This window comes from Antechinus flavipes, chromosome 3 (genome assembly GCF_016432865.1).
Source record: "Antechinus flavipes isolate AdamAnt ecotype Samford, QLD, Australia chromosome 3, AdamAnt_v2, whole genome shotgun sequence".
Lineage (NCBI taxonomy): Eukaryota > Metazoa > Chordata > Mammalia > Dasyuromorphia > Dasyuridae > Antechinus > Antechinus flavipes.
The window spans coordinates 133,560,438-133,632,526 of NC_067400.1; positions in this window are offsets into that span (position 1 = coordinate 133,560,438).

Genomic DNA, 72,089 nt, shown 5'->3' on the forward strand with positions numbered 1-72,089 from the left:
CATCAAACTATTGAAATTTCTTTCACCTAGTTTTGCACTCTGCATAGAAGAAGAAGTCTAAATCTCTCTTCTAGTTGACAGCTCTTTAATTACTTCAAGTCAGCTAACTTGTTCCCATTGTCTTATCTTTTCTTAAGAAAAAAATATCCAATTCTTTTAATAAATCCTCAGCATGATCAGGAGATCCTTTCTAATAATGGTTACACTCTTGGCATGTGTTGCCTAGTACTGAAGAGTTTGATGTGGAATAGCCAAATATAAAGAGCATTCCTGCTTCTATATATCATTCCTCTCAATGAAGCCTGATTACATTAGCATTCTTTGTCTTCCATCATGATTTTTTAAAGTCAAATTTAAATGGTTTTATACTGCACCTCTCAAATCACTCTGCAGCAAACTGATAGTCATGCTTGTCCACATCTTATATTTGTGGAGTTGATTTTCAGAAAATGACTCTAAATTTTTACTGTATCTCTTTTAAATTCCATCCCACATTCCACTTTATTTTCATGACTGTTAAAAATCTCTCATATTCTGATTGTCATCTAATCTGTTATCTATCTCTCCTTGCTTTGTGTTGTCTATAAAGTTAATTAGTATCATATTTATACTTTTATCCAAAAGGTGGATAAAATGTAAAATACCAAAATCAAAGAACAAATGCTTAATACCTCACCTTATAGGTTCCTTCCAGGTTGTCATACAATCACTAATTTTGCTAATCCATCAAACTAATAAATCTATTAAAATGAAAATGGGGTTAAGTTATCATGACCAGTCCCAAATCAAGCTCTAATTGTTTGGTATGATTACAATTTTTTTTCCTCCTGATATTTACTAAGCTCCATTATGCAGTGCTCTGTCCAAAAGAATACAAATTTTGATCCCTGCAATCTCACAAAATATCTTAGGGCTTGTGGGCTAGGTTATTTATTATTATTATTATTATTATTATTATTATTATTATTAAAGATTGCACTTTAAAACCAATTCATTCTAGTCCTCTTTCACTGACCAACAATGTGTTCTAGGTCAAACCTTGTTGGTCATTATTTGGGCCCTAATTGACTCAGAGAAAATAAAAAGCAATTGTTTTTGTTTTAGTGAGAAACCATGAGAGTCTTTCTCTCCCACACAATATTTTTTTTCCTTTTGATTAGAGAAAAAGAGTCCATTCTCTGCCTCATTTCTTACCTAGCCTTAATCACTGACTGGGCATTGTCTCAATCATACTGACTTCTTAAGTAGATCTCCCACTGTGTACAGGGCCAGCTCTAGTTGTCCTGATCTTTATCTTGGACTTAGATAACTGGAAGGGAAAGTGATGTAAGTGACTTTGCACAGCCTTGGTAATGACTTTTCTCACTTGAATTCAAATTCCTTGCATGTCAATATCTCTCTGAAGTCATGGTATTCTTTGAGAATAAAGGACCAAAACAATAGCTCTAACATTGTGTTGTAGAATTCTGTATAGACTCAAAGTCTAGCACACTGAACTAATTTTCAAATTCCATTCTCTTTCTGCTCTTCCTCCTGAATATGAAAAGCATGTATTTTTCTGTTTTCCTGTAATACCATTCCTATTCTTCACTATCTTTCAAAGATCGCTGTGAAAGTCCCATCAATCATATAATTCCCTCAGGATTCTAGGATATAGTTCATCTGAACTGGATAATATGATCAAAAAGGTCAATTAGTTCTCATAATAACTCCTTATTTATCTTGAGTGTTATCTTCTCATAAACAAGTTTTGTTCTATCAAATTCAAAGATCATTTTGCATATGGGAAGTTAAAACAGAGCACAATAAAATGTGTATTATTCCCTCTTTTGTCCATTATATCATATCTGTCCAGAAGATTGTTGGTAAATGTTTAAAACCTGGATTTTTTTTTTTTTTAATGCACACAGGACAAGTTTTAAATTTAATTTGCATTGTAATTTTACCCATTATGTTTGTAATTTTAGACAACCCCCCTCCCCCAAAAAATCTATAAATAAAGCCCAGAAATATATTGTTTGCTAAATTCTGAAATGAGTGTTTACTATAGAAAATTTAATAATCACCATAATTATTTTAATGACCCCAATACTAAATCAAAGTCCTCAATTTTTAGCTCATTTTATTTTCATGGAATATAGCAGCCTGCAAGTGACTAATAAACAACTGAGTTAGAAGTTTAGAACACATTAAAAAGAGAAATTAACAGGATAATTGATTAAAGAATATCAGAAAATCTATAATGGAAACAAAATAGATTGTTTATATAACTAGACATGACGTCCCGTCTTTTTTTTTTTTCCCCATGCCATACAATGATCAGAATCTAGAGGAAGAAACTAAACCATTTGGGTTGTCTGACTATATTGGGTATAAGAGAAATACACGATCAAGTGTAACAAAAGCAGGAAAAATTCTTTTACAATTTTCATTGTAGAATAAAATTATTATAGATCGCTTCAAAATGTTGGCATAGTTATTTCAATGTAATTTCTCTTTCTTTGGCTACTCTTGGTTTTGTTATCATAGCAAATGAAACCTAATCAATCTTATTGATTTTTATTTTGTATTCTGCTACTTATCTAAAGCTATCATAAATAGATTCTTCTGGGATTTTCTAAGTAATGTATTGTGTCATCTTCAAATACAAATGATTGTGAATCCTGTTGATGTGAATACCTTTAATTTTCCTTTGTTGTTAAATGTGTACTTCTAAAACTAGATTAAATAATAGTGCTAGGGGATTCATTATTATTATTGAATAAATTCCTCTTTTTTCCATATTAGAATGGTTTTATTTAGCAACATTAAATTTTTAAATAATTAAATTTTTAATTCCTATTTTTCCCCTTTAGTGTTTTATGCTATGAAATTCTATATATCTTGTCTATAAACTGAAATCTATTTTTAAAGATCAATTATACCTTTATGAACTATTTCCAAGTCTCATCTCTATTTATATCATAAATTCTAAGATGGTATGTTCAATATTCCATAAGATTCCTGTGTTTTCCACTTCAGAAAAAAAAAATTCCTTCCTTTGTGTAAAAAGATACTTACTTTTAAAGCCTGAAGTTAAGATATCATGAAGGCAAACCAAAAAAAAAAAAAAAGTTAATTGCTCTGAATTGATCAGAAAAAAATCATCTGATGTTGGAATAGTCAGAATTACATTTTAGAAAAATTACTTTGGCAGCTTAAGGAAAGAAAAATTAAAGTAGGACAGGAAAATCAATAGGCTAGATATTGGATGGATAACTCATGGAGTTAATCCATTGATACATCTCTCTCTTTCTCTGTCTCTCTCTCTCTCTCTCTCTCTCTCTCTCTCTCTCTCTCTCTTTCACCTTTGCAAAATCTTGTTTCCAATTTTTTTTCTTTCTTCCACAGAGAACCAACAATCCAGTATAGGTTGAAGAATTATAAGTCTTCTAAACCTATTTTCATATTTGTTACACTGCACAAGAAAATCAAATGAAAAGGGAGGAAAATGAGAAAAACAAACAAACAATAGCAAAAAGGTGAAAATTGTATACTTTGATCCACTTTCAGTCTCTACAGTTCTCTATCTGCATATAGGTAGCTCTTTTCATCACAAATCTATTGCTTTGAATCACCTCATTGTTGAAGAGAATCAAGTCGATTACAGTTGATCATCACATAATCTTATTAGTGTGTACAATGTTTTCTGGGTTCTATTATCTTCAGTTATCATCATTTCATATAAGTTTTTCCAGGATTTTCTGAACTCGGCCTGCTTATCATTTCTTATAGTACAACAATATTCTGTTACATTTATATATTATAACTTGTTCAAAACAAGTTATGCATTTTTCCTCCTTATTCAGTCAAAACAAGCAAAGGTGAACAATGAAAAGTATTTTTTCATGTATTTGGAAAAATAAAAGGCTATCGAGAGAGAGAGAGAGAGAGAGAGAAGAGAGAGAGAGAGAGAGATTGAGAAAGAGAAAGAGAGAGAGAGAGAGAGGGAGGTATCAATGAATTAGCTCCATGAGTTATCCAAACAATATCTACTATATTGATTTTCCTATCCCTATCTGATGAGTGAACACTGAATTTCCAGTTTCTTGCAACTACAAAAAGGGCTCCAAGAAACGTTTTTGCACATGTGGGTCCTTTTTTTTTCTTTTATTATGATCTCTATTTCAATAGCCTTTTGGGCAAAGAGGAACTCATATTTTAAAAGAAGAAGATGATACATAGAGGAGATTTAATTTTCAAGTGAAATGGAAAGGCCCAATAATTCTTAGGGAGAAACAGAAAAAGCAGATGGTAATGTTCCAAAATGCTCTCCAGAATAGTTGTATTACTTCACAGCTTTAGCAATAATGTATTAGTGTCCCTGCCAGTATATTTCTTTTGAATTTTTAGTACTAATAGTCAAAATAGTCAACAAAAGTTTATCTCAGAATTGAGGGAGAAACAATGAGATGACTCTTATCAAATATTGCAGAAGTCCAAGCACAGGCTAATAATACAAGGTATGCCTGTGTGAGTTGAGGAAAAGGGCTAGAGGAAAGAGATGTTAGTAAGACAAAAAATGAGTATTTGAATGAATATGTGGGTTGAATGAGTAGGAGAAGTTACATATGATAAGGTTATGAGCCTAAATGAACTAGCAGAATTAAGCTGATCTTGAAGATAATAATGAAATTTGGAAGTGATGGTAAGTGGAATTGTTTTAGATATGTTGAGTTTAAGCTGTTTGTATAATATGTAGTTCAAGAAGTCTAAGAAGGAGTTGGAAGTAAACCACTGTTGGTGTATACACATGTACATGCAGATACAAACAACACAGAAAGAGACAGAGAAAGAGAGTTGTACAAATAGCTCCCATTATTTATTTCAATCCAAGAAATGCATCCTTTTATATTCATATCAATATCTATCAATTTGAAAATAATTTCTATAAAGATGAGGAACTTTGAGTATCAAGTTAGATAGTAGAAAGTAAAAAAAAAAAGTGTGTGGGGGGGAGCAGGATAGAGCTTTGTGTAATAATTAAATGAATGGAAAAGGAGAAAGAATACATACATTTACATAGTATGATTTATGTGGCAGACATTTCACTTAATACTTTTTATGGAGATTATTTCATTTGATTCTCACAACTTTAGGAGGTAGATACTACTATTATTCTTATTTTATGTTGAGGCAGAGGTCAAATGCCTTGTCCAAAGTCTTTGCTTGGATTCATGGAGGACTTTCCAGATTGTTGTTGCTGTCGTTGTTCTTTTTTCTGAGAGCATCCTGCTTATCATTTGCATTAGAATATTAATATACCATCAGAAACACATAACACAGTTTATTAAGTCTCCAGATGATGGACAGGCCCCCTATTTCTCATTATTTTTGCCCTGAAAAGAGAGCTGCTATGAATATTATTTGTTCATGTAGGTCATTTTCCTTTATTTTTAAATTTTCTTTTGGTACTCATGCCTAATATTGGTGCTGTTTGGTTGAAGGTTATGTATGAATTTATAGCTCTTTGGGCACAGAACATATTTTTTGATCATATATCAATTGGGATATGCTCTTACTTTTTATAAATTTGACTCATTTCCCTCTGTTTTGAGAAATGAAACCTCATCAGAGAAATTTGTTTTAAAATTATTTTTACAATCTTGCTAACTATATTTTACCCTATTTATTGTTGCTCTCCTTTTACACTGTCCCACCTCAAAAGTGTTTTGGTATTGACCTCTGTTTCCCCTAATATGTCCTTTCTTTTATCACCTTCCCCCCTTCCATATTCCATTCTTCTCCTATTTTAATGCAATGTAATATAGATTTCTATACCCATTTTGAGTATGTATGTGATTTTCCCTTTTGAGTCATATATCATGTCTTGCTTGGACGTTGTAGCCTTTCTTCCCTCTCTCTGTCCCCATTCTCTCACTTCAGAAATTTTGTCCCTAGTTACTTCAACTTCTTAAAATTCATAGTACCAGTCAAGAGTCATCAAAAAGTTTCTTTTTATTTATATACTTTCCTTATTCTCCTTCCCCCATATTCAAGTTTCTTTTTCTCCTAAATATTATTTTGCATTATTCATGGTCAGGTCTTTACTTGAACAGTCCAATAATTAAGACTCTAGGGTTAAAATGCATTAACATAAATTTGGATCATAAAGTGCAATTTAAACCAGCTTTATTGAAAGGAGATTAAAAGAACAGCTTCTAAAGTAAAAAGGATATAAAAATGCATTTTTCCTCCTTATTCAGTTACCACAGCAACCATAAAAGCTAAATCAAGAAGGCAGGCAATTGGAATTACACTGAAACCTCTCACAACCATTTCCCCTGTTCCAGACTTTTTCCTATATTTAATGACAAAGCAGCAAAATGGCCTTCCTTGTAGACTTAAAGAATAACACCAGCCTGAGTATCTTCCAGTGTTTAAAGCTCTGGTTGAGACTTCAAGTAGAAGAGGTGGTGAGGAAAGGAAAAAAGGCAAGTACCCAGTGCTGTCCATACTAATCAGTATATATGACAGCTCCCTCACTATCCAATTGCAACCTACACAGTTATTGCCAGATGTAGATAGTCTCATCTATCTATCTATCTATCATCTATCTGCTGATTAGAGGGGTTGTTTTACTTTATGCCTAGAGCAATCTGTCACATAGTAGACCCTCATAAAATATTCATTTATTGATACATATTGTCCATAAAAGGTGAGTCACTTATTAAAAATGAGAAAATAAGGTGAATTTCTTAATTTTTGAGATCTTAAAGCAAAGCAAAACAAACAAAAACATTTTGAATCCATTATGCAGGTCTATGGAAGATTAAAGTCACATGGCTATAAATAATACAGAACTAAAAGATATGGAAAGGAATCTTATATCAAAGGAAAAATTAGTGATAATATAAAAATTTTAGTAATGAAGATAGCAAGATTTTTTCCCATTCTACTTGGTTTAATCCTAACTATAGCACACTAATTAGATTTTTTTGTTGTTGGCTTCCCAAAATATATAGAAGTTACTTTTTGGGACAAGATAATATACTTTCCTCATGATATTTTCTTGTAATTCTAAGTTTTCACAACTCATTCCCTGGATATCCTTACTTGAAAAGTAAGTTAAGTGAATGTGAATATATATTTTACAGAATAGGAAATGACAGTCTAAAATTGAATGCTTTCACTTTACACATTGTCATAGATAGCAATTGCTTGTAATATAGTCTTTTGAAAATTTACTGCTTAAACTTTCCATATATATATTTTGAGCATAAATGAATGAATTGTTATTTGTTTGTTTTTTTAATAAACATCAAGATTGTGCTATAATTCTACTAATAATACAGCTAAAGAATAGTCTCAATATATCAATGAATATTGTGGAGGAAATGGGATGATCCTTAAATACAAATTCCTCTTCTTCTGTAGCATAAAAAAGACATATAGATATTAATTTCATTAATTATTTTGCTCTCTTAAATTCAAGATGAATTCACAAATAAGGGAATACAATCAATAAAAGAACATTACAAAGAAAAAATTCAATTTTAGTATAAAATATATTAACCATTTACTGAAAGTTATTATTGTTGTGTAAAGAATATTGACTTTGAAGTTCAAGAATCTGTTTTGGAATCTCATCCCTGTCATTTATTCTGTGAACCTAAGAAAATCAACTTAATTCATTAAGCCTCTGTATCCATATTTGTAATTTGAAAGGATTATATTTAAATATTGTCTAAAATCCATCCCAACTTGAAATATACAGTCCTTCACTATGTTTGTAAAGAGACCAAAGTCTTGACACACTTTGACTTACATTCTAATAAAAGAATACAACAAATATTTATAAATATCTAAAATATTAAGCATTTTAAATATACCTAAGAGGTACAAACAAACCTCAAGGACCAATACAGATGTTTTGGAAAGGAAGAAAATTTTAAATCTCTGTCAAAAGATGGTGAAAGGATTCATAGGAAAGAAGGAATTTCATTTGGGCTATAAAGATTAATTGAAACTCAACAGGCAAAGAGGATTAGGGTAGGGAACATAATTCCCTAAGACTGTATGTAACTTGTCTGCTAACCTACAGTTCTATTTCTCCATCTACCAGTTGGCCATTGTCAGGATCCCTATCCAAAGACCACTCCTCTTTTGGGAACTCTCTTTTCTTACTATTAGGAAACAAAGTATTTTCTGGAGAACTGTACCTTGATTTTAGCATAACAACAGATTTTTGTATTCACTCTGTTGAAGTTAAGCCACATAATTAACCCAAACCAACTATAGAGGGTTTGCAAAGCTTGGGGAAGTATCTGAAACATCCTTTATTAATCCCTTCTATGAATAAACTTGTCACTAAAGAAATGCCCTATTGTTGCTGTTATACTCTACATCAACCATTATATCCTATTCCCCTGATTCTTTGTTTCACCACATCTAACTACTGATGTGCCTTAGATTTCTTTGGTGTAGATCAGACCCCAGCACCTGGGTCTAATTTTCCCTTCTCTGATGGAATAAAGAACATTTATTGCAAATAACTTTTATCAATTCTTTTGGGAGTCAATAACATCTCAAAGTAGGTATTTTGAACTCATACTCTTTCCCTCCTATCTCTCCCCTCTTTCTAACATTATTATTGTTGAGAGTATCACTATTTTCCCAGCCATACAGGATCACCACTAAGGGGTCATTCTGAAATTTTCAAATTTATTTTTTTTTCATATCAAAACTGCTTCCAGTGTCTATTGGTTTACCTTATATCATCTCTCATTGACATTGTAATCATGATAGTTCAGTTATTCTTCACTAGTTCTCTGGACTACTAGTACTTCTGATTTATCCCTCTGCTTCAAGCCTTGCCCTAGTGTTGCCTGTCCTTCACTGAAACATCAAATGTATCTTCCTTTGTAAGGTATACACCTTAGTACATCATCTTTCATCCCTATTTAATAATTTTCACTATTAATAATTTTGACATACCAATTTCCATCTATGGGATCTCTAGGATCACATGAAATTTTCTTTAAAATGTTTAAAGCCATTCATAATTTAGTTAGTCTTCTTATACTTTAACTTTCCTTACCACCTTACACATTCTGATTAAGGTGCAACTGTCTCCTTGCTGTTCTTTGCATGTGATATTACATCTCTATTATCTCTAATTCCTAGCTATTTTTATCCATTTCCTGGTCTCCCAGCATTCCTTTAATATTCAGCTAACATTCTAGCTTCTTTTTTCATTATTAGATTTTTTGTTTTCAAAATTCACTTTTAAAAGTTTTTGAGTTCCAATTTTGTTCTCCCTTACTTCTTTATCTTCCCCTTCCCTAAGAAAGCAATCTAGTATAGATTATACATGTAAAATAATATTAAAGATATTTTTACATTGGTCATGTTGTGAAAGAAAAATCAGAACAAAAAGGGAAAACCACAAAAAAGAAAAAAGTGGAAATAGTATGATTTGATCTGTGTTCAGATTCTATAGATTTTCCATCATGAATCTTTTTGAATAGCTTTATCCTTGTATAGCTTAGAAGATCTAAGTCTAACATAGTTGATTATAATATGATCTTGCTGTTATTGTGTACAATGTCTACTGGTTCTTCTCGCTTCACTCAGCATCAGTTTACGTAAGCCTTTTCAGGCTTTTCTGAAATCTGCTTGTTAATCATTTCTTATAGTACAATAATATTCCATTAGATTCATACACCACAACTAAAGAAAAAGAATGGCTAAAGAAAGCCATTCCCCATTGATAGGCAACCACTCAATTTCCAGAATTTTATTTTTACAGAGAGCTCCTATAAATAATTTTTGTATGTGTGGGTACTTTTCCCTTATTTATGATCTCTTTGGAATGCAGAACTAGTAAGAGTATTGCTGGATCAAAGAAAATGTATGATTTTATAGCCCCATGAGCATAGGTCCAATTTGCTCTCCAGAATGGCTAGATAAGTTAGTATTCCAATTTTTCCCACATCTTCTTCAATCTTTCTGATCTAATCTGATAGATGTGAGGTGCTATCCCAGAGTTGTTTTGATTAGTATTTCTCTAGTCAACTGTGATTAAGATCATTGTTTTATATGACTATAGTTGTCTTTAATAGCTTTCTCTTTAAACTAGCTGGTTATATCCTTTGATATTCTATCAATTGGAGAATGACTCATATTCTTATAAATTTGACTCCGTTCTCTATAAATTGTAGATATAAGGCTTTTACAAGAAGCACTGTGAAAAATTTTCTCATCTTTCTTCTTCCCCTCTAATCTTGGTTGTATTTGCTTTATTTGTGCAAAAGCATTAATGTAGTATAATCAAAATTATCTGTTTTGCATTTTATAATATACTCTATCCCAGTTTGGTCATAAATTAAACTATTCTTTGCTCTCCTTATTTGTTTATGGTATTATCCTTTATGTTTACATCATGTATACATTTTGATCCAGTCCTGGTATATGATGTAAAATGTTGGTGAATGCCCAACTTCATGAATGCTTTACTACTTTCTAGTTTTCCCAGCCATTTTAGTCAAATAGTAAATTCTTATTCAAGAAGCTAGAGTCTTTGGCTTTATCAAACAGTAGATTGTTATAGTCATTTATTAACACATCTTGCATACCTAACTTTTTTCTCACAAAACTATATTTTGTAACCAGTACCAATTAATTTTGATGATTTTTACAACATTGTTTTAGATCTATACAACTAGTCTTCTTTCCTTTGCATTTTTTCCACTATCAAAGTTGATATTCTTGAACTTTTTTCCCAGATGAATATTATTACTATTTTTAACTTTATAGAACTACTTGAAATAATTAATAACTTTAGTAAAGTTCAGGATGTAAAATAAACCTACATAGCTCATCAGCATTTCTATATTTTACTTACAAAGCCCAAGAGCAAAAAATGGATAAATTACTTTCAAAATTACTGTTGATGATTTAAAGTTTGGGGAGTTCAGTGCTACGGCACTGAATAAATTAATTAATTTAGGAAGAATTGTCATTTTTATTATATTAGCTTTGCCTACCCATGTGTGTAAAATTATTTGTATTTGACTTAGTTTGTGTGAAAAATGTAATGTAACTGTTTCTATAGTTCCTATGTTTGTCTTGGCAAGTAGTTTTTGTTTTTGTTTTTTTTTTTAAGTAGATTCTCTAGGATTTTCAAAGTATTGCATCATACCAAAAAGTGAAAGTATTATTTCCTCAATGCCATTGTTATTCTTTTGATTTCTTTTTCTTCTATAATTGCTAAAGCTAACATTTTTAGTACTATATTGAATAATGGTGACGATAATGGGCATCCTTTCTTTATTCCTGATTGTATAGGGAAGGTTTGTAGATTAACCCCATTAAGTATAATGCTTGCTAGTGGTTTCAGAAAGATAATTCTTCTCATTCTAAGGAAAACTTCATTTATTCCTTTGCTCTTGCTATTATATTAAAAGAAATGGATGCTATATTTTGTCAAATTTTTTTAACTTATTGAGATAATCATATGACTTCTGTTGGTTTTATAATTGATGCTGATATTTTCCTAGTAGTTTAACCAGACCTGCATTCCTGATATAAATCTCACCTGGTAATAGTGATATATTCTGGTGATAAATTGCTATCATCTTTTTGCTAATATTTAATAAAATTTTTGATTAAATATCCATTAAGAAGATTGGTTGGTAATTTTTTTTTTCTGTTTGGCTCTTCCTGGTTATGGCATCAGCACCAAATTTTGTCATAAAGAGAATTTGGCAGAACTTATTCTTTGCCTCTTTTTCATAATCATTTATATAGCATTGGAATTATTTTTCTTTAATTTTTAAAAAATGAATTTACTTGCAAATTCATCTAGCTCTGGAGATTTTGCCTTAGGGAGTTCATTGATGGCTTATTAAATTTATTTTACTAAGTTGGAATTATTTATTTTATTTCCTCTACTGATAATCTGGATGTTATATATTTTTTATAAATATAATATATTTCATTTACTTTTCAGATTTATTGTCTTACCACTTAAGCAGAATAGCTCCTAATAGTTGTTTTAATTTTCTCTTCATTGATAGTGAATTCACCTTTTTTAATTTTTAGTACCAGTAATTTGGATTTCTTTCCTTTTTAAATCAAATTAAATATGTGTATTTATTTTATTGTGTGTTTTTTTTTCATTAAATCAGCTCTTAGTTTCAGTTATTGGTTTAATAGTTTTTTGTTTTTGTTTTTTTTACTTTCAGTTTATCAATCTCCCTTTGATTTTTAGATTTTCTAATTTGATATTCAATTGTAGATCTTTAATTGTTTTTTTTTTTAAATTAAGCTTGTTTTAGTTGTATGACCAACTTGTTGATCGCCTCTATCTCTATTTTATTCATATAAGCTTTTAAAAATAATTATTTCACTTAAGAATTGCTTTGGCTGCATGCAATACATTTGGTATGTTGTCCCTTTTTTGTTATTCTCTTTAATGAAATTACTGTTTGTTTCTGTGATTCATCATAGGAACCACAAATTTCTAAGAAGTTAATTATTTTGTTGTCCATTAATTTTAGGTCTATCTTTGCATGTTTTAATTGCATATGATTTTTTATTGTCTCATAATTTATAAAGAGCTTATTTTATATGTCTGCCTTCTAAAATTTGATCCCAAGGTTTTTTATGACCTAGTACATCATTATTTGTTTTTGTAAATGTCATTATCTCCATCAAATTTTCTCTGGAGATGTATCATACTTAACTTTTCTTTATATACGTTTAGTGTTGATATTATTTGATAATTTATGGTACTTTTTAGTAGTATCTTTCTTTATTTCTTTTTTAAGTAGACCTATCTATCTTTTTGCTATGTCTGAAATCAGGATTGCTACTCCTGCTTTCTTTATTTGAGCTAAAACAGAATATATTCTACTTCAATCTTTTATCTCACTTTGTGTGTCTCTATTTCCCATTTATTTCTTGTAAATATTATATGGTAAGGTTTTGTTTTTTAAATCCACTCTGTTATCTGCTTTAATCTTTTGGGAGAATACGCCTCCTTCACATTCATAATTAGAATTACAAATTGCATTTCCCTCCATCCTAAATCCCCCATTTATACTTTTATTTATCCTTTTGCCCTTTCCCTTTTTACCAATGTTTTGCTTTTGACTACCACTTCTCTCAATTTGTACTTCCTTCTACTTATCACTTCTTAATTTTAGAACCTAATTGAGTGTGTATATTATTTCCTCTTTGAAGTAAATCTGATGGAAGTAAGCTTCAAATACTTCCTCTCTTCTTTCCCTTTACTCAAGCAGGTTTTTTTTTTTTTTTTTTTTTTTTTTTTTTTTTTTTTTGCAGTGAAATTTACCTTCTTCTAGCTCCCTTTTCTACTCCTGTACAATCAATCGTGCCCTTTATGTTTTTATATCATTTTATCAAAATCAACTTTTCCATGCATTCTGTTTCTGTATATTCTTTCTAATGGCCACAATAAAGATATAGTTCTCAACCTTATTGAATAAAAGTGTTTTTTTTTTCACTTTCCTGTTTCCTTTTTTATCTTTCTTTTGTGTCTTGTATTTTAAGATCAAATTTTCTATCCAGATCTGGTATTTTCAACAATACAATTGGAAAGTTCCCTATTTAATGAATGTTCATTTTTTCCTCTGAAAGATTATCCTCAGTTTTGCTTAATAGTTGATTATTTTTTGCAACCCAAGCTCCTTTGCCTAATAGAATACTATATTCTAAGCTTTCTGATGTTTTAAAGTAAAAACTATTGTCTTTTGTAATCCTGACTAGATTCTTCATCAACAAAACTCTTTTTTTTTCCCTGATTGCTTGCAATTGTTTCTCCTTGACCAGATAATTCTTAAATTTGGCTATAATATGACTTGGTTTTTTAATTTGGGGATCTCTTTCAAGAAGTTATTGATATGTTGTTTCAGTGACAATTTTACTTTTTGACTCTGGGATAACAGTGTAGTTTTCCTTGGTCATTTCTTGAAATATTTTGTTTAGGCTTTTAAAAAAAATGTTCTCTTTTAAATCATTTTCAGGTAGTGTGATGATTCTTTTTTTTTTTTTTTCTAGTAAATTTGTTATTTTTAATACATATTACTTCATGAATCATGTTGGGAGAGAAAAATCAGAGCAAAAGGGAAAAACCATGGGAGACATTTAAAAAATAGAAAAAAAAGAAGTGAACATAGCATGTATTAATTTACATTCAGTCTACTTAGTTTTTTAATGGATGGAGGTGGCATTTTCTTTCCAAAGTACATTACTGAACCAATGACAAGAAACACTTCCACTTGATTGCTATCACAAAAAGAGCTGCTATAAGCATTTTTGCACCTGTGGGTCTTTTTTCCTCCTTTATGATTTGCTTGGGATACAGACACAGTAATGACATTGCTGGATCAAAGGGTATGTACACTTTTATAGCCCTTTGGGCATAGTTCCAAATTGCTGTCCAGAAAGGTTGGATCATTTCACAACTCTACCAACAATATATTAATGTACCAGTTTTCCCCTATCCCCTCCAACATTTATCATTATATTTTCCTGTCATTTTAGCCAATCTGAGATGTATGAGGTGGTACCTCAGTATTATTTAAATTTGTAGTTCTTTAATCAGTAGTGATATAGAGTTTTTTTTTTCATATAACTATATGTGCTTTTAATTTCATCATCTTAAAATTGTTCACATCCTTTGACCATTTACTAATTTGGGAACAACCTGTATTCTTATAAATTTGACACTGTTCTTATATATTTTAGAAATGAGACCTTTATCAGAAACACTGGCTGTAAAGATTTTTTTTTCCTCAGCTTTGTATTTCCTTTTCAATCTTGTTTCTGTTGGTTTTGTTTGTTCAAAAAAATTACATGTAATGTAATCAAAGTTGCCCATTTTGCCTTTCAGGAAGTTCTCTAATTGTTCTTTGGTCATAAATTCTTCCCTCCTCTAAAGATTGAGAGGTAAATTCCTTGTTCTCCTAAATTGTTTACAATATGATCCTTTATGCCCAAATCATGTGCCCATTTTGAGCTTATATTGATATGGGATGTAAAATGTAGGATTATGGCAAGTTTCTGACATATTATTTTCCAATTTTCCCAGCAATCTAAGTCAAATAATGAATTCTTATTAAAGAAGAGTTTGAGGGTTTATCAAAACTAGAATGCTTTAGGTCTTGATTATTGTAACTTGTATATCTAATCTATTCCACTGATCTATTGCTCTATTTCTTAGCCAGTACAAAATGGTTTTGATGACTGCTGCCTAATAATGTAGTTTTAGGTTTGGTACTGCTAACCACCATCCTTTGTATTTTTCCATTAATTCCCATGATATTTTTGCCCTTTTGTTCTTCCAGATGAATTTGATTGTTATTAATAGTTCTACAAAATAACATTTTGGGACTTTAATTGATAAGGCACTGAATACATAGATCAATTTAGGTGGAATTGTCATTTTTATTATACTAACGGCTTATCTAAGAGTAATTGATATTTTTCCAGTTTTTTAGATCTGACCTTGTTTGCATGAGGTTTTGAAATTGTGTTCATATAATTCTTGGATTTGCTTTGGCAGGTAGACCCTCAAGTATTTTGTATTGTCTCCAATAATTTTAAATTGAATTTTTCTTTCTATTTCTTGCTGATGGGCTTTGTCAGTAACGTATAGAAATGTTGATTTCCTGTGGGTTTATTTTATATCCTGCAGCTTTTCCAAAGCTATGAATTGTTTCCAGTATGTTTTTGGATAATTTTCTAGGATTCTATAAGTATGTTATCATATCATCTGCAAAGAGTGATAGTTTTATTTCTTCATTGCCTGTTGTAATTCCTTTAATTTCTTTTTCTTTTCTTATTGCTAAAATGAACATTTCTAGAAAAATGTTGAATAACTGATATTGGGCAGTCTTTTTCCATCCCTGAAATTAATGGGAATGCTTCCAGCTTCTCTACATTACAAATAATGGTTGCTATAGGCTTTAGATAGATAACTATTTATTATTTTAAGGAAAGTTCCCTTTATTCCTGTGCTCTCCAGTATTTTTATTAGGAATGGATGTTGTATTTTGTCCAAAGCTTTTTCTGTATCTATTGAGATTAGCGTATGATTTATTTATTTCTTTTGTTATTAATATGATTGATTATAGTAATAGTTTTCCTGATATTGAAGCAGCTTTTCATTCCTGCTATAAATCCCACTTGGTCATAGTGTATTATACTGCTGATATGTAATCTTTGCTAATATTTTATTTAAAATTTTTTCATCAATATTCAATAAGGAGATTAGTCTGTAATTTTCTTTCTATGTTTTGGATCTTCCTGCTCTAGGTGTAAGTACCATATTTGTGCCATAAAAGGACTTTGGCAATACTCATTCTTTATTTATTTTTCCAAATAATTAACAAAATATTGGAATTAATTGTTCTTTAACTGTGTGTTAGATTTTACTTGTGAATGCATCTGGACTCCATAGGTTTTTGTATGCTGTCTCATTATTGTCATTGTATTGGTTAAAATTATGCCTTGTTTCTATGATTTGTTGTTTGACTCACTCATTTTTTAGAATTAGATTATTTCATTTCAATTGAGTTTTTAGTCTATCTTTACCTTTCTTTTTATTGAGTATACTTTTTATTGCATTCTTGTCTGAAAAGGAAGAATTATCTATTTCTACCTTTCTTCATTTGATGGTGAGGTTCTTATGTCCTAATATATGGTAAATTTTTGTCTAGGTGTTACATACATACAAGAAAAAAGTGTATCCTTTTCTGTCCCTATTCAGTTTTCTCCAAACGTCTAACATATCTAGGTTTTCCATAATTTTATTAACCTCTCTAGTTTATTTCTTGTTGATTTTGTGTTTAGATTGTTCTGATTGTGGAAGGGGAAGGTTGGGGTTCCCTGTATACTGTGAGTACAGTTTTGTTGTCTTTTTCTTCTTGTAACTGGTTTAAAATCTTCTCTAGGAATTTTCCTGCTTTATCACTTGGTGCAATCACATCTACTGTCATTACTATTTCATTATTTATGATTCCATTTATCAAGATGTATTTTTCTTCTTTGTCTCCTTTAATAAGATCTGTTTTACTTTTATTTTTTCTGAGATCATATTTGCTACTTCTCCTTTATTCACTTCAGCTGAATTCTAATAAATTCTGTTCTGGCCTTTTACCTTTACTCTGTGCAAATCTCTCTGTTTTAAATGTTTTTTCTTGTAAACAACTTATTTTAGGATTATGGCCTTTTTTTTTTAACAATTCTTGTATTTCCTTCCATTTTATGTAAAAGTTCATCCCATTCACATTCAAAATTATGATTACCAGCTCTTTACTTTTTCTCCTTCTACATATTTATAGGATTAAATAAATTTTTATACTATACCCAACTGAATGATTAACATATTCCCTATTAGAGCCAAAACTGATCAGATCAAGCTTCAAACTATGCTCATTCCTCCTCCTTTTTCCCCTGGATTGTAAAGATCTTTTGTATCTATCAATGTGAATCAAATATCCCATTATACTTTCCCTCTCTGCTTTTTCCAGTAGACTATTTTTCATCTCTTAATATCTTTTATTTGATATCATCATACCTAGATCATTCACAACCATATCCTCAGTCTATGTGATGTTCTTCTACAGATACAGTTCTCAAGAGTTACAGATATAGAAACAATTTAACCTTAAACTAATATATACATAAATTTTCCCTGTTTACCTTTCTATGCTTTTCTTGAATCTTATACTTTTAAATTAAATTTTTCATTTAGTTCTATTTGAAAGTCTCTTCATTAAATTTTCGTTGCCTCCCCTGAAAGATGATGCTGAATCTCCCTGGGTAGTTAATTTTTGGTTGTAATCCCAAGTCCTTTGTCTTCTGAATACAGTATTGTAGACTCTATGATCCTTTATTATGGAGGCTGCCTGATTCTGGATAATCCTGACTGTGGCTCCTTAACATCTGAATTGTTTTTGCTGGTCAATTTACAGTGTTTTCCTTAAGATTGTAGTTCACAACAATTTTCCTTGGGGTTTTCTTTATGGTATCTTTTCCCAAAGATGATGGGTGAATTTTTTCAATGACTAATTTCCCTTTTTGTTTCTAGACTATTGGTCCAGTCTCCTTATTGATGTCTTGTAGAATGCTATCCAAGCTCTTTTTTTTGATTATGGCTTTCAAGTAGGCCAATAATTTCTAAATTTTCTCTCCTGGATCTATTTGCTAGGTGCACTGTTTTTCCAATGAGGTATTTCATTTTTTCTTCTATTTTTTCATTGTTTTTAGGGCGGGGGAGGAGTTTGGCTCTTCTTGCTGTCTCATAGTCATTAGTTCCTATTTATCCTGTTCTAGTTTTTGATGTGTGATTTTTCTTCAGTAAGCTTTTGTAGCTTTTTTTTTTTTTTCTGCATCTGATTGCTTCTTCTTTTTAAAGAGTTTTTTTTTTCTTCAGGCAATTTTTTTCCCCTTCCTTTTCTAAACTTCTGACTCAAGCATATTTCTCATTTCCTTTCTCATTTTTCTTCTAACTTTCTTATTTGCCTTTTTAAAGTCTTTTATGAGCAGTTCCATAGAGCGTTCATATAATTCTTTGAGATTTCTTCTGTGGTCATTCTGTCCTTATATGAATCTGTTTTGGCCTGCCCTGTCATCATAGTAGCTTTTTTATGTTCAAGGTTCTTTTCTGTTTTTTGCTCATTTTCTTTCCTTTCTTTTGGGATTTCCTTTTTTTTTTTTTTACTTTTATGGTTGAACTCTGCTTTTGCAATAAAGGGTGGAGCAGTCCCAAGCTTCCTGTTCAGCTCTCAGTCTTGGATTTGAGAACAAGTAACCCTTGTATTTGCAGGGGGTAGCTTTGCTTGCTCTTTTCAGAAAACAGACTGGTTTCCCAGAGTTTGCCCTTCTGATCTGGGACTGGAAGGTGCTCCACTGATTTGCCCTTTTACTGAGCAAGGCCTGAAAGTTTTAGTTGCTGATTTGCTGTGATTAAGACCCTCTTACCTGTTTTCCCAGAACTTATCTAAGCTGGGCTGAACACTCTTTTTACTCCAGTGATACTGACCTTTCTTGAAGTTTTTTCAGTCTATCTTGAGCTGGAGAGTAATTTAATTTCATCAAATCCATCAGAGGCTTGGTTTCATGTGGTTTTCAAAAGAAGCAAGGAGGACTTAAGCAGATTTTATTTTGCCATCTTGGTTCCCTCAGTGATTTTCAAATTCTCTTTTCTGGATCTATTTTTCTAGGACAGTTGTTGTTATTGTTGTTGCTGTTTTCCCAATTAGTTATTTTACATTTTCTTCTATTTTGCATGCTTTTGATATATATATATATTTCATAGTCTTTAGCTTCTATTTGCTCAGTTATAACTTCAAGGAGGTATTTTTTTCAGTTAGCTTTTGTATCTCCTTTTTCATTTGAGCAATTCTACTTTTTAAAAGAGTTGTTTACTTCATTAGATTGTTTTTTTTACATTTGACCAATTGTATTTTTAAGGAATTGTTTTGTTCAGTCATTTTTTTTTCCTTCCTTTTCTAAGCTATTGATTCATTTTCCCCCATTTTTCTTTTATCTTTCTTATTTGCCTTTTAAAATTCTTTTGAATTCACCTCAACAACAATACTGCATGAGGACATATTCTGATGGAAGTGGATTTCTTCAACAAAGAGATCTAACTCAGTTTCAATTGATCAAGGATGGACAGAAGCAGCTACATCCAAAGAAAGAACACTGGGAAATGAATGTAAACTGCTTACATTTTTGTTTTTCTTCCCAGGTTATTTATACCTTCTGAATTCTGGGCAACAAGAGAACCATTTGGTTCTACACACAAATATTGTATCTAAGATATACTGTGACATATTTAACATGTATAGGACTGCTTGCCATCTGGGCGAGGGGGTGGAGGGAAGGAGGAGAAAAATCAGAACAGAAGTGAGTGCAAGAGATAATGTAAAGAAATTTTTTTCCAAATTAAAAATAAAATAAAATACAATAAAAGTCTTACAATAAGACTTTTTGGGTTTAAGACTAATTCATATTTGCTTTTGAAATTTTTCATATACCTCACTCTTTTCCTTTGAGTGAGTATGTTGAAATTCCCTTTAGCTATAATAGTTTTCTATGATCAGTTTTTTTTTTCCTTTTTAGTGTTTCTTTTTTTAGAGAAATGAGAAATTTTATGTAAAGAAAAGATATTATTCATCACCTGCCATTGTCTTTCAGAGTTTGGAAGTGCTACAGTAAGTTGTGTTATTCCCTTTAAACTGTTCCAAAAAGGAATTTGACAATTTATATATCTGGATTCTACTGAATAAATCACTGGAGATAAAGCTTGTTATACTTTAGGGGGACATGACCAAGACTTTCCTGTTAATGGAATTTGTATTATTGGCCCTGAAGGAATGTTGGAAACTGCTTCTTTCCTCTCATGCTAATGCTCTCTTAAATGAGAACATTGGGTTTACTGATCAATTAGTTTCATTAATGAATTAATAAAACTACTCTATTAAAATTCAGACTTTTTCATTTCCGTCTTCTTAGCCCAATCAATATTTAACATGGTAATTTACTGCTATAATTCTCAGCCCTTGTTAAGCAGTTGTCACCATCATTGTTCTGCATGTGGTTCATCTGTCAGCTAATATGTTAACACTGTTTCTACAATTCTTATGGGAACTGACTTCATTTTCTAAATAGCACTTTGCCTATTAAGTGGTTTTATGTTATGCATATAATAGCATATGTACCTTTAAATGTAATAATAATCCCCTCTCTTTTTATTTCTTCCTTAATTGACTTTGGACTTTGAACAAATTTTTAACTACTATGAGGTCTAAAAGAAGTTGACTATAAAATGATTATATTTTTATATTTTCACTACTTACTTCGAAGATTTGTTGTTGGGAAAGTACTTGTAAAATAAAAAGTCCTATAGATTATAACACTATGACAGTAAATTCATTGCTACTGTTAGTGATTGTATTATTATTATCTCATTTCTTTCATCTTTTTCTATGAAATTTAAAAGAGAAAGGGCTGAAGATGACTTACTATCTTGACATAATTATAAAGTTGATATTCTATGGTCTATTTTGCAAGTTATTTTTTTCATACTTAAATGACAATATGAACATGTAAACTTATCTTTTATGGATTTACTAAAAGCATCATCATGTAACTATAATAGCACATATGATAGGTATGAAATGTATTTTATCCCTTTCTACATAATTTCCCTTCATACTAAGTCTCTAAATATTTAATATTTTTCCTTTTTTATTTTGTAGTTTAAAAGGATCTGATATGACAAAAACTTTCAAATTATTTTTTTAACATTTTGTCTCACCAGTCATGGTTAATTTAATATTTTGAATTTGTATGATACTAGCATATCATAAATGTTCAATATATATTTGTCAATTCCTGACACAACCATTCATGAGGTACTTCTTTCAATTGATCTATTAACAAATATTTATTAAACACCTAGTGTATCCCAGGCAATGTGCTAGGTGTTGAGTATACATAGACAAAATTGAGGAGAGACAGTAAGTGCGTATATAATAATACACTGAATGAATAGGAAAAAAAAATACAAGTTAGGGAGAGATGGTATTTCTAGCTGTTTCAGGAGTGATTAATAAGGTCCTCTTTTAATGTGTTGTTGATTGAATTCATGCATATGTGTGTCTCTAGCTTTTTAATTATTTTCTTTGATCTTAGCTGAAGCTAAATAATTTTTGACTACATTATATGGATCCAGTGATTCCCTAGCATACTTTTTGGCCAATTTACTTCTTTGTAAAATGAATCTATGTGTTATAAAATTACTTTTGCGATTGCTAAACACAGTTCATTTTATCCACTGAGAAGAATCATCAATTCAGTTTTTCCATCTTGATGGGAAAGTTTTAATTTTTCTATAGCATTATAATGACATAATTATAATGTGGAATAATGAAACATTTATTGGCACTTTATAAAATTTTTATTAGAAAATCATTATTAGTCCATTGAATTCTCCTTTTTTCTATAGGGTTCAGATATAATTATTCTGGGACGAATTATCATCTGGGATTCTGGAGGACTATTCCACAAGAAATAAGAAAGTCTGTTTTAGGATTTTTTCTTTTTGCATGTGATTACTATTAGGATTTAATGTTATTTTTTTAAGGAGCATTGAAATTGTTCTTTTTACAACTGTTACAACAGAGAGGACAAAATGGAACATATACACCTCATTCTGTTTCCTCATTTCTGCCTTTCAACCTATTTTCTATGTTTTGCTTTTATTATTTCCCTGAATAGTTTTGTTTTTAACTAGACAATTGTTTAATAATTAATTATTGACAGTATTGGCTAAGTATATGCATCTATCACACACTTGGGGCCTTTTGATTTTATTATTCAAATTTGGATATATTATAGGCTCCTTCTGAAGGTAATCCACAAGTTTTTATTAACATACAACAAATCCAATGGCATTTACCTGTCAATAACTGTTACCATTACCCAGTGAAATTATGTCTGCTTATTTAATAAGAAAATTCTCAAATTTCTCAAATTTTTCCATTTGTCAAGTCATGATGATGATGATGATGTGGAAGGCAGCAAAGATGACAGTAGAATATGGGACATTAGCTTCTTTCATTTTATATTTGATAAGTCCTTTTGAAATATCTGTTTAATAAATGCAAGACATTACTTAGTCTTTTACAACTGTTTTACTTAATTAAAATTTCATTTTCTAAAAAAAAAATTGCTCTTATGTTTTAAAGAACCTAGAGAAAGAGACAGAGTCATGCAAATAAGCCTTTAATTTATTTTTTGCTAACAAATCTGGTCCTTATAGTCTTATGACATAGCACCTCTTTAACAACTTATACAACTATATTGATCTGCTTTTACTTCCTAACATATGGTCCATCATCTTCCCCCTTTTCTTTTCATAGTCATTTCCCATACCTTAAGGGATCATCATTTTTACCTACAAATCTTACTCTAAGATTTGGCTCATGAAATGTTCTCTGCTCAAGGACCTTTTTGACTTCTCCAGGTATTTGTACAATTTTTAACAATGTTATTTTGAAATTTTACACATTTATATTTTGTAGATATATGAGTTTGTTGTCTCTCCCATTATAATCTGAGCTCCTTGAGTACTGTGAATTTATTTATTTTTTTGTTTTCTGTGTCCTTATTACCTTCTATAGAAGCTGGAATTGAATAGTTATTTAATGAATTTGTGTTGATTTTTTTCCCCAATGATATATATAACACTCTACATTGACTACTCTAGTCCTCTTCTCTCCTCAAATTCCAATTCTAATCTATATACCTTGGATTTAAAGTACATGTTCTTGGTTAATGTTTTATTGAAAATGTTTAGATTTTCTAACATGAAACATTAATGTATATTTTGGAGATAAAATAACCACATTAGCACATTTTTTTATCTACTCTTCTCTCTATTATCAGAGGGGAAAGTGTTTACTTTTATAAAATCAGTTAATCCTAGGCTAATGGCTTTTGAAGAATTTATTCCTGATAGTTAGGTTTATGTATGTATTATTTTTAAAATTTTATATGTATCAACAACCTTTCTACTTAGTTATTAAAAATATGTTATGAAACTCAGTTTTTCCATTTTTATCTTTAAAGATGTGTACGTCTTTCCATCTTGACCTATATTATCTTTCTTTAAGCCAAATAAACATTATATTACATTTCATTCTTTCCTATAATTTCCAAATGTCTAAAGTGAATAGTTTTCATACATGGCAAATTTCAAGCCCAGGACGCCAGTAAAAAGATGTGACAAGGCTAGGTGACCCCAGCTTAGTGGGCAAACTGCAAACACCTAATGACCACGTCTCTGACCCTAGCATAAAAACATGGGTCATTGTCCCCTGTGTCCTAAGAGCAGACCTGAATGTTAAATATCATGAAGTGGGTTAAAAATGAATAAGAAGTAAACAAATAAAAGAACCCTGACCATAAAAAGCTATTATAACAATAGGGAAAACCCAATTACAAAGCAATAGAGGACAACACTATCAAAATGCCTACATGTGAAGCCCAAAGGAGAATATGAATTAATCCAAAACCTAAAAAGCCCTATTAAAAGAACATAAAAATGATTTATAAAATCAAGCAAGAGACATGTAAGGAAAATTATAACCTAATAAAAAAGAATTGTGTCAAACAACAACTCATAGAAACAATAATTTCATCAAAAAGAATGATAATAGCACAACAAACAAAATTATGATGCAGTCAAAACAGTTCTTGGGGGAAAACTGTATATCTCTACAAGCTTATTTGAATAAAATAGAGAAAGGGAAGAACAATGAGTTGATCATGCAACTAAAAAATAAAGAAAAAGAGTGAATTAAACATCCCCAATTAAATGCCAAATTAGAAATTCTGAAAATCAAAGAAGAAACTGATAAAACTAAAGTAAGAAAATTATTGAACTAATAAATAAAACAAAGAGCTGGTTTTAAGAAAAAAAAAAAAAACAGGTAAACTCTTAATTAATTTTACCAATATCAAAAATGAGAAGGACAAATCTATCACCAATGAAGAGGAAGTGAAAGCCAGAATTAGGAGTTATTTTGCCTAACTGTATGCTGATAAGTCTGACAATTTAAATGAAATGGATGGATATTTACAAAAATATAAAGCATCCAAAATAACTTGAGCCCTTAAAATACTTAAATAAGACAATTTAGAAAAAGAAATTCAGTAAGAAATCAATCAACACCTTAAGAAAAGTATTTCCATTGTCAGATAGATTTAAAGTGAATTCCTCCAAACATTAAAAACCAAAGAAACAAATAAAAAAAATAATTCCAATACTATGTAAACTATTTGGAAAAAATAAATGGGGTCCTGCAAAATTTCTTCAATAACACAGATATTGTCCTGATATCTAAATCAGGAAGAGGTAAAACAATAAGTAAATAAACAAATAAATAAAATTATAGACTAATTTTCCTAATGAATATTGATGCAAATATTTTAAATAAAATATTATTGAAGAGATTATAGCCATTTATCACCCCAATGTTTTCATCCTACCTGGTTTAGGTATCAGTACCATGTCTGTGTCAGAAACTGAATTTGGTAGGACTCCTTCATTCCCCATTTTTTCAAATAGTTTATATAGTATTGGAATTAATTGTTTTTAATTTAATTAATTTAATTTAATTAAACATTCTTTAAATATTTGGTAGAATTCACATATAAATCTATCTTTTCCTGTTTTGTTTTGTTTTTTCCTTAGGGAGTTGATTAATAAATGGGACTATTTAACCAATTTACTTCTTCCTCTGTTAATCTATTAATCTCAAAAATCTATATTTTTGAAGGTATTCATCCATTCCATTTAAGTTATCAAATTTATTGGCATGAAGTTGGGAAAGTAACTCCTAATTATTGCTCTAATTTCTTCTTCATTAGTGACAATTTCTCCCTTTTCATTTTTAAGACTGACAATTTGATTTTCCTCTTTCCTTTTTCTAATCAAATTTACCAAGTGTTAATCTATTTTTTTTCATAAAACCAACTCTTAGTTTTATTTATTAATTCAAGTTTTTTTTTTTACTTTCAATTTTATTAATCTATTCTTTTATTTTTATAATTTTGAATTTAGTGTTTGATTGGTAGCTTTTCTTAGAGCCAAGTGTCTCTTTTTCTAGCTTTTTTAGTTGCAGGCCTAATTCATTGATTTTCTCTTTCTCTGTTTTATGCAAGTAGGCTTTTAGAGATATAAAATTCCCCCTTATTACTGCTTTGTCTGCATCCCACACATTTTGGTATGTTGTCTCATTATTGTCATTCTCTTGGGTGAAATTTTAATTTTGTCTATGATTTGCTGTTTCACCCATTCATTCTTTAGGATGAGATTATTTAGTTTCCAATAACTTTTTGGTCTATTTTCCCTTGGCTTTTTATAGAATCATGATCTGAAAAGGATGCATTTAATATTTCTGCTTTTCTGCATTCGAATTTGAGTTTTTTATGTCCTAATATATGGTCAATTTTTGTATAGGTTCCATGAACTGCTGAAAAGAAAGTGTACTCCTTTCTGTCTCCATTTAGTTTTCTCCAATGATCTATCATACCTAACTTTTCTGGTGTTCTACTTAGCTCTTTCTGTATTCTCTTCTATTTAGTTTTCTCCTTCCCTTTTCCCTTTTCCCCTCCCACTTTTCAATAAGGTAGGAGAAGTTTCCTTTAGGAATTTAGATGCTATACTACTTGGTGCATATATGTTTACTATTGATAATGCTTCATTATCTATGCTATCCTTTAGCAAGTTATAGTGCCCTTCCTTATCTCTTTTAATTAGATCAGTAAAGGAGAGGTTGAAAAAGCTGCAAAAAGAAAGAGATAGCAAAACTATAATAATAGGAGATGTCAACCTTGCACTCTCAGATCTAGATAAATCAAATCACAAAGTAAATAGCAAGAAAGAGCTAAGTAGAACACCAGAAAAGTTAGGTATGATAGATTTCATGAAGAGGCAAAGGAAACCTATTATATCTGAGGAAAAGAAGGGAGAGGGATGAACATAGTATGAATCGTACTCTCATCAGAATCATCTCAAAGAGAAAACATTAGACATATTTGGTTTACAGAGAAACTTCAGATCAAAAATAGTCCCATTTATTAATCAACTCCCTAAGGAAAAAACAAAACAAAAGATCAGTTTTTGCTTTTGCTTGATCTGAGATCAGGATGACTACCCCTGCTTTTTTGACTTCACCTGAAGCCTAGCAGATTCTGCTCCAGGCTTTTACTTTTATTCTGTATGTATTGCCCTGCTTCAAGTAGGTTTCCTGTAAACAACATATTGTAGGATTCTTGCTTTTAATCCAGTCTGCTTGTTGCCTCCACTTTATGGGGAAGTTTACATTTATGATTAAAGTGACTAATTCTGTATTTCCTGCCATCTTGTTAACCCCAGATTTTGTCCACAATTTGGGGCTATAACTGGAGATGATCTGCTTTTAGCCTCCTCACGGTTTGAGATCTGCTCTTTGGGTATGGAAGCTATCTATAGTTAGAGACCGCTTTGCCTTTTTACTAATTTTAATTAAAAAAAAAAAAAAGGTGCAATCTGTTTTTGGGACAATGTGGGGTTACCGAGCTTTCTCAGCAGACAACAGGAAGTAGCACTGAAGAAATTGTAAGGGAAAGGTTTAAGAAAAGGAGGGGACCCCTAAGGAAGGGCTGGGATCCTAAAGAGAGAGGGCTGTGTGAGGCAAGTGGTGCTCATAAGTTTAATATTTGAGAGGAGGGTAAGGGGAAAAAAAAAAAAAAAAAAGCAAAATCTGAAGCAGTAGTGGGTTAGCAATGGATGCACTGGTATCAGGGAATGTGTTGGGATTAGCGGCTGTGTGCTGAGATCGTGCTGAATCCCTCTCAGTGCTGGATGAGTGTGGCCAGGTCCCAAGATACTCTAGCATTTGGGGGTTATAGTCTTTACCCTTTATGTTTATAGCTTCTCTGCTGATATACTGGCTTGCTGCCAAGACAGAATAGCCAACAAGGTGGTAGAGTTCACCAGCAGATTTTCCCCTAGGTGTGATGAAGACAACACCCCAACCCCTTCAGGTATTTTTAGTGTGAGCTATTTCCCTTGCTTTCACTGCCTACCTGCCTGAGTGTGCAAGTGCTCTAGCCCCATTCTGTTCCTGCAGGTGAGCAAAAAGAGACCTTTTCTGGTGAATTTTGAGATTATCTTCTGTGGGCATGTGGTGTAGTACCAATATTCCTGGGTTTTGACAGTCAAGCACTAATTCTGAAGCTGAGTTTCATAAAAAAAAAAAAAAAAAAAGTTTGAGAGTAAAAGAGAACTCAGAAAGACTTGTGTGTCCTCTTCACCTTCGTGGCTCCACCCCTTGTCTACAGTAATTTTAAATGGAATTTCTTATTCTATCTCTTGCTGAAGGGCTTTCTCAATAATATATAGAAATGGTGATTATTTATGTGGGTTTATTTTATATTTGAGAAATGGTTAAAGTTGTAAATATTTTCCAGTAGATTTTGAATGGATGATTTTAGAGTATTCTCTAAGTATATCATCATATCATTGACAAAGAGTGATGATTTTATTTCCTCATTACCTACTCTAATTCCTTAAATTTCTTTTTACTTTCTTATTACTAAAGCCAACATTTATGGTGCAATGTTCAATAATAGTGTTGATAATGGGCATATTTCTTTCATCCCTGATATTATTGGGAATATATCCAGCTTCTCTCCATTACAAATAATGTTTGCTATTGGGTTTGGATAGGTATTGCTTGGACCCACACTTAACATCATATACCAAGATAAGATCAAATTGGGTCCATGATTTAGGCATAAAGAACGATATTATAAATAAATTAGAGGAACATAAGATAGTTTTATCTCTCAAACTTGTGGAAGAGGAAGAAATTTGTGAGCAAAGATGAACTAGAGACCATTACTGATCACAAAATAGAAAATTTTGATTATATCAAATTAAAAAGTCTTTATACAAACAACACTAATGCAAACAAGATTAGAAGGGAAGCAAGAAACTGGGAAAACATCCTCACAGTTAAAGGTTCTGTTAAAGGCCTCATTTCCAAAATATATAGAGAATTGACTCTAATTTATAGGAAATCAAGCCATTCTCCAATTGATAAATGGTCAAAGGATATGAACAGATAATTCTCAGACAAAGAAATTGAAAATATTTGTAGACATATGAAAATATGCTCCAAATCATTATTAATCAGAGAAATGCAAATTAAGACAACTCTGAGATACCACTACACACCTTTCAGATTGGCTAGAGAGACAGGGAAAGATAATGGGGAGTGTTGGAGGGGATGTGGGAAAACAGGGACACTGATACATTGTTGGTGGAATTGTGAACACATCCAGCCATTCTGGAGAGCAATTTGGAACTATGCTCAAAAAGTTATCAAACTGTGCATACCCTTTGATCCAGCAGTGTTACTACTGGGCCTATACCCCAAAGAGATACTAAAGAAGGGAAAGGGACCTGTATGTGCCAAAATGTTTGTGGCAGCCCTGTTTGTAGTGACTAGAAGCTGGAAAATGAATGGATGCCCATCAGTTGGAGAATGGTTGGGTAAATTGTGGTATATGAATGTTATGGAATATTATTGTTCTGTAAGAAATGACCAACAGGATGAATACAGAGAGGACTGGCAAGACTTACATGAACTGATGCTAAGCGAAATAGCAGAACCAGGAGATCATTATATACTTCAACAATGATACTGTATGAAGATGTATTCTGATGGTTTCAGTTTCAATTGATCAGTGATGGACAGAAGCAAATACACTCAAAGAAAGAACACTGGGAAATGAATGTAAACACTTTGCATTTTTTGTTTTTCTTTCTTGGTTATTTCTACCTTCTGAATCCAATCTCCCTGTGCAACAAGACAACTGTTCGGTTCTGCACACATATATTGTATGTAGGATATACTGCGACGTATTTAACATATATGACTGCTTGTCATCTAGGGGAGGGAGTGGAGGGAGAGAGGGGAAAAATCGGAATAGAAGTGAGTGTAAGAGATAATGTTGTAAAAAATTACCCTGGCATGGGTTCTGTCAATAAAAAGTTATTATAATTTTTTTTTAAAAAAGGTTAAAATAAAAAAAAAATAGATAGGTATTGCTTATTATTTGAAGTAAAACTCCCTTTTTCCCTATGCTCTCTTAGTGTTTTTAACAGGAAGGGGTGCTGTGTTTTGTCGATAGCTTTTTCTCCATCTATTGAAATTATCATACAATTTCTGTTGGTTTTGTCATTGATACTGTCATTACTGTAATAATTTTGCTAATATTGAACCAGCCCTACATTCCTAGTACAAATCCCACTTGGTCATAGTGTATTATCCTGCTGATAAGTTAGTAGTTTATTTAAAATTCATGCATCAATATTAATTAAGGGGATTGATCTGTGATTTTCCTTCTCTGCCTTGGCTGTGTTAGGTATCAGTGACATATTTGTGTATAAAAGGAATTTGCCAGTACTCCTTCTTTAACTATTTTTTGAAATAATTTACACAGTATTGGAATTAATTGTTCTTTAAATGTTTGGTAGAATTCACTTATTAATTTACCTGGCCCTGGAGATTTTTTCATAGGGAGTTCATTAGTGACTTTTTCAAATTATTTTTCTAAAATGGAACTATTTTTGTAATTTATTTCCTCTTCTGTTAGTGTGGCAACTGACATTATTTTTAACATTTAACCATTTCATTTAGATTGCTGGTTTTGCTGCCCTATAATTGGGCAAAATAGATCCTAATTATTGCTTTAATTTATTTTTTTTTTTATTGGTGGTAAATTCACCCTTTTCATTTTTGATGCTGGTGATTTGTTTTATTTTTCCTTTTTTCTGATGAAATTAATCAAAGATTTATTTACTTTGTTTTTTTTTTTAAATAAAACTAACTCTTAATTTTATTTATTAGTTCACTAGTTTCCTTAACTTCAATTTTATTCATAAAGTTTCAAAATTTCTAATTTGGTATTTAATGGGGGATTTTTAATTTTAAGATGCATGCTCAATTCATTGATCTCCTCTTTCTCTGTTTTATTCATCTAGCTATTTTATATTTCCAAATATAAATACAAATTTATATATTTTTTATTTTTACAATAAATATTATTACATTAATATTATATTATATATAAAATATTAAAATATATAAATATATAAATATATAATATTAAAATAAAAATAAAATATTTTATTTTAATTTATTTATTTATAGCTAAATATAAATAAAAATAAATATACATTTCTAAATGTAAATATAAATAAAAATAAATTTCTTTAAGAGCTGCTTTGGCTATATCCCATAGATTTTTGTGTGTTGTCTCATTGCTGTCATTCTCTTGGATGAAATTATGCATTGTTTCTGCAATTGTTTTACCCACTTATTTTTTTAGAATTAAATTATTTAATCTCCAATGAGTGTTTAGTCTTTCTCTTTCTCTTTATTGACTATATTTTTTAAATTGTATTGTGGTCTAAAAAGGAAATATTTACTATTTCTGTTTTTCTGCATTTAATTATGAGTTCTTATGCCCCAATATATGGTCAATTTTTGTGTAGGTACCATATACAGCCACAAAACAGGTATATTCCTTTCTATTCCTATTTAATTTTCTCCAGAGATCTAATATATCTAGTTTTTTTTTTTTTTTTTAAACCTTCTTACTTTCTTGTTTATTTTGTGATTAGATTGGTTTGATTCTGAGAGGGGAAGGTTAAGATCTACCTTTTGAGTACTGTTTTGTTGTCTATTTCTTCTTGTAACTGGCTTAAAATCTTCTCTAAGAATGTGCTTGGTCTACCAATTAGTGCATACATATCTAGTATCATTACTTCTTCATTATTTATGGTATCATTTATCAAGGTGTACTTTCTTTCTTTTCTTTTTAATAAGATCTATTTTACTTCTACTTTATTTGAGATCCTAATTGCTACCTCTCCTTTTTTTAACTTCAACTGAAGCATAATAAATTCTGTTTCAGCCTTTTACCTTTATTCTGTGAATGTCTCTCTGTGTCAAAAATCTTTCTTGCAAACAACATATTTTAGGATTATGTTTTTTTTTTTTTAATTCACTCTGCTATTTGCTTCTGTTTTGTGGAAGAATTCATCCCATTCACATTCACAGTTATGATTACCAGGTCTGTGTTTCCCTCCATCCTATTTTCTCCCCATGTATACTTTTGTTCTCTCTTTCCACCCTGTCCCTTTTTAGGGGTGTTTTTTTAACCTATCCTACCCAATAAATAATCCCCTATCACCTCTCCTCCTTGTGTTAGTAGGGTTTTTAACCCATTGCACTCATTATCTTATCTTCTATCATTCCTTCCTCCTTCTTTTCCCTTTTCCCTTAGTGTTTCTGCCCTCCCTTCTATCCTTTCTCGCCTTTTTCTTTATTTTTTTCTCCTCTTACTTCTCTATAGGGCTAGATAAATTTCTATACCCAACTGAATAATAAATAAATTTCCTATTAGAACCAAAACTTATCAGATCATGGCTCTAACTCTGAAAAGGTGTACTTGAATCCAGAACAGCAGAGTACTTAAGGCTAAGTACCTACTCAATGAGATAAATGTATTATAAACATATACTTAGGTGATATGGAGATGTGATGGTTCTCCTCAGATGGGCACCTGCTGAATGTGGTGTGATGAGGTAATCTTAGGGAAGGATTGGAAGACTGAGGGAGAGAGCATGCTCAGCAGGGAAGACTTCAGGCTCCAGACTCCAGAGTCCAGAATCCATCTTTGATAAGCCATGTGGCAGCTTGCCTGCCTTCTTCATTTCTCCTCCTAAAGACTGACTGATCCTGAGGCCCTTCCAGAGAGCTAGCCTGGCCATTACAATCAAATTTCAGACAATATTCATCCCCCTCCCTTTTTTCCCTCAATTGTAATAGTTTTTTTTGTGCGTCTTAATATGAATTAATTGTCCCATTTTACATTCCCTTTCCTCTTTTTTCAGTGGATTTTTTTTTATCACTTAATATGTTTTTATTTGATATCATTATATCAGAGATCATTCACAACCATGCTCTCAATTCATGTGATGCTCTCCTCCAGATACAATTCTCAAAAGTTACAGATATAATTTTCTCATTTAGGGATAGAAACAGTTTAACCTTCAAATAATATATATTTCCCCCATTCACATTTTTTTTTTTTTTGCTTTTTTTGAGCCTGTGTTTGTAGATTAAATTTTCTATTTAGTTCTGGTTTTTTTTTTCAATATAAATAATTGAAAGTTTCTTACTTCATTGAATCTTCATGGCTTTCCCTGAAAGATGATACTGAGTCTTATTTGGTAGTTAATTTTTGGTTATAACCCTAGGTCCTTTGCAGGCCCTCCAATCCTTTATTGTATATGCTGCCACCTTATGGGATAATCCTAACTATTGCTTTTTGATATTTGAATTGTTTTTGTTTCGCAGCTTGCAATCATTTTTCCTTGAGATTGTAGTTCTGGAGTTTTACAACAATGTTTCTTAGGGTTTTCTTTGTGGGATCTCTTTCCAGAGATGATTCATGAATTCTTTCAATGAGTATTTCCCCCTTTGTTTCTAAAATATCAGGGCAGTTTTCATGAATGATCTCTTAAAAAATACTATTCAAGCTCTTTTTTTTTTTTTTTTTTTTTGATTATGGCCTTCAAGTAGGCCAATAATTTCTAAATTTTCTCTTCTTTATCTGTTTTCTAGGTTAATTGTTTTTCCAATGAGATACACATTTTCTTCCATTGTTTCTTTTTTCTTTTTTAGTTTGTACAACTGATTCTTGCAGTCTCACAAAGTAATCAGCTTCCATTTGCTTTGTTCTAGTTTTTAATCTATAGTTTATTTCAGTTAGCTTTTGAATCTCTTTTTCCACTTTGTTAATTCTACATTTTAAGGAGATGTTTTCTTCAGTGTATTTTTTTCCCTTCCTTTTCTAAGCTGTTCATTCTCTCATGCATATTTCTCATTGCCATTCCCATTTTTCTTCTACCTCTCTTATTTGACTTTTAAAGTATTTTGTAAGCACTTCCAAGAAGCCTCATTGGACTTGAGACCAATTCATATCACTTTTTGAGATTTTTTCTATGGACATTTTGTCCTCATCTGAACTGGCATTTTGTTCTACCCTGTCACCATAATAGCTTTCTGTGGTCAGTGTTCTTTTCTATGTCTTGCTCATTTCTTTTCCTTTTCTTTTGGTATTTCCTCTTTTTTTAACTTTATGGTTGAACTCTGCTCCTGTGCTAGAAGGGTCCCAAGGTTCAGGTGCAACTCTGAGCCTTAGCTTTGAGCACAAGTTGCCCTTATGTTTGAAGGGTATAGTTTTGCTTGCTCTTTTCAGGAAACTGCCTGGTTTCTTACAGTTTTCTTTCTGAGCTGCTCGACAGATTTGATCCTCTACTGAGGTAGGACAAAGGATCTCTTTTTCAGATGTACTGTGACTAAGCCCTACTAACTGGCTTTCTCTGTGTCTATCTGATCTCGGCTGACCAGATGTTGATGTTTTTCCACTCTATCTTGATCTAGAGAGTGATTTCATTCCATCAGACTCTGTGTCTAATATCATTAATGATGATATTAATAGAGGTTATTATTTATATTATATAAGGAATTGTGAATTTGCATAACCTAATGAAATTTTTTGAATAAATATGCATGTTATTATTAAATCATGCAAAAGATCAAACCAAAGTTTAAGATAGATGGAAATTAAAATAATCATATGAAAAATTCTTTATGTGTTTATAGATTCCACATTGCCACTAAACTTTATGTAATGGTAACCACTTTTTCTGTTTTGATGTATCACAGATTGATATCCTGAATTATCTGAAAAGGTTAATAAAAATTCATTTTTTCAACTACATAGTTATATGAAGTGGAATTTTCTTCATTTTTTTTTCAACAAAAGGAGCATATTTAAGATTACATGATTTCAGAAAGATTTCATGATTTCAAAGATTTCATGATTACAGAAGCTAATATGAGAATTGAGCCATTTTCTGTTCATTAAAAGTGATGTGCAAAAACAGAAATGAAACAATGCCATTTCACACTAATTTTTTCAAATAATTTGTTATTTTTTCACAAAATATTACTAACATATGATTGATTTATTATTTTAATGAATTAACATTTGTAAATTGTCAGTTTTGACTTAAAATTTTGCAAATATTTACAAATATAATTCCCATACACTAAAGCTTTTAGGTGCACAATATAATTTAAACAATGTAAAGGATTTATGAGATGACAAAAATTGAAAACTTCAAGCTAGAATTACTCAGTCAAGTATTATTAAATACATTATTGAACAATTTACATTTCTACTTTTTTGTTGATTTGTTCCCTTAATTTCAAAAAATAATTGTTAAATCATTTTTCTTTTTTGAATATTCCATGCTTTTCTTTGTAATAAGCTGGTTATTTCACTGAGTCAGTTTGAGGGACTCCCTTTTAAATGCTCTTTTAAAACCCTAAGTATAAGGAAGACAGCTAAGGTAACTGTGCTTGTGCTCACTGATTTTCCATATGTTGTAGGTAGCCTGCATAAGATGGGGCAATGCATGTTGATTCACCTCATTTCCTAATTTGATGCATGGATCAATTAAAATGCTCATGGATAAATTGAAGTAGCACTAATCCTATTTACCTATGATTATGGGATATGATCAAAACCTCTTTTCTCTTGTAAGAAAGACAATTCTTGTCTATAAAAAGCCAGCACGGCTTGAATGGAACAGGTCCTCCAATGCTTTTCTGCCTTAAAAGGTTGAATAATTTTTTTTAATTTGATGAGTTTGTTTTATGGTTTGGTTATAATTATGTAATATATTATATAATAGGCTTTATAGTTAATTCATCTTCTTAATACCCTCATTGGGAATGTAATTTGAGCAGAAGGATTAGGCTTTAGGCTTTATTTTACTAATATATTCTTAAAGCCAAGTATAGTAAGTGGCATATGATAAATATTTAACATGTTTATTGAATGCAGCCTTAAGGTGTTTATTTGTTTTATTTCTGTGCCATAGTACTAACAAGATGACTACCTTGAAACATCTCTTAGCTCTCATTACTACTGAAAAAGACAGAAAAAGAGATTTCATACCATTTTCAGTTGAAGCCAAACAACAAAAAGAAAGGAGAGAGATAGAAACAGAGAAAGAAGAGAAAGGAGAAGGAGAAGAAGAGAAAGGAGAAGAAGAAGAAGAAGAGTAGAAAACAAAGAAAAGGAATAGGGGAGGAAAGAGGAGGAGTAGGAGGAAGAAGAGGAAGACAAGGAGTAGGAAGAAGAAGAGGAAGAGGAGGAGGAGGAAGACAAGAATAACAAGAACTACTACAACAACAAACTGGATAAGAATGAGTGTTTGTTTCATACCCAAAAATTCTAATCTTTAAGTCTTTCCTCAGCACTCTTCCCACAAGACACATTACTTTCTGGTCAGAGAATAACAAAACATGTTGTTTTGGGCTAGGGCCTAGGACTCACTTCTTTTGTGTCAAAGATTTTACAAATTAAATTTTTTTTTTCACCACCCCCTTCTTCATCTAAGTGATAGACTGATTCAGCCTAGTCACATGAGCATTCTGCTAGGACCAGACCTTAAAAGTCCACAAAAAATCAGGGACACTAGATTGAAAATTCTTCTTTCTCATCTTCAGTCTTACAAAAAAAGCAGAAGTAGATAAGAATTCAATCTAGTCTCAGAAGGAAGAGAACCAAGGATAAACACTGGGAGATTGTGAAAGGGATACTGTATATTTATCTCAGAACTGGAAGAAAGGTGACTGAAATACACCAAGACCTAGTATATTCTCTACAGATTCTACTTAGGATAGATTTTAAGGTAGTCGAACTGTAAATTTTGTGAAAAGTGAGTATTCTGAGATGATTCAAACCAATTCCAATTGCTCAATGATGAAAAGAGACATGTACACTCAAAGAGGACCATGGGAATTGAGTGTGGACCATAACATAGCACTCACTCTTTCTGTTGTTTCCTTGCATTTTGTTTTCTTTCCCAGTTTTTTTTTTTCTTCTTGATCCATTTTTTTTCTTTTGCAGCAAGATAACTGTATGAATATGTATACATATATTGGGTTTAACATATATTAGACTACCTGCCATCTAAGGGAGGGAGTGGGGGGAAGGAGAGGATAATTTGGAACAAAAGGCTTTGCAAGGGTCAATGATAAAAAATTACCCATGCATGTTTTGTAAATAAAAAAATTTAATAAAACATATTTTTAAAAAGAAAATTGAGTATTCCTCTTTTATATTTGATAATTAATTATTAAAATATAATTAAGGTTTTTACCCTTTTCTACTTTCTCACCTAGAAACCCTACCTGTGTGAGAAATTTTTTTAGAGATTTACCCAGATCAAGATTAGAAAGTAAAAGAAATTTTAAGTAAGGGTTAATGAATGTATTACTGCTCATTTTGTTTGCTTAGAAAGGTCTGGGGAAAGATTGATTTTATTAACAAGACAGGTAATGTAGAAATTGATGTCCACTTGATCAAAATTTGAGTGTCCTAAGTCACATTCCCCAAAATAGCCCACCCTCCATTTGATTAGCCCATCAGAAATGAGTAGACATTACTCAGGAAAACCTCCTTTTGGACGGCATATAAATTGTCATTCCCAATGTCATTAGGGGTCATTGCTCTAATAAAGATAACCAAATGACCATCCTTTTATTACTAATCTGCTGATTTTATTATTAAAATGGTCATAATACCCAGAAAATATGATTCTTCATTTTTTAAAAATTGTGATGTTCTTTAACTCAGAAAGGTAATCAATCATATGTTTAAGGCAGTGGGATAATATTTGCAAGGAAGAGGGGCAGCAAAAATCAAAAGGTGAATTATGGGGAAATATAAAAAGAGGAAAATGTTTGAACTACAAATATCCAAGAGGAAAAAAACCCCAAAGAAATAAAAAAAATTTCATTTCTCCCCACAAACAACCAAATGCTTCTTTACTCCTCTCTTCCTTCCATTTTGTAGAAGACACCATTTAAACAACGCTTAGTTTCATGTATAAAATGTCATCTTGGACTCCTATCCTATCAGCTGCAAAATTCTGTTGACTCTGCCTATATAAATACCTAATAAAAAGCAAAGTAAGGAAAGAAAAAATAGACTAATATCACAATTGTATATGTATCATGTAATTGTGTGTGTATACTGTTTGTGTGTGTGTGATATATATGATATATGTGTGTATATATATATATATGCACACGCACACATATACAGATTCTTAAAAAAAAAGGCAAGCAAACGACAACTAAATTCTTTGTCTTAAAAATCTTGTAGTACTATTACTGATTCAAATTAGATGTATATATTTGATAATCTTTTGGAAATGATTCTAAATTGCACTCTAGAACAGCTGGATCAGTTTACAACTCTACCAACAGTGTAGTAATGTTCCAATTTTTTCACATTTTCTCAAACATTTATCATTTATCTTTCCTGTCCTTTAGCCAATCTGATAGGTATGAGGTGGGACCTCGGATTTGTTTTAATTTTAATTCTTCTCTGTAATAGTGATTTAGAGCCTTTTCCCCTTATGGTTATAGATAACTTTGATTCATCTGAAAACTGCCTGTAGATATTCTTTGATGGATTATCAATTGGGGAATGACTTGTAACTTTTTTGAATTTAACTAAATTCTCTGTATATTTAAGAAATTTGGCCTTTCTCAGAGAAACTTGTAAAATTTTTTTCAGTTAGGTTTACTATGATTTTTTCTATCAACTTATTTTACCCATTTATCCTTCTCTTTTTTCACTTTCTTTCCTTGAAAGTATTTCACATCTGACCACTATTTCCTCCATTTCATCATTTCCTCTGTCAATCTTCTTATCCCTTCTCTTATCTTCTTGCATTCCTATTTCCCTATAGGATGATAAGAGTTCTATACCCAAATGATTGTGTATTTTGTCTCTTCTTCAGCCAAATGCAATGAAATATTTAAGCTTTGTCTGATATCCCAAATCTTCCTTTCCATTTTGAAAGCTCATTCACATTTTTACAATAATTTAATCTCATTCTACATCTCCCTTCCTGCTTTTCCTAGCAAATTCATCTTTCTCATTCTTTTATTTTAATTTATTTGATATCAGCTCATCATAATCAACTTAGATGTAGTCCCTATGTCTAAGTATATTCCTTCTAACTGCCCTAATGGAAAAATTTTTGGTGTTACAAGTATGATCGTTCTGTGTAATATAAAAACAATTAAACCTTATAGGTTTATAAGATTTCAATAATGCTTCTCTTGAGGCATGTGTTTGAGAGTCAAATGTTGGATTCAACTCCAGTCTTTTCATCAAAAATGATTGAAAGTCCTTCATTTCGTTAAATGTCATTCCTCCCCTGAAATACTATATTCCATTTTACTGCATAGTTGATTTTAGGTTGTAATTAATCTTAGTTCCTTTGAACTCTAGAATCTCATATACTTAGTTCTCTAATTCTTTGATGTAGAACCTGCTAAATCTTGTGTGAGTTTGTATTATAGTATTTGGGTTGTTTCTTTCTGGATGCTTAAAATATTTTCTTCTTCAAATAGAGCTTAAGAGCTCTATAATTTCATTGCAGTAATTTGACCATAATATCATAGTGTATTTTCATTTTGTAATCTCTTTCAGGACTTGACTGTGGATTGTTTCAATTTGTTTTTCCCCTCTAATTCTAGAATTATGGGGCAGTTTCTTTGATACTGTCTTTTAAATAAGATATATAGACTTTTTTCTTGATCATTGCTTTTATGCAGAAAAATGATATGAGAGATTTAATATCTCTTTTCATATATTATTCAGGTCAGTTTTTTTTCAATAAAATATGTCACATATTCTATTTTTCTCATTCTTGTGATGTTGACTTCCTGTTTTGTCATGTCTCATGTAAACATTAGCTTCTACTTGTTCAGTTCTAATTTTTGATGAATTATTTTCTTCAGTGAGATTTTGTACTTTATTTTACATTTGTCCTGTTCTTCTTTTTAAGGAATTCTCTTCCTTATTCTAATATTCTAATTCTAATTCTAATTCTAGAATTCTAATAAGGAATTCTCTTAATTTTTATGCCTATTTTGCAATATGGCATATTCTATGGGTTTTTTTTCCTTATCATTATTATTTTATTCTTCTTAGGTACAAGTCTTTCCAAATTTGTCTAAATCTATCAACTCATTATTTCCTATGACAGCCATATTCCGATGTTAGACATTCCAGTTGTTTTACATAGCCTAAAACAATATTAATATGGCAGAGATATAATATAATTTCCCTATTTATTTATTTATTTATTGAATTGAACCTTAATTTTGAGATAAATGATTATTTGTAATGTCTGGACTAGTTCTCTGAAGGATTTCTGGATGAGCCTTGGCCTTGGTGCAGGAGTGATGAAGGCAGGAGAGCCACCAGAAGGATCTCTGTTTCTGTCTCTCGTCTTCTGTGTCTCCTCTCTGTTTGAGTACTCATTTGAGTCTCCTCTGTGTCTGAGTACTAGTCTCCTCTGTGTCTATATGTGAGTGTGAGTTCAAGCTCAAGAGCTTGAATTTGAACTTTAGCCTTATTCTCCAGTCCTCTCAACCCTTAAATACCTTAGTACAATTACATCAATATAGCACACTGAGCATGTGCCAACTGTAGGACCATTACATCACATTAAGTATATGCTAAATTGAGTAATTATATCATTATATCAAAGTATATGTGAACTAGAGAACCATTACCTCATCAGTCACACAGAGTAAACACCTTGCTGTAAGTAACCTTGCTTCAAGTATACGTTTCCCAGAGTTCCCTTATTATCTGCAGCCCTCTACAATTACTACTTTCTTTTTTTTTCTTATAAATTCTATACTTGATAATTACTGTTGTGTTTCTATGTATCTTTTTTTTTTTTTTTTTATTCCTGCAGACTCATATTTTTCTGCTACCTGCCAGGATGCCTTATTACTTAATTTCCCTCTCCTCAAGAATCTCTTTCTTATCTCTCCCCCCCACTCCCCATAAATCTACAAACCTTATACTATTTCTGTTAATCTATACATCCTACTACATCCTGCCTTATGCTATTTTCTACTCCTTACTCTTTATAAATTTTAAAGATAATTTTTTAGATAAATATGCATTGTTTCCTTTTTAACCCATTCCTGATGTGAATAGGATTTCAAAACTACTAGCCCTCCTCTTCTAATTCTTCTGTGTTGGTTCTTGCCCTTATACCTCATTTGTATGACATAATTAGTTTTTACCTTTTCCTATAACCCTTTTGTTTTTAGAGTGACATCAAACTCAGTTCTGCCCCAAACTTTCTTTTCAATTATCCAATTGTTAATTACAATCTTTCAAACATGGTTTATATTTCCACCTGCAAAACAGAAGCAGTTTGTCATTATTGTGTACTTTGAAATTAGTCTTAGATGTTTACTTTATATTCCTTATATGTCAAATTTTCTATTAAGTTCAGGAATCTTTTGCCACAAAATCTTTAAAAGTCTGTCACTTTACTATATATCCACTTTTTTTCCCATTCAGAATTATTTTTATTTTGCTGATTATATTTTCAGCTCCAAGCCTAATTATTTTGATCTTCAATGTGTAGTATACTGAGACTTGCAGTTTTTTTTTTTTTGTTTTTGTTTTTTTTTTTTTTTTTTTAATGGTAGCTGCTGATATGTCTTGTGTGATTCTATTTGTGGCTCCAGCATATATAAATTATCTTGTTGCTTTTGTTGTTGTTTTATATTGTTTGCAATTGTTAACAACAATATAACAATAACAATAATAACAGATTTAACAATAATGTTCTTGCAGTTTTTGTTGTTGTTTTTGGAATCTCTTTCAGATGATAATCAATGTATTTTTTTTTCTGTTTGTACTTTCCCCTCTTGGTCTAATATTTCAGTATGATTTTCTTTAATTATTTCTTTTATTATTATATTAAGATTCTTTTTTTAGTCATAGCTTTCAAGTAGTCTAATTATTCTTGTTTCCTCTTCTTGATTTGTTCTCCAAATCTATTGTTTTCTCTTAAGAGATGCCTCACCTTCTGTTCTATTTTTAAAAATCTTTATATATTGTTTTATTATTTCTTGTTCTCATGATTTTGCTAGCTTCCCTTTGTCCAATTCTAATTTTTAAAAAAGTCATTTTCTTCCTTAATACTTTGAAACTCCTTTTCTAATTGGTTAACTTTCTTTTCATATTCTTGTTTTTCTTGGATTTTTTTTTCTTTTAAGTTTTCCCTCAATGGCTCTTACTTGGGAATAGAATGGGTAATCATTTGATGGAGCAAAAGGAACTTTTTTTCTCCTCTGAAGATAAACTGAAGCCTTCCCTATTCCCGTATTAAAAGTTCATGGTTGGATTCCTTTTTTTTATTTCTAAGCTACTTCTCAACCTTACTAAGCTACTTCCTAGTCCAGTTAGGCTACCTCCCAACTCAGCTATCTCCAGGTCTCCTGGCTTATTGTTTCAGTAGAACTAGCCTGGAGGTATTTGAAATACACAAGGGCCAAACCTCAGTGCTATCTTTCTTTGTAATTCTCTGATTATCCTGGGAGGACCACTATTCTACCCCAATTGCTATTTGTTTTTTAACTAATTTATATTCATTCTGAGGTGCAGTTTTGTTGTTTTATTTTATGTGTGTATGTAGGGGAGAAATCTAGAGATTTTCTTACCTGCTGGAACATCTTCCCAGGTTCCTCTTTGTTGTTTTCTTGAATTTTTTTTTCTTTTCTTTTGCCAAGTTGTTCACATTTTTTCATGATTTCTCTTCCTTCACTCTCATGCCTTTCCCCAGATTTCCTTTTCCTCTTTTATTTGATTAAAAAACTACTTTAATGAGCATTTCTGGGATTTACAATGTTTGGACCAATTTAATTTTTCTTTGAGGCTTTGAGGCTTTGGATGTAGATATTTTTAATTTGTTGTCTTTTTTCTAAGTTTCTGTTTTAATCTTTGTGATCATAGTATGGTCAAGTTCTTTTGTTGTTGTTTTTGTCTGCTCATTTTTTCAGCCTCTTGTTTCCTAAAGTTTAACTTTATAATAAAATTCTATTCTACTCCTGAGGTGGAGAGGAAGTAGCCTGAAGTTTAAATTTTTATACTGTTCTTTTCAGAATTAATTCTGGTGATCTATAATTTTTTTATTCTTCCAAGGTGGTATAAGCTAGGGAGATGTATAGTCACTGTTCTCCTGGCCTCTGCTCTGGTCTATAAGTACTATTTCTGCCCTTGACATGTGATCAGCATTCCTGCTCCCCTGCAACCAATACATAATTATGTGTTACTACTTATTCTCACTTTGAATCTGTAACCCAGAACTATGAAGGGACAATGATCCAGTAAAGCAAAGGGAGCCTTGTAATATTCTGATCCATTGTCTGATCTTTTTATCAACCATGAGTTGAAAACTCTAGCATCTTTTGCTGCTTCAGAGCCCTGAAAACCTGTTGCTGACTCAGGAGGGTATGATCTGCTCTGAATTATGATTTACTCTCATCCCTGTGAGGAAGACCTTTCCTGATGACCTTCTAAATTGTCTTAGAATGGAAAACTACTTTATCCCATACTTTTGTTAGTTTTACTACTCCAGGATTATTTTTAAGTGTTTGGAAGAGAATTTGGGAAAGTTCAGGCAAACCCTTGTCTTTGTTTTGCCTTTTTTCTCCATCACAGATATTATAAATTAAAATTTGCTTTAAAATAAGAAAAAGCTGGGGCAGCTAGGTGATGCAGTGGATAGAACATTGGCCCTGGTGTCAAAAGGACCTGAGTTTAAATTCAGCCTCACACACTTAATACTTAATAACTGTGTGACTCCAGGCAAGCCACTTAACCAATTGCCTTGTGAAAATAAACAAGCAAACAGACAACCAAAAAAGAAAAAAAATCTATCAAATAGTATAACCATTTATACAAAAAATATCATTCGTTATTATAAAATTCAATTTATAAATTCAAGGATGACTTAGTATTAAGAAAACAATATTACTAAAAATAAAAGTGTCCAAAACCATATGATTTGATCAATAAATAAAATTCTACAAAGCATAATGGAATATTTTTATTATGCTAAAATATATTTATCTAAATCCAAATTAATGGAACACAAGATTTCTTAATAAGTGCAGGAGTAAATAAAAGATGCTCCCTTTCCCTAATTTTAAAATGCTACCCAAAGCAAAAGGCAAGTGAAAGTTACTAAAACTATAAATATTTAAAAAGAGGGGCCACAAATATCCTCATTTAGTTATGTCATGATGCTTAATTTGGAGGAATCAAGAAAAAGTGAGAAAATTAATAATTTAAGTAAAGTTATAGACTAAAGCAATCATTTTTTAAAATGTGAAGATATATAAACTCTAGGAGGAAATAATAGAAATATTCAAAATAATCATAAATGCATTGAAATTTGAGGTTTCAATAAAAATGCATTATCTATAGCTACAGAATAGATGTTTATATTCATATGTATTTCTAATTACAAACAACTCATTTCTTTAAATTAAATAACAAGAAATTTGATAATCATGAGTAAGTAATGCCAATTCAATAAAATTTCAAATCTAGCCAAAGATATTTATATATTTAGTGTTATATCACTCAACTTAACAAAGGAAAGGATAAGAAAGTTAAACAATATAACAAAATTCATTTGAAGAAAGAAATAGTTAAAAGGGTTTCCTTTTCACTATTTGGTGAAACCTATACTTCTCGAAAAATATCAATACAATGCATTTAAGGACATAAAATAAAATTCATAGGAATTCCAAGAAAATTGATTATATTCACATATATTTGCATATAATCTTTAAAGGAATGAACTACCATTCCTCCAAAACTAAAATTATTTAAAGTAAGTTATTAATTAGAATCATTTGGAATTAGTTTAAAACTAAAACTAGCTAAAAACAAAACAAAACAAAACAAAACTGGCTAAATAATTAGTTCAACTAGGAATAGTTCAATTCAAAAGTTGAACTTTTTACTTGATAAAAGCTAAAACATACATAATACAGAATTTCCTGTTAGACAAAAATTGCTGGGAATCTGTTCTAAGAAAATGAAATCTTTGACTAACATCAAATACTGTATTTTATAATATATTCAAAATATATACATGATCTGAATATGAAAATTTATATCATTAAAACATTAGAAGAAAACCAGATCATATACCTTTTCCAGCTATGAGGAGATGAATTCTTAAGTGAGTAAGTGTTAGAGATAATTACACCAGATAAAATAGATTATTTGATTACATGATATTATAAAACTTCATATGAATAAAATTAAGGCAACTTGAATAAAAAGTGGAGAATAATCAGTCAGGGAAAGTCTGGGTAAAAAATATTAATGGTAATGATCTGACTTTATACATATGCATGCATATACGCATACATACATAATATCAGAAAGAAAACAAATTTCTCTCCATATACTATTGTGACTATTAGCAGTCATATAAAATGGTATTCCAAGTAACAAATAAGAGAAATGCAAACCAAAACAATCCTGAACTTTCACGTAATAGTCACCAAAATGGCAAAAATTTGTAATTATTAGAATACTTGGAAGAGATATGGATAGATAAACATAGTAATTGTTGATCTGTGATTTGATCTAATTCTTTTAATAAATTAAAAATTGTCTGGATAATGTTATAAATGACCATAATCTTTTAGAGACCACAGATTCAAAAGATAAGTATATATTACTAAGAGATCAAAAACAGAAAGAGAGAGACAGACAGACGACAGACAGACAGATAGAGAGAGGAGTAGAGTTGTTCAAAATATACTAAAATATTTAGAGCAACTTTTTTTATAGAAAAGAACTAAGTATAGGAGCAGCTAGGTGACAAAGTGGATAGACCATAGACCCTGGAGTTAGGAGGGTTTGAGTTCAAATCTGACCTTGAAGTAGGTTGTGGTCCCTTTAAGAAACTATATTTCCTATTGATCTGTGATTTCTTTCAGATTCTCAGCCTCTCCTGGCTGAGGCATATCCTCTCCAGAAAAAAAAAAAAAAGAAAAAAAAAAAAAAGTTGTGTTTCCCTCATTCACAAATCCTGGTCAAAAGCATCCCTTAGACTTCCAATAGGAGATTCGGCTTGTCTCAGCCCCCACTGGAGCTGAGCCAACTTGGACTCTCCCAGCCCCTCTGGTTCTGATCTGCTCCAGTTGTCCCAGCCTCCATTCTGACTTGCTTGAGTTGCCCAGTCCCTTCACTGGTTCTGACTTGCTCAGGTTTCCCAGCCCCAACCAAGACAACCAATACAATGGTCTTTGCAGATGGACCTTGGCAATTCCCATTTCTGCCAGGACCGGCTGTCCACTGAGAACTGCATTCTCAGTGCAAAACTCCATTTTCCATACATCTGCCCACTGGAAAATATTCTTTTCCAGTGTTATCCTTTCCCTGTCCTCACCTATTTCACTAACCAGACTTTATGCCTCTCTGTTAGGATTTCTAACCTTACTTCCAATTCCTATAATAAAACTCTTATCAATCTAGTTTTTTTTAGATCTGTAAATTCCTTTACAGAGAGCCTTTGCTTCACCAGAAGGGAGTCCCCAAAACTCCCTACCCTTGTGCCGAATTCCAAGGGATTGCAGGGGAGCCATACCTTTCCATTTGGTTTTCTGAACCCTGAACCTGCCACTAGACCTTATCATTTAATTCCCTGACCACCAGAAACCCTAATTTCATTTTGTTTCCCTAAATCTAAACCTCATCAACCTCACGCATTTGATAAATACACTGACAGCTATTTGAATCTGGGCAAGTTACTTAACCCTGATTTCCCTACTGGGAGGGGAAAAAAAAATATATATATATATATATATCCATCCATTGGAAAATGTCTCCACACATCACAGCATAAGAATGTAATGAATCAATAATTAAGATACCCAAAGAAACAATATAATGGATACAGAGAAGCACCAGAAGTTGTGTATAAATTGAAGGAGAATAAACTAAGTAGAAAATAGTTTAAACTCTATGAATAAATTAATAAATATTTATTAAATGTTAAATAAACATTTATTAAATTAAAAATATCAAGCACTAAGTGCACAAAAAGAGGGAAAAGATATTATTTTCCTTAGGGAAATTTCAAATGAAAGGTGACAACATGCAAACCAATAAAGTAATATATAAAAAACGTGTAAGTGGGAAATAATTGAGAAGAAAAGAACTGGAATTAAGAGGAGCTAGGAAAGGTTTCCTGTACATACTAGGATTTTGGTTAGGATTAATAAGAACCCAGTTTAAAGTAGCAGAGAAGGAAGAACATTTGAGGCATGGAGGACAGTCAGAGAAAATGTCTAATTTCTAGAGAACAAGGGATTCTTGTTCATGGATCAACTAGGAGGCCATTATCATTGATTCTATTAAAGTGTAATAAAACTGGAAAGGTAAAAAGGGTTTAGATTATGAAAAACTTTTTTTTTTATCTCTTCCTGCAGGCAATAGGATGTTTCTACAATATACAGAATAAGGGAATGATATGACAAGACAGTTGTTTTAAAATAATTACTTTAGTGGCTAAATAGAGAATAAACTAGAGTGGGGATAGACCAGAATCACACAGACCCATCAGGAAGCTATTGCAATTATCCAGGCATGAAGATGAAGGCCTACATTGGCAATATCAAAGTAGAAAAGGGATAATGTTTGAGAAATGTAAAGACAAAATGGACAGATCATGGTAACAACTTTTATATGGGGGTGAGAGATACTAAGAAATCAAGAATAACTCCTAGGTTATAAGTCTGAGAAATTAGTAGAACTGTATTGCCCTCACTAAAACAATGCCAATGGAAACAACTAGAATCACAAAGAAATTTAAACTGAATGCTGCAAAATTATCCTGACTCCAACTTGACCGCACAAGAAATATGAACATATATAATACCTCAAACTTATTTGTAGAAATGGAAGAAGCAGCATGAATTTAAGGCATTGCAGAGTTTTATAGCCTTTTTTTTTTTTTTGCTATGTTAATTAATTTTGTTAAACTTGTTTTCCTTTTCCTTTTTTTTTTTTTTTAAATTCTATATTATCAGTGATGGCTTTCTGTAAAGGAACAGGAGGAGGGCTAGAGGGGGAAATGCAGTTGATGTAGAAACAGAAACATCAAAAAAAGTTAATCTTTTAAAAAAATATTTTGGACCAGATTAATGGTTAAAAACTCTGTAAAATAGTTTTAGAAAAGTGTCTGGATCACTAAAAATTTAAATAATTAGGCCATAGACATAAAATTAATTTTAACTGAAGGTGAGTCTTTCTGATGCTAACTGCCAGTCCTCTATCCATGACTCTGTCTTTTGCCTTTTTCATAAAATGGGGGAAAATTAAAAAAAAATGTGGAAATTCCAAAGACTTTTACCTACTTTAAGTAAAATATTCACATCTATAAATAACTTGTTATTTATCACATGAGAAGATAAGATTTCTTTATACAAAGCCTTTTATGAAGTACCACTTGAATTCTCCCATTGCTTCTTTTAAATGATAATATGGATGGTAAAAATAGTTTTCACTATTAATTTTATTCCTCTATTTTATCTGTCACCATGTCACTTCATGTATCATTGTATTTTTCTATGAAATTCAACCATCCCTTCTTTTTTTTGTCCTTCCTTGAGGAGGAATAACTCATATAAATCTGGAGTCATGCCAGCATCTGTTAAAAGCACACATTGGCTCAATGTTTGGTGGATGAAAACTGTGACAGAGACGTTGGTGTTCCTTATGAAGTTACATACTGTGCATTATCCCAGCATCTTGATGCTTTCTTCTTTGGATTAAAGGCAATTGAGTACTTTGTTGATTTGAAATATCCTTTTCTTGTCATATAACTTACAGAACTTGGGTATTGCCTTTGTTCAGCCAACTTCAAACCTGCATAGATGTGAGATGAGCTCTGGTACAGTAATGACTAATTTTAACAATGAACCCTGGGTGGGTTAAATATAGGAAGCAGCAGGCCATTAGATATAATCAGCATCAGTGGGTACAGTATCAGCATGGAAAATAGCTAACAGATAAGGTTATTATAAGCATCACAGCTTGAGGGAAAGAAAAAAAAATAAAAGGATGTAATGTTTTGACTGGTGGAGCTCCTTTTGAAAATGCCTATGGAGTGAACTAAATTAGTTGAGACTCTGTATCTTTGGGTAAGCATATACAGAGTTTTAAAGTTTATTATGAATAATATTGTACACACGTATGTCATATGACATATAAAATTTTATGACATGACCTGACAGTGTATGATATGGTATATGATAGGATATTCAGGGCAACTGCTACATAATGACTTGCTTGGAGGCATTGAGAAATTAAATTAAATACCTATTGTTATATAATCAGTATTTATGAGGAATCCCAACTTCAAAGCTGGCTCTTGCTCTCTTCCTCTCTACACCACACATACTACTTCTGTATTTATGGGTATATTTGTCCATACACATATAAACATATATAACTTTCTAAGTACTTTGATTTAAGCTATTTTCTATAAGAAGAATGAATAAAAGTAGAAAATTTAATAACCTCTACCTAGTACTGCATCTTGTCAATTACCTTTGTATAATATATTATAATCCCTCATTTTCTTAAAAGCTCAGCTCAAGCCTACATTATATGCTAATTTTTTCCTGATGTCCTAAGTTACTTGCTCCTTTCTCTTAAAAAACAACTCTATATCTATGCTTTGTGTATATCTATACATGTGAATGTTGCTTCTCTTGGATGGAAAGATTTTTTAACTGTTCAGTGCAGTAACTAGTACATAGTTGTTTTTAATAAAATTTTACTTGCTTGAAAGTAGTCATCTTTATTAAAGAATGGTCTCTGTGGATGCCCTATTAAAAACTTCTTATATTTTCCACTAAAGTAATGGTTCTCACCTTTAAAAAAGGTCATAGACCCTTTCGCTGTCTTAAAGCTTATGAACTTTTAATGTTTTCAAATAAATAAAACAAAATTATTTTACTGAGTCTTGGAATATTTCTATAAAAAAGGGTCTAATCCTTTTAAGAAATCTGTTTGAAAATGTGATTAAATTCGACTAGAAAATGTTTTTATGTGACTAGTGGACCTCAGCTAGATAAGGTGAATTAAATTCTTTATTTCCACTTTGAAAAATTTATTTCAGGATCATGTAGTTAAGATCTAGCTATTAGGTACTTGAAACTCTGATTAGAATGAAGACTAATTAAATATATTTCATCTTTGCATAATACATACATACAAATGTTAGGAATGAAAACAATACTATCCTTCTGGAAGAATGGGAACTTGCATAAAATGGGTGCTAAACTAGTATTTTCATGAATAGATTATAAATAGAAGTAGCTAACAAATGTGTAGTCAGGAATTATTTTAAAAAAAGTTGAAGCTACTCTTGAGTTAAAAAGAAAAATAAAAATGTTCTGGGTATATAATAACTAGTTAGATAAATGAAACTTATGACAGCAGGACAAGTACTTAATTTGTTCTTTGTAGCTCACATATGTTCTAATTCTTGTTCTAACTGGGACTGGCTGTTTCTCAAGTTTAAGCATTAAGAAACAATTGATTCATTTGCTGTTTTCTCATTAACTATATATAAGGTGGCCCAAAGGCATTAGTGGTATTTTAAGCTTAAGAACTTTGGGTTAATGTGTATTTTATCTTTTTGTGTAAGAAAGAGAAGAAAAAGAAAGAAAGGGAGGGAGAAAGAGAAGGAAGAAAAAGAGATACAGACAGAAGGAGGGAGGGAAAGAGAAAGGAAAAAGGAGAGAGAGAGAGAGAAACAAAGAAAATGAGCTCTACATTATAACTTTGTTACAACCTTGTTATAACTTTTATTATCCATGGCCAAATAAAGTCATTGGAGTCTTTATCTACCGGGTCGCAACTATTTGAAAGTATTGGTAGAGTTTAAAATGAATTAATTTACTTTAATAGGCCCAATCTTACCTAATATCCCTGAGTCATGTTGTTGCAGGACCATTTTTAATGGAAGACAGTAGATAGAGAAACCTGCAGTAATAAAAGTCTGAAGTTGTTATTTCAGACACTATGAAACAGTAATATTTCTAGCCAGCAGCTTTTTGAGAAGCCTTTACAAATCATATTATATTTAATCTCTCCTTACTCTTAAAATCAGGTCAGCACTTTTTTACTAAGACATGGGTTAAAATTGGACAAAATACCTGGAAGGCAATTCAAAGTTTTCCCTCTAAGATATTTTCACATAAGTAACGTGTTTTGTCATTGTTCAGTCATTTTAGGTGTGTTTGACTCTTTACAACCTCATTATGGCTTTCAGGGCAAAAATCTGGAGGAGTTGCCTATTTCAGATGAGGAAAGCAGTTAAAAAAGTATTAAGTGACTTGCCCAGAGTCACATAGCCATTTAGTATGTAGTCCAGATTTGAACATCAGATTGAATATTAATTCCTCTATTAAGCTATAAAAGCACTCTGTTCAATGCACTATTTACCTTCCCTATTATTAATGAACATTTGTGCCAGATAAGAATTTTTGACAAATTTACAGTGATCCTTTCTACATAGTGGTTTTGCCCATCATAATTTTGATATAATGTGGGTTGATAAAAGAAATTAAATGGGAATTTGAAGGGAGTTTGTGAAAGTTACAGATGATACATGAAGGCCAGCAGACAATGCAGAAAAAGTTAAGAAACTCAAAAATGCATAAAATATATGTATAGCATTGCATAATATAAATATACTTTATCTTTTAATACCATAGCTATGTACAATTTCTTCTTCTGTGATATGAAGGGAGGACCAAACAATTTTATGTGGGTTTTCCAGATCATGGGGGTGCTGTGACCTTAATACCTGCAATATGGGAAGTAGAACTATAAAGAAGAGAGAACAATTAGAGTACTACATTCATTTAATTTCAGTTTAGGAAATATTTCACCTAGAGCTACACTGCATGATTATTGGGAATAAGAAGATAAGAAAGGGTCACTACACTTAAAAAGTTTATTGACTATTTGAGGATAATAATATTTACAAAAATATGTAAAGACTAAGAAATTTGTAGGTGAGGAAGTATACTGAGAATTTAAAGGATGGGGGAAGAAACAGCACTTGAAGGACAGTAAGGTATTTTATTTTATTTTATATATTTTTAAATAATAATTTTTATTTTCAAAATATGGCAGATAGTTTTCAGCATTCACCCTTGCAAAACTTTGTGCTTCAAATTTTTCTCCCTCCTTTCTCCCAATCTCCTGCCCTAGACAGCAAGTAATCCAGTATATGTTAAATATGTACAGATCTTCTATATATAGTTCCACCTCTATCACGCTGCACAAGAAAAATCAGATCAAAGAGGAAAAAAATGAGAAAGAAAGAAAAAGCAAACAACAGCAAAAACAGTGAAAATATTATGTTGCGATGATCCACATTCAGTAACCACAGTCCTCTCTCTGGATGCAGATGACTCTTGCCATTATAAATCCATTAAAACTAGCCTGAATCACCTTATTGTTGAAAAGAGTCACATCCATCAGAGCTGATCAATCCATAATTTTGTTGTTGCCACATACAATGTTATCTTGGTTCTACTCACTTTTCTTAGCAGGAGTTCATGTAAATCTCTTCAGGTCTTTCTGAAATCATCCTGCTGATTGCTTCTTATAAAACAATAATGTTCCATAATATTCACATATCATAACTGATTCAACCATTCTTCAACTGATGGGCAAGGGCTGCTACAAATATTTTTACACGTGTGTGACCTTTTCTTTTTTTTCTGATCCTTTGGGCCCAGTAGAGACACTGCTGAATCAAATGGTTTGGACCTGGCTCCAAATTGCTCTCCAGAATGGTTGGATCAGTTCACAACTCCACCAACAATGTATTATTGTCCCCATTTTCCTACATCTCCTTCAACATTCATTATTATCTTTCCTATAATCTTAGCCAATCTAAGAGGTGTGTAATGGTTCAGAGTTTATCTTAATGTGTATTTTCTACTCAATATAGACTTAGTGCCTTTTTATAAGACTATAAATAGCTTCAATAGAAAATTGTTCATATCCATTGACCATTTATCAGGAATGACTTTTATTCTTATAAATCTGAGTCAATTCTCTTTATATTTTAAAAATGGGACATTAAAAAGAGCCCTTTGATGTAAAAAATTTTCCCAGTTTTCTGCTTCCTTTCTAATCTTTGCTGTGTTGGTTATGCTTATACAAAATCTTTTAAATTTAATATAATCAAAATAATTGATCTTGTATTCTACAATGTTCTCTAGCATTTTTGGCAACCAGTTCCTTTTTTCCCCAGATATCTGAGAGGTACACTATTCCTTGTTCTCCTAACTTGCTTATAGTATAATCTTTTATATCTAAATCATGAATCCATTTTGACCTTGTCTTGTGTTGGTCAGTGCCTAGTTTCTGCCATCCTATTTTCCAATTCTTCCAGCAATTTTTGTCAAATAGTAAATTCTTGATTTAAAACCTGTAATCCTTCTGTTCATCAAGCACAATCTTACTATAGTCATTGACTATAGTATTTTGTGAATCTAATTTATTCTATTGATCAATTATTCTATTTCTTAGCCAGCATCAAATGATTTTAATAACTGCTGCTTTATAATATAGGTATGGTATAGCTACAACAGCTTCATTTGCATTTTTCATTAATCTCCTTGAAATTCTTGACTTTTTGTTCTTCCAAATGAATTTTGTTATTATTTTTCCAGCTCTATTGGCAGTTTGATTGGTATGGGATTGAATAAGTAGATTAATTAAACAAGTATCAGGACATAAAAACCTCAAATTCAAATGCAGAAAGACAGAAAAAGTAAATCAATTTTTTTCAGATCATGATGCAACAAAAATCACCTACAATAAAAGGCCAGGAGAAAATAGATCAAAAATTACTTGAAAATTAAATAATCTAATCCTAAAGAATAAATGAGTAAAACAACAAATCATAGACAAAATCAATAACTTCACCAAAGAGAATAACAATAACTAGACAGCATTCCAAAATTTGTGGAATGCATCCAAAACAATTATTAGGGGAAAATTTATATCTCTAGATGCTTACTTGAATAAAATAGAGAAAGAAAAGATCAATGAATTGGGCTTATAATTAAAAAAACTAGAAAAAAAACAAATTAAAAACCCTCAAGTAAATACCAAATTTGAAATTATGAAAATAAAAGGAAAGATTAATGAAACTGAAAATAAGAAAACTATTAAATTAATAAATAAAATTAAGAGTTGGTTTTATGAAAAAAATAACAAAATAGATAAACCTTTAGTTAATTTGATTAGAAAAAGAAGGAAGAAAATAAAATAATCTCAAAAAATGAAAAGGGAGAACTTTCCACCAATGAAGAGGAAATTAGAGCAATAATTAGGAGTTATTTTGCCCAATTATATGCCAATAAATTTGATAATTTAAGTGAAATGGAGGAATATCTACAAAAATATTAATTGCTCAGGTTAATAAAAAGAGGAAATAAATTATTAAAATAGTCCCATTTTACAAAAAGAAATAGAACAAGCTATTAATTAATTCCCTGAGAAAAAATGTCCATGGCTAGATGGATTTACATGTGGATTGTACCAAACATTTAAAGAACAATCAATTATAATACTATTTGAAAATCTATTCAAGCTATTGAAAACTATTGGGAAAAAATAGGGAAAGAAGAAGCCCTACCAAACTTCTTTTATGACACAGATATGATGCTGACAGCTAAACCAGGTAAGAGAAAACAGAGAAAGTTATAAAACAATTTCCCTAATGAATGTTGATGCAAAAATCTTAAATAAAATATTAGCAATGAGATTACAGAAAGTCATACTCAGGATAATACATTATGACCGAGTGGGATTTATACCAGTAATGCAGAGTTGGTTTAGTAATAGGAAAACAATTAGCATAATTGATGATAATGGATTATCATTTAAACATAAGAAACAATGAATATGATGAATACAATGAAGCAAGGAAAAATGTTATAATGAAGTGATGCAAAATAGAGGAAGAAAAATAATATTCATAATGATTAAAACAATGAAAGTGAACAGTGCTGTAGAGTTACAATTTGTAATCCTGGTCATCCAGTAGAGAGTAATTCAATTGTCATTTGTCAAAAGATTTTTTACATAGGTGTAGGCACAGAAATTTGGATCATTATATATGTCAGGTATTCTTGATAAGATGATTTGTTTTATTTACTTTTCCCCTTTTCTTTTCTTTCTTTCTTTAAATTCTTAATTCTAACAGTTGGCTTTCTAGGAGGCGAGAAAGAGAAATATAGGAAGAATTATAAGGGACACAAAAGAAAAAAAAGTAGTAAAATCTGTTTAATAAAAAAGTGCTAATCTCATTTCAAATGGTGCTTAATATCATCCACAGTATCCACAAGTTTATTGAGCTTAATAAGAAAAATAAGTAATAAAAACTTTTAGCTGATAAGAAGAGCTATAAATGTGACCATTTCAACAGGGGATCTTTAATTAAAGCTGTACCTGCAATTTAACTCATGACCATTTCATATAATGGCACAAAGCAAAATGAAGAATCTGACTTGGTTGATCACTACATCCCCCAGAGTAATAAAGAGGCACTTGTATTCCAGGAAATATTTGCAAATTGCAATTTTTACTGTCCCCTAATGAGAGTCTGAAAATTCATTTGCTTCTTATTTGGAACTTTACCCAAGGGACTATAAAACTGTGCATATCCTTTGATCCAGCAATACCACTCTTAGGTCTGTATCACAAAAAGATCATAAAGAAGGGAAAAGGACATACAAGCACAAAAAAATTTATAGCAGTTCTTTCTGGAATGGTGAAAAATTGGAAATTAAGGGGATGCTTACCAATTAAGGAATGGCTAGACAAGCTATGATAAATAAATGTAATGGCATATTATTTATTCTATAAGAAATGATGAGCAGGTAGACAGCAGAAAGAAAAAAAAAAACAGCTAGCAGGACTTAAATGAAGTGATACAGAGTGAAGTGAGAAATACCAAGAGAACGCTGTACATTGTAATACAACATTGAGTGATGATCAACTGTGATAGACTTAGATTTTCTTAGCAATACAATGACCCTAGAAAATTCTGAGAGACTTGTCATAGAAAACATTGTCTGCATAAAAAATAAACAAATAAGTGAATAAACAAATAAATAAATGAATGAATAAATATATATATAATATATATATAAAGAAAGAAAGAAAGAAAGAAAGAAAGAAAGAAAGAAAGAAAGAAAGAAAGAAAGAAAGAAAGAAAGACTGTGGAGTCCGAATGCAAATCAAAGTATATTATTGTCACTTTAATTTTTTCACTTTATCATGTTTTTTTTCCCTTTTGTTATGATTCTTCTTTTACAATAATATGGAAATATAATTAACAAGATTTTATATGCAAGGCCTATATCAGATTTTTTTTTTTTTTTTTGCTATCTTGGGGAGTAGGAAGAAAAAGGAAAAAAGGACAAAAATTTATAATTCATTTTAGAAATTGAAGAATGAAAACTGTCTTTACATGTAATTGGAGGGAAATACAATCTAATGAGTGGGAAAAAAAAAAGAAAATGAATTGCCAATTAGCAATAGTAGTTGGTGTAGTGGATAGAGCACTGGCCCTGAAGTCAGGAAGACCTGAGTTCAAATCTGGCTTCAGACACTTAACACTTTCTTGGTTGTGTGACCCCGAGTAAGTCACTTAGCCCCAATTGCCTTAGTGAGAAAAAAAAAAAAAAAAAAAAAAGGTACTTTTCATTTGAAAGATGTATTAGCATAACTATTTCATAATTACAAATGTGCAAATCAAAGTGAAATCTTAATATAGTACAATTTACTTGATGTTTTTAATGTTAGCAATTACTGACTTCAAAGCTAATTATTGATTATATCACATCTACCTTGCTGAATTTTCCAACTCTGTTTTTGACAGATCATATCACAAAAAAAAGCAAGATTTGTTGGACATATATTTATGTTGCTTTAGAATTTGCTATTTGATAAACAAGGCAATTTCTGAAGAAACTTATTTTCTTCATTGCAACTATCCAAATGCCAACTGAATTCTTTGTGCCTTCATTCTAAATACATAAAATACTTCACATTTGGAGATATCTGTAATTTTTTTAAATATAGTTGAACTATCAGTGGTGAATCATCATCATTACTGTCATAAATAAATATAGATAAAACAGATTTTTTAGCAAAGAAAATTGGCATGATTTTGAGCAATGTATAATTTCCAAAAAGTAATACAGCTTACTGTCCTGCTAAATTCTTGGCCTAACTCATTATTTAAGATATCTACTTGATAGTTTAACTCAGATAGCTTTTCATCCAACTTCCCATCATAATTTAGATTGTAGATATTTTTCTTTCACCTGTTTTTCTTTTCTTTTCTGACAATTGTCAGTTTTAACTTTTTTTTTTAAGAGGCTTTGCATCTTATTATCAAGTCCCTATAAAGTTCTTGTTTTTGATGAAATTAGCATAATTTTACTCACAAAAATTAGTATCTAGAGACTTAAGACCTGCATTTTATGCAAAACACCCTCTATGGAAGGAGTAAAAAAATTTCTGGCAAGCATATATCTATCTTCCTGCATCATGCTTCATTTAATGTGGATAGTCTGAATTGTTTTTTTTTCTGATTTTCGTTATTAGCATGAGATATTACATCAGTTTAAGATATGATGAAACCCATGAGAGTCAACATATTTCTTTAAAAGTGTAATTTTTACATCCCATAAATGGTAAACACAGTTGGGTCTTTCATTCTCTACCTCTTTCCAAGTAATGTTACATTCGTAAGGCTGATTTGTATTACACAGAATAGTGTAGAAACTTGATTGCTCCTTTATGTCTATTCACCAAGATCCTCAAAGTGTGACTAGATAATTTTGTAAATGAATGTTAAGGTCTGAAAGAATAGATTTATTGGTTAGTGGGTCTTTGTGGTCTTTTAGTCACTTTTAAAAATTCATAATGACATCCACAATTTTTAAAATTATTCAACACTGTTATCAAATTTTCTTAGAAATTTATATATTGATAATTTCAACATAGAATCATCATGCTATTCATGGTGAATTCATCCAGCATGAATTCTATCTTTTTTTGCTCCTAATGAATTTCCTGTCTTCATCTTTTAATGTCATTTCTATTTTCTCCTCCAACATTAGTACTGAGATAGTAGAGTTCATATGAGATTGCTTTCCTCTCATTGGTGATAACATTTTCTCAATCGATTCCTAACCCATTAACAGTCTTACTCCTCTTGCTGTAAAAATGTTCCTAAGCAAAGTAGTTAAGTTGGCAAGTGTCTCCACTTTTAGAGATTTCAACAATCCATATATTACATAACACATATACTAATATTAAGTTTATCAACTTTATTTGACAATCATAGACCTAATATATAGCGAGCAGTATTTTTAAGCCTGGGGAAAATATGAAGATTAAATAACATACATTTAATTAATTCATTCAACATGTATTCACTAAATGACCACTATGGGAAGGATTTTTTCTTGGCATGGGATATACAAAGACAAATGTAAAACAACCTGTTTTCAGTATATTCTTATTCTTTCACAAGAAATTATACACAAACCTATACAGAGTTTAAAATCTATTAAGTTTTAATATCAAATACTTGATCTTAAAATATGTTGGAAAATTAGATTTTGATCACATTAAAAAATAAATATATTTATTCATCCTTATTAAAAATCAGAAAAAAGTTTTAGCAAAAATGCTCCTTTGAAAGAAAATAATTCTATATGTAACAAATTTCTATGGGAGCAGCCAAAATGGAAGAGGAAGCTACTGAAATTTCTCAACATTCCCCTCCAAACAACTTTTAAAGAATGCCTCAAAAAAAAGAATTTGGTGTGACAGAACCAAGAAATGTTAGGATTGCAGAAGTAGCATCAGCTTTGCAAGCTCTCAAGACAGAAGTTAAAGGGTTTTGAAACCTTATCACAAAGAAATGATCTTGTGCCTGCCCTGGGTGCAAAAAGGAGCACTGCTTTGCAAATTACTGACTTCTGCACCGAGAAGAAAGGAGGGATTAATTTTCCAAGGGATCAATTACAAAAGATCAGGGACTTTGAGGAGTACTATTAGTTTTGATCACCAAGATATAGGGACTCTTTGATGACGTCATTGAAAGAGTCATGTTCTGATCATGTTCTGAAAGAAATTCAAAACAATAAAAACTCCAAGGAATATTGTAGTTAAATTCCAGAATTATTAAATCAAGGAGAAAATATTGCAAGATACCAGAAAGAAATAATTCAAATATGGCATCACAATGAGGATTACCCAGGAGTTAGCAGTTTCTGCATTAAAGGATCTACATACTTGGAATGTAGTATTTTAATAGGTAATGGAAGCTGGAGTACAACCAAGAGTCAACTACCCAGAAAAAAATTAGCATGTTATTTCAGCAGAAAAGATGGACATTCAATAAAATATTGGATATTCTGTCATTTCTGATGAAAAGACCAGAGCTTAATAGAAAATTCAATCATCGAATATCAATGAGAAGCAGAAAAGGTAAAAAAAAAAAATGAAGAAAAAATATTATTCAGGAAAGTTAAACTGTTTATACATGAAGATGGTGTTTGCAAGAATTGAGAACTGAACCTTTATTTGAGCAATTAGAAGGGAGATACATAGAGAGAGGGTATGGGTATTAAGGTATGAAAAGGAGAATTATACTAGGAAAAGGAAAGTGGAAGGAAAAGAGGGCAAATTATATCATATGAAGAGATACTAAAGACCTATTGTAGTAAAAGGAAGAAAAAGGAGCAGGGTGAGAATTGTTTGAAATTTACAATTTATGCATTTGGCTCAAAGAGTGAAAACCATACATACACACTCAGTTGGGTACATACATTTATTTTACCTTGTAAGAAAGTAGAATATAATTCCACTGTGATTGCTTTCCAGTTATATTTTATATAATCCATTTTCCCTTCCATGTAACATATTGTCATCAAATATTTAGACAATTTTTTTCACATCAGATGAATCTTTTCTTTTTCATGTTAATCGTATATGCCTATGACAAAAGAACTCATAAATGCCTCTTTTTTTCTGCACTGGTCCACATTTACCTAGAATATCATTTTAACTTCTGATTTTTAAAAGAAGAATATAAGTAAATTGGAGCATTTAAAGAGAATAGATACTAGGTTGATGAATGGTCTAAAAACAAGTTCTGCATTTCTATATAAATCCCACTTTGTCATATTTTTTTTATCCTGGTGATAAATTGCTATAATATCTTTTCTAATATCCAATTTAATACTTTTGCATCAATATTTGCTAATGAAATTGGTCAATAATTTTCTTTCATTGTTTGGCTCCTCCTAGTTTATGTATTGTCACCATAACTGTGTTATAAAAAGAATTTAGTAGAACTACTTTTCCCCCCATTTTTCCAAATAGTATATATAGTATGAGAATGAATTGTTCTTTAAATGTTTGCTGGAATTCACTTGTAAATTCATCTGGCCTAGAGATCTTTTTTTAGAGAGTTCATTGAAACCTTGTTAAATTTTTCCTAAAATGGAACTGTTTCAAAAAAATATTTTATTTATATTTTATAATAGCTTTTTTATTTTCAAAATTCATGCAAAGATACTCTTCAACATTCACCATTACAAAAATCCCCTCCAACCTTGCAATATAGGTAGAACGTGGACAATTCTTCAACACGTATTTCTATATTTATCATGCTGCACAAGAACAATCAGATCAAAAAAGAAAAAAAAAGTGAGAAAGAAATAAAACAAGCAAACAACAATAAAAAATATTAAAATACTATGTTGTGATCTACATTCAGTACCCATATTCCCTCTTTCTGGATGCAGATGTCTCTTTGTCCTCCACAAGTCTATTGAAATCGACCTGACTCCCCTTATTCCTGAAAAGATCCAAGTTCAGCCCAGTTGATTATCACATAATCTTATTGTTTCTGGAAGATAATTTACTTTAAGGAGGCAATTACTATAATCTAGGTATTAGATGATTAGGAACAAATAGTAATGCAGTGACTCTATAAATAGAATAAAAAAAAATGAGGAGGAAAATCAAGATAGATTGGGGTCATCAAAACTCATAGAGAAGAAAGTAACAAGAATGAGATAATGCATGATGTATCATACAAAAAGATATGGCTAGATTTCAGAAGTTAATGAATAAATGGTAAGAGGGAAAGTATGGATTTGAAATTAATGTCAAGATTTTTGGAACTGGGAAACTTGTGGTCCATTATATAAACAACAATATATGAGAAATGCTGTGGATAAGTGAGCAAGAGGATATAATGAGTTCTGTTTTGGGTTTATTGACATTGAGATATTTCCAGGAAAATTACCTTAAAATGTTCAATAGGTAATTAGTGATACTGATAGTAATAACTGGGTCTGGAATATGTATGCTGAAATCATCCATATAAAAAGAAAAAATAAATATATAGGAAGTGATAAATTCATCAATTGAATGAATGTGAAGACAGATAGGGTCTGTCCAGAACAGGGTCAGGGTAGAGTCTTGGAAAATGCACAACACTAAGTAGCACTGATAACTTTAGATTGGACAAATTTATTTGATTGTTGAGAATGAAAATTGGCACTGACAAGATTGAGGAGTGAAAAAATAAAATTGGGCTTGACATTTGTTTTCCCCCATGAGTTCAGTAGAAATAGAAAGAGGTTATGAAAAACAATTTAGAGGGATTATTAGGGTCTAATGAAGATTAAATGATTAGTGGGAGAATATAACATGTAGTTATGTAGAAATTAGAGATGAGAAACACTGAATTTGACATCTAAAAGAACATAAATATATCAGGATCACAAGTAGCATGTTTTTTCTGATGAAGAAATATAATATAAGAAATCGAGAAAGATGAAAAGAATGAGAAAGGAAGTCAAGTAACCAAAATGAAGACAAGGTGGAAAAAAGGAAACTCAACTGATGACCTAAATTCCAAACACAATATATTCAACTGAGAGGTGGTAGTATAAGGGTTTTTACATTTTGTGCCAATATAGTAATCTCGTCAAACCTATGGATTTGTCAGAATAATTTTTAAATGCATAATATAAAATACATATAACTATAAGTAAACTTAATTATTTTAAAATATAATAAAGTTTATTTTAAAAGAAAACGGATATATTTGAACTCACAAACATGTCTATATTAAATTCAAATATGAAAATGTGTAAAAATTCATTGTGTAGATGGTAAAAATCTTCTAGTTTTGTTTTTGTTTTTTTGGTAGATGAAATGGTACTAACTAATAATATTCACAAATATCAGAGGGCCTCTTGAATGAGATTCATGATTATTCAAAAGAGCTTAACTCAGAAATTTTATGGAAAAGCATCAAATGGATAAAAATCTTTTATGTGTGGTCTTTGTCAAGTAGTAGGAGTCATTGTCACTTCAGTTAATATATCAAAATATATTTTTAGAAAAAAACAATACAGTTATACAATGAATTGTTCTCAAGATTTTTTCTAGTAATTTTTTTTTTTTATGTTTAATAAATTGCTTTCTGAATCATGTTAGGAGACAAAAAGCACAGCAAAAGGGAAAAACAATAAGTTTTTAATGCCTTGTTAAATTTATTTCTTTTCTAAAATGGAACTGTTTATAAATATTTTTATATCTTATAATTGCTTTTTATTTTCAAAATACATGAAAAAAATAGTTTTCAATATTCACTTTTGCAAAAATTCCCTCAAAAAAAAAAAAAAAAAAAAAAAAGAATCATGTGGGTCCTTTTCTCTCCCATATAATTTCCTTGGGATATAGACCCGGTAACACTGATGGGTCAAAGTGTTATAGATTTAATAGAAGGAAAAGAGAAAATTTTATGAAATTATATGGTGATTTAAATTATTTCAAACTGCAATCAAGGACAAAGATACAAAGGACAACCATTAAGCTATGATGGTACTAGATAGATAGTTAGATAAATAAATATGGTATAAGCAAGACATTTATTTCCTGATGAAGATGAAGCCATGTAAGGGAATAAAGTTAGATCTTACATCAGAGATTTAGTTTAATAGGTAACTACTCTGTGATGTCACTGGTATAGCATGTTTCACACAAAGATCTGAGCAGAGTATATACTTAATCTTTGGGATTCTGAAGGATGAATGAGATTCAGGATGAATTGGGGAGCATAAGAAGATATAATTCACATTTGGAAATGTGAGAAATACTAAAAAGTTGAGTTTCTACAGAGTGTTGCAAGCTTTGAGAGAGTGTAACATAGTATATATCACTGACCAAGAATTTTCATAATTTGAGAAGTTAAGGAAGGTTAAGGTTTCACAGAACAATTAATAGAAGCCTTGAGAAAAAAAAAAAAAAACTGGGCAGCTAGGAAGATGCAGATGGATTTAGCCAATCAGAAAGAGTCTTGTAGTTTTGAGATAATAAACAGTTCAATCCAAACTTGTTGGATTCATTGACCTGCCTTGAGACTATCAGTGGCGGAGCCAAGATTGTGGAGTAAAGTGAGGAAGCTGCTCAGGCTCTCCCAATTTCCCTTGAAAACCATGCGAAAGCAAGCCTCTAAAGAGAGTCTGAAAGAATAAAAACCACTCTAAAGCTCAAGATAGACTGGAAAAGCTTCAAGAAAGGTCAGTCTTATTGTAGTGAAAAGGGTGTTCAGCCCAGAACAGACAGACACTGGGAAAGCTGGTGAGAGGGTATTAATCAAGCAAACCAGCAACTAAGACCATCTGTCTTGGTTCAGTAAGGAAGCAAATCACTTGTGCAACTTCCAGCACCAGTTCAGAAGGCAAACTCTTGGAAACCAAGATGTTTCCTAAAAAGAGCAGGCAAAGTGACCACCTGCAAAGACAAGGGACGCTTGTGCTCAAAGCCAGAGGTAGAAGAAAAAATTAGAAAGGAAATAAGAATTATGCATGAGAAAGTTAATAGCTTGCAAAAGGAAAGAAAAAAAAAAAAAGTGCCTGAAGGGGAAAAAAAAAAGCTCCTTAAAAAATAGAATTAAACAAATGGAAAAAGATTAAAAAAAAAAAAAAAAAAACTAATTGAAGAAAATCACACATTAAAAACTAGAAAGGGACATGTTGGAGTCCTTACTAACTGCTAACTAATTAGAGTTGATCTAATCTTACAAGAAGATGTTTTGGGCAGAACCTGAAACAAGGTACTAAGTAGAACTAATTAATACAAGGCTTGTGTTCACACCTTTACCCATTGGAGTTCAATGAGTTCACACCTCCCTTGAAGCTCTTTGGGCCAGAGAGCACTAGCATAAATAGAGCTTCAATGGGCCAGTCAAGGAAGTTCTTCAGAGTGAAGAAGCTACAAGTCGAGATTTCGCCGGAATGACATGAAGAGTAGAGCTGGATGGAGGCTGAAGAAAGCAGAGGCAGAGGCTAAAGGACCAGACCTTTGGATTTAAAGACATTCTGAGAGAGCTCTTGGAACCAAGCAGAGAGATAGGCCTCTAAGCTAACCGGGCTATATTGGAGATAATAAAAGATCTGAACTTTTATCACCTGGCTGCATTTTGAGAAGAAAAAGCTCACCACATTTTGGCACCCGAACAGGGACCGATTCAGATCCATCTGAACTAGATCACAACATTTTGGCGCCCAGAACGTGGGACAAACAGACCCCTCCGTGGATTTCAGTGGAAAAGCTCCGATCCTGATTCAAGTGGAAAAGCCTCTGATCCTGATCCAGTGGAAAAGACTCTTCAACCCAGAAATTAGGGTGAGTGCAACAAAGAAATTTTGTTAGAAGAGTTAAAGTAGAATTTCAGCTAAGATGGGACAGATATTTAGAAAACAGCCTGTTTCTGTTCAAGGAAAATGTTTAGAGAGCATTGTCAAAATTATGGAAAGCCAAGGTTTAATTATAATTTTGGAGCAGATCACTGAACTTTTAGAAATTGTTAAGTACATATGTCCTTGGTTTTCTATAGAAAAGGAATTAGATTTAGATGAATGGAAATTAATTGGAGAAAAACTGGGTGAATGCTACAGATCTAATTCAAACTCAATGCAGTGGACATTAGAAAGAGAGGATCTTTTTTATAATAGAAATGGACCTGACTCAATTTCCAAAGACATAATTAATACATATAATGTAATACAATTGGCTATAAGAAGTTATTTAAGTGATAGAATGATGAAAAGGAAAGTACAGGAGGAAGAAGTGCCAACTTTACTAGGTGAAAAGGAGGACGAATCAGATGAGAATGGAGTTAATTACAATTCTGAGTATGATACTTCACAGCAGGAGGAATTAGGTGATTCCACATCTCATGACCCTCCCCCCTCAATTAACCCTTCATGGATGGAACAAGGGGGAGGGAGAGAGGCAGAAACACAGTCAGCTTCTCCTGTAAAGCAGAATTTAACAAGATTAGAAAAAGCATTAATTAAGGCAAAAAATGAAGGAGAAGATATATCTGATTTTATAAATGCATATCCTGTGATTGAAGAGCTCAACTCCTCAGGTCAAAAAGAGAGAAAATACACTGCTTTTAATTTGGGAAAAATTAAAGATTTGAAAAAGGGTTGCACTCTTTATGGGGCTACATCATCTTATGTGAAGATGTTACTGGATAATTTGTCTTATGAAATCTTAATCCCGAATGACTGGAAATCCATCGCTAAAACATGTCTAGAACCAGGACAAAATTTATTGTGGTTTTCAGAGTTTCATGAATTATGTAGGATTCAAGCCCAACGCAATAGGCAAACAGGAGCTATTGTACAAGTTGCTTTTGACCAACTAACTGGAGAAGGTCAGTATGCAGAGAGTTCAGAACAGATTTATTATCACATAACAGTGTATGAGCAAATTTCTAAGGCTGCAATAAAAGCTTGGAATTCTCTCCCTGGACAGAAAGATGGAAATAATGCTTTCACAAAAATAGAGCAAGGTCCCAATGAACCTTTTGCAGATTTTGTGGGACGTTTACAAACAGCTGTAATAAGAACCATTGGAGACAATGCAGCAACAGAAATAATGACTAAACATTTGGCTAAGGAAAATGCCAATGAGGTTTGCAAAAGAATTATATGGGGGCTAGACAAAGATGCTCCTTTAGAGGAAATCATAAGATGCTGTGCCACAGTGGGCACAAATGCTTATTATGCCCAGACTATGATAAACATGGAAAGACAAGGTCCTTCTTGGCAGAGGAATTCTAGAGAAACTCGTCGATGTTTTCAGTGCGGAAAAATTGGACATTTGAGAGCTCATTGTATATATGGAGATAGAGTGAGAAGACAGGGTGAGAGAAAACCTAAAACCCCATGTCCAAAATGTAACCGAGGCTTTCACTGGGCCTCTAAATGTATATTGACCCAGAGGAATGAGAGGCAGGGCCCAGCTCTAAAGTATCAATCAAAGGACAGGTGGGGCATGATAGCAGCTGAGGTTACACCCAGAGAGACTTTAGAAATTCAGAACTCTGATGTCATCAACCAACAGAAAAGCAATCAGGATTACAGTTGGGAAGAATACAGGCCTTTTAAGACAACAAGACAATATCCAATGCAAACAACTCCAATGTAATTACCAGATGATGAGGAGAAATCCCAAATTTGGTAAATATAAGGGAATTAGATTAACTGCTTGGGGAAGAGGATCTGCTTATATTTCCACAGATGGAGAAAGAATCAAATGGCTGACAAGGAGACTGTTAAAAAGACTTTTAAAATATTCAGGAATCATTGGATTTCCTGACACAAGATGAAACTGTTTTAGTTCTTGAAAAACCAGCAAGAATCATTGGGTTCCCTGAGATGAAAAATTGTTGATGAGACCTTTTGCAGTACTTCAGAGCTTACAGGAATTATTAGATTCCTGGCACATGAACTAATGGACAATGGATTGCTTATGGACTATTTCTAGGACTTATGGACATGTGTAAATCTTCAGGTTGATTCATGTTGTTACATTACTACTAGCCTGTGTTATATTGCTATGTGCTTATGTAAATTATGTATAATGCCTCCCATATTGATGGATTTATGTATACCATGTATATCGGTTACAAAGTTCTGGCCCATATTGATGGATTTCTGTGTACCCCCTCAGAAACCCCCTATGTTTTAAAGGAAAAGAAAGGGGGAGATGTTGGAATCCTTACTAACTGCTAACTAATTAGAGTTGATCTAATCTTACAAGAAGATGTTTTGGGCAGAACCTGAAACAAGGTACTAAGTAGAACTAATTAATACAGGGCTTGTGTTCACACCTTTACTCATTGGAGTTCAATGAGTTCACACCTCCCTTGAAGCTCTTTGGGCCAGAGAGCACTATGGGAGAAAACCCATAATCCCTCTCTCTCGTATCCCACAATTCCTCCCTCTTGTATAAAAGAAACAGACACAGAGCACTTTGAGGGATTTCACCGGAATGGCATGAAGAGTGTAACTGGCTGGAGGCTGAAGAAAGCAGAGGCAGAGGCTGAAGGACCAGACCTTTGGATTTAAAGACATTCTGAGAGAGCTCTTGGAACCAAGCAGAGAGATAGGCCTCTAAGCTAACCGGGCTATATTGGAGATAATAAAAGATCTGAACTTTTATCACCTGGCTGCTTTTTGAGAAGAAAAAGATCACCACAGGGACAAATGGAAGCTAATGATTTTGTGAGACAACAAGAATCAGTCGAACAAATTAAAAAAGAAAGAAAAAATGGGAAATACTTCCTTAGAAAAACAGCCAACCTGGAAAATATATCTAGGAGAAGGGGGAATACTCATTGAATTAAAGGGAGGTTCAGTTAAGAAGAAAGGACAAAAACACTAGGAAAAATGTAAGAGAAGAGGGTAAGAGGTGATGGAAGATTAGGTTGTGGGTATGGTGATTAAAAAAACACTATTAAGAGAATGGGGGAGTTGCGAAAGGAAGTAAGGAATGAGTGAGGTAGGTAACAAAACCATGACTAAGGACAGGATGCAAAGAAAGAACAAAAGTATATGCAGAGGAGAAAATAGGATTCAGGGAAATATAAAGCTGGGAATATAACTGTGAATGTGAATGTGATAAACCCTTGAATAAAACTGAAGTGAATAAGTGGATCAAAAAACAGAATCCTACTATATGTTGTTTAAAAGAGAGACATTAGACACAGGGAGACACAAACAGAGTAAACAGAATCTATTAGGCTTCAGCTAATAAAAAAGCAGGGGTAGTAGTTCTGATCTCAGATAAAGCAAAAATAAAAATAAATCTTATTAACAGAGATAAGGAAGTAACATAATCTTCATAAATGGTACTGTAGAAATTATAATGGTACTAAATGTGTATGCATCAAGTGGTAGAGCAGGCAAATTGCTAGAGAAGATTTTAAGCCACTTACAGAAATAGATAGCAAATTTATTCTAGTGGGGCACCTCAACCTTCTCCTTTAAGAATCATGCAAATCTAACCACAAAATAAAAAAAAAAAAAAAATTAAATTAAAAAAAAAAAAAAAAAGAAACTAGGGAGGTTAACCGGATTCTAGAAAACCTAGGTATGATAGACTTCTGGAGAAAATTAAGGAATACACTTTTTCTTGGCAATACATGGCACCTACATAAAGACTGACCATGGATTAGGGCATAACAATCTCACAGTCAAATGCAGAAAGACAGAAATAGGAAATGTTTCCTTTTCTGACTACAATGTAATAAAAATAATATTCAATAAAGGGCCAAGGAAAGATAAACTAAAATCCAATTAGAAATTAAATAATTAATTCTAAAGAATGAGTGGGACAAATATTATATCACGGAAACAATCCATGATTTCATCCACAAGAATGACAATAATGAAACAACATAACAAAACTTGTGGGATGCAGCCAAAGCAGTTCTTAGGGAACATTTTATATCTCTATATAGCTACATGAATAAAATAGAAAAAGAAGAGATTAGTGAATTAGACATACCAGTAAAAAAGCTAGAAAAAGAACAAATTAAAAAACAGGCTGAGGACACCAGGGTTAAAGGACTTGTAGAGGAACCTCAAGAATGGATTGTTAAGGACTACTTATAACCTCAAAAATTAACTTTCCCTCCAGGAAAATTGAAAATTTTTTGGTGGGAGAGGACATTAATTGTGCTCATAGGAATTTTAACAATATTGGTACTATACTTATTATTCATATGTCCAGAAAAATTTATAAGGACTCCTCAATTGAAGGAAGTTGAATTATCCTTTTTAGTAAATAATTAATGTTAATTTTCATAGGATTCTTTAATGCAAAATTAGGGTTGTATATTCTACATTCTTTGTGAATTTTAATTCGTTGTATTGAATCATCTTAAAACTGTTCCCATTTTTTAAGAGATTCTGAAAACAGTTGTCTATGTCTTTGTCTCTTTGAACATGATTAATATCCCTGTTTTTTCCTCTTATGGCAAGTTTCTATAGTTGGGGCAATTGAATAATATAAGCCATGAGGACAATTCAAGTATATAAGATCTTGCAGTTTTCAATTCAAAAATATGTGTCCATTTTATCCTAAATAAGTAGATAAATGAATACTTGGCCTAGTCATCTATTTGTTGCTAGTTGTATAAATCTGTGTGAAATAAAGTCCTTACCCTATAGGATGAGTTAACTTTATGCCCTTTTTCAGCTTGATGTAGCTTTGATTTCTGTGCATTCTGTGGAAGACTGAGATTTTTGGACCTTGTCCCCAGATTTCCATCTCTCCAAAAGACATAAAGATGGGGATTATAAATCTGAACTGAGGACTTGTTATGGGCCAGAACTCTGAACTTGAAACAAGGATTCTTACAAGGTACTAAGTGGAATTGATGAGACAATGGTTATCTAGATTAGCATGGTGCTTAATAGTTCTCTAAATTTAGTATGATTGATTTAATCTTACAACAAATAATGGTTTCCTAGTGATATAATGATTGGTTTATACTCAGTGTGGAGCATATAAACTGGGAGTCTCAGCTGGATTAATTCAGAGGCAGAGAAGACAAGAGAATTGGAGCTAGGAGATTAAGTTCTCAGAGTAAAGGAGAGAAAGAGTCAATTCCATCTTCGATCAGGCTCCTGGTGGCTGGCCTGGCCTCTTTCATTTTTTTTCACTGAAACCAAGATCTTGTAAAGTATTTAAGAAAACTAACTGGGCCCCAGGAAAGGAGACAAGACTTTGAAAGAGATAATAAAGGATTTAGATTTTATTTCCTGGCTACTTTTGTGGTGATTAATCTACTGAAATGAAGGCTGCTTCAAGATCTCCAGAAACCCACAGAGAACATTACAGAAGACCTACACAGAGCCATGTACCTAAGGTAAATAATGCGGAACATATTATTATTTTATTATCTTCCTGTTTGAGCCAAGTTTATTGTATTCTTCTGTCTTTTTTCCTTTCTGGTTACAAGGTTTTAGTTTAAAAAGAAAAGTGAAATGAGAATGGTTACTTTTGAGGAAGATCAAAATACAGATGAGCAATGTGAGATGATGTTAAAATGGTTTGAAGAAAGGGCAACAGAAAAGAAGTGGAAAACAAATCCTTATTAAAAATGGAAATGGAACAATTATGAGAAATACTAAAATGTTGGGTTTCCACAGAGTATTGCAAGCTTCTAGGTTGTGTAGGATAGTGGCTATCACTGACTCAGATTTTTCAGAATGTGAGAGGTTAAGGAAGGATAAGATTCCACAGAACAATTAAATAATCAATAGAATCCTTGAGCAAACACGAAACTGGGGCGTTAGGAAAGCACAGGTGGTTTCAACCTATCAGAAAGTCTTGTGGTTTTAAGAAAACCACAAATTTAAGATAATAGATTTAGGCAAATTAGTTGGGATCAATGACTGACTTGACCAAATCACTATTCTACCTGTTTAATAGGCTAACTAAATATTAAACAACACCCCATATGAGTAGTTTTCTGCCATTTTTGTACATGTGATATATGATAAGGGAGGGAAAACATGTTTGTACATATTTATGGGGAAACATATAGTAGGCATATCAAAAATATTATAACCTAAAAGTTGTTGTGATACAGGAGCCACCTGCCAGTAGCTGCTGGAGGTCTAACTCAGACTTGTAGAATGGATCTCTTACTGTGAGAGGATGATGATGATACAAGGAGACTAAGAGGCAGTTGCATTCTCTGACCTCTTCATTGAGATGCAGTTGCATTGTCTGACCTCTCTCCTCTTCCCTCTTGCCTCCAATTCATTTCATTCCCAATCCATAAGGAACATCTGCATTAGTAAAGACTGCTTTGCAACTCCTTCAAGTGTTATGATTCATAACTGTGGAGGCTCTCAGAGAATTGACTTGCCCCTTCACTTAGGCATGGTACTTAACAGGAAGGGAATGGAACAATCCATTCTCTGAAGGGAGGACCTGTACCAAATTAACTAGTATAAGTCTTCTCTCATTTCTGTGCTCAGGGCTCCCTCTTCCTACAGATCAGCAAAGCCCACTTCTGGACAGAAATGTGAAGAGATGATTCCTTAATATTGTTTTTCCTCTATACCTGATTTTCAGTGTTGAGTGTGTTTCTAACAGAAAGTTAAAGAAAATGTACCTACATGTGCAAAAAAATTTGTAGCAGCTCTTTTTGTGGTAGCAAAGAACTGGAAAAAATGAGTAGATGCCCATCAATTGAGGAATGACTGAATAAGTTGTGGTATATGAATATAATGGAATATTATTGTTCTATTAAAAAATGATGAACAAGCTGATTTTAGAAAGGACTGGAAATATTTACATGAACTGATGTTGAGGAAAGCAAGCAGAATAATAGCCAGGAAGAAATTTGTGACCAAAGATGAACTAGAGATCATTATTGATCACAAAATAGAAAATTTTGATTACATCAAATTAAAAAGCCTTTGTACAAACAAAACTAATGCAAATAATATTAGAAGGGAAGCAACAATATGAGAAAATATTTTCACAGTTAAAGGTTCTGATAAAGGCCTCATTTCCAAAATATATAGAGAATTGACTCTAATTTATAGGATAGCAAGCCATTCTCCAATTCATAAATGGTCAAAGGATATGAATAGACAATTTTCAGATGATGAAATTGAAACTATTTCTAGCCATATGAAAATTTGCTCCAAGTCATTATTAAACAGAGAAATGCAAATTAAGACAACTCTGAGATACCACTACACACCTGTCAGATTGGCTAAGATGACAGGAAAAAATAATGACGAATGTTAGAGGGGATGTGGGAAAAATGGGACACTGCTGCATTGTTGGTGGAGTTGTGAACGAATACAACCATTATGGAGAGCAATCTGGAACTATGACCCAAAAGTTATCAAACTGTGCATATCCTTTGACCCAGCAGTATTACTACTGGGCTTACACCCCAAAGAGATAGTAAAGAAGAGGAAGGGACCCGTATGTGCCAAAATGTTTGTGGCAGCCCTGTT